The sequence below is a fragment of the Mus musculus genome, chromosome 18, assembly GCF_000001635.26.
Source record: "Mus musculus strain C57BL/6J chromosome 18, GRCm38.p6 C57BL/6J".
Taxonomy (NCBI): domain Eukaryota; kingdom Metazoa; phylum Chordata; class Mammalia; order Rodentia; family Muridae; genus Mus; species Mus musculus.
This window is the reverse complement of record NC_000084.6, coordinates 70,249,334-70,321,422: the sequence shown is the minus strand read 5'-3', so window position 1 is coordinate 70,321,422 and position 72,089 is coordinate 70,249,334. Positions and strand designations below refer to the sequence as shown.

The following is a 72,089-nucleotide window of genomic DNA, read 5'->3' as shown; positions in this document are numbered from 1 at the left end:
TCTAATGAGCCTTACATGACAACATCAGTTATTCATCATAAATGGCCATTGCTGTACCTGTTTGAACTCCTGAGGCTATAACACAATGTTTCCTACTATGGATCTGATTGAACCCACAACTGCAACACTGTCCCTGTTTAAGTCAACTGAACAACAGCTGACATGCAACACTTCTATTGAGGCAGCAATATCAACAGCAACCACTACAATGTCTTGAATTCACTAGTATAATCACTATCATCTCAAGCAAACTGTTGAACAACAACTGCTACTATCTCCACTTAGTTTGCCAGTACTATAGGCATTACTAGTTTTTAAATTTGTCAAAGAAATAACAGACACTATTTATACTACAATGTAAAACTGGCCTATGACTATAACCATTTGGATTATTGCTTTAATAGAGGCAGTTGCTGTAGCAGAGAGATCCTTGAATTGAGCCATAAACTACCCAACTGCTTGTGGCAGTTCAGGTGAACTTAAACAACAGTATATGCATCGTATTTAGCTGAGGATGTTGGCACAACTCTGTCATTTGAATGAATTAATCACTACAACAGCAGCCATTACTTTAAGTGAACTTAGTGACTCCACAAATACTGGTAGTACTTCATCTAAAGCTGCCAGCAGAATAGTGAGCGGGATATTTTAGTCCAAATCTACTACTACACATCTAAACTTTGTTTCTTCAATGAGCTTGCATTGCCACAACTGCAACTGTCTCTTCAATTATATCTTCAATTATATCCATTACTACCAAATTCACATTATCTAGTCTATGAGTATTATAATTTCATTAAACCAATTAAAGTAAGATTACAGTAAGAACTCAACTCATCAGTATCCATTTGAACTGCAACTATATAAGTATGTCATTTAATATCAACTCTGTTATGGTTTAAGTGTGAAAACCACCTCCCTCCATAGGCTCATGTGCTGAGAACTTGACCCCTAGTTGGTAGTGTTATGTTGATGGCTACTAAAATGTTTAGGAGGTGACACCTGGATGGGGGATGTAGTTTCTAGGGGCATATTCTTGGGTAGCCCTGTCTTGTTTCATGCTTCCTAGTTTCCTCCCTGTTATTAATATTAAAAAAAGCTGGACTGAGGCATAAAATTTATTTATGCTCCATAGTCCTGCCTGTGAATTATGGTGACTGGCGGCCGTGCCTGCCTTAGGATCTCAGATCCTCTAGAACCATCCAATTCCATCGTAGGAAGTTACATGCAGGTAGTTTGTGTTATAATTCACACAAACATGGCTCTGTGGTGTAATATCAACAGCCATGGCCCTTTGTCATGTATCCCTGTCTTAGATTGATATGATCTGGTATCTGGTTGCCCGTCATTGACTAACCGGCCCTCATAGCACACCTTATTCCCAAATCAGACCAAAGCCACAATATGTACTTAGAATTCTTGATTAAAATTAGTAACTACCACCTGTGTGCTGTTGGGGGCGGGGATGCACTCCCGCTGTAGTCAGGCTGAAAGGTGTTTACTGACCTGCTTGAAAAACAAAGTCGAAAGGCACAGTGCAAAAGCTTCTTTTGGGGAAGTCCAGGTACTCCATTCAATTGCAAATTAGCAACAATCAGGCTAGACTTAGAGCTCCTGGTGTGGGGGAGGTGACTTACAGCTTACAGCTTCCCTGGGAGTGGAGGCTGTGCTTTAATTTAACTTTTTGGCTAAAGAGGATTTTTAGCCATAATCAAGGTTAGAGTCATACTTACTAGAAGATTCAGGATCTGTGTCTAGTTGATGAACTAATCTCTCAGACAGCCATCGTGCTCCTTCTTCTTTTTCTGAAAAACACAGACCAAGCCCCTTTCCCAGATTAGGACCAGGTCTGGACCCTTCCTTTCGTTAGTTAATGGGTCCTGCCACTTTACCATGGCATAAGAACTAGAAGCAACTGGATGCCAGTGGCGATCTGCTGCAGACTGACCTTTAACATCAGCTTGCAAAAATTTTTAGAACAAATAAAGCAAAAGCGATGTGCCTTTGGTGGCCTTGGAGGATATAACTGCCCCTGTTTTGTTTTTTAAAAGCCAATTTTTAAAAGTGCGATGAGCATGTTTAACTATTCCTTGTCTCATGGGGTTATAAGGAATTCCAGTTTTATGTTTGATGCCAAATTCTTTACAAAATGAAGTAAATTTTTTGCTAGAACAGGATGGCCCGTTATCTGCCTTAATAAGTTTAGGCAATCCCATGGCATTAAAGGCTTGTAGGCAATGATCAATTACATTTTTGGAGGCTTCTCCAGTACGCAGAGAAACAAAAAGAAATCTTGAACAAGTATCAATACAAATGTGCATATATTTTAATTTTCCAAATTCTGCATAATGAGTTATATCCATTTGCCAAATATGATTAAGGCATGTGGCACTGGAGATAATGTAATACATTTAGGATATTGTTTTACAATCATTCTTGCCTGCTCCTTAGTGATCTTAAGTCGAAGCCTTAAGGTCTGCCTAGAGAGATGAAAATTTTCATGATCACGTTTGGCCAAAGCAACAGGATCTGAAATTAAGGCTTCTCCTATTAGAACTCTGTCGATGCAATCATTGCCTTCAGCTAAACGTCCAGGAAGACCAGAATGAGATCGTATGTGGCCAATATAGAACGGGTGTTTTGGGGCAAGAATGATGTTTTGTAATTGTGAAAAGAGGGATCCTGCTGGTGTATTAAAGTTAAAAGTACCACAGGTCTCCAATAAGGGTTCTGATTGTGCAACATATAAACTATTAGTAAAAATATTAAAAGCCTCATGCACAGACTGAAAGACATTCAGTACTGCTGTTAATTCTGCTAATTGAGCTGAGAGGCCAGGAGTCTTTATGATTACCTGTTGATTATTTATAAGATATCCAGCTCGCCCTTTAGAGGAGCCATCAGTAAACACCAGAACAGCATTGTGTAAGGGTAGTAAAGAGGTCATATTAGGAAATATCACCTCATGTACATTTAAAAATTTTATCAACCTATCTTGAGGGTAATGGCTGTCTATAGTTCTTTTAAATCCTATTTGAGCAAGCAGCCAATCTGTACTATGCTGTTTCAGCCAAGTGTCTTGACTTACGCTGTAAGGCTGAACAATAATATCTGGCTCTTTGCCAAAATAAGTTAGTGCCTGCTTCCTCCCAATGATAATCATCTGGGCTACTGCTTCATAATATGACAAGATATTGCGTTTAGGAGAAATCCTCAAATGTATCCACATTAGAGGAGACTTTTGTCATAACAATTCTGTAGGCCCATGAATCGTATTAAAAATTAACAGGTGTAACGGCAAAGAATAATCTATATAAGTGACAAATTGCTCTTTAATAGCTTTTTCTACTTGTTGTAAGGGCAGCAATCCTTCTGAGGTTAGGGATCTAGGGGAGATAGGATCAGAACTCCCTTTAAGAATATCAAATAAAGGTTTCAACTCCCCTGTAGTAAGCTTTAAATAGGGGCGAAGCCAATTAATATCACCTAACACTTTTTGAAAATCATTTAAGGTCCTTAAGTTGTCTCTGCGAATAACTATCTTCTGGGGAAAAACAGCTTGATCAGTAAGTCTAAAGCCCAAATAATTATAAGGATCCTGAGTTTGTATCTTTTCAGGAGCTATCTGTAATCCTTTTTCAGCTAAAGCTTTTTGTAAATCTCTATAACACAAAAGCAAATCCTGGGGGTCTTTTCCAGGCAACCCAGGACAATTTCTTTTTTTTTTCTTTTTTTTTTTTCCATTTTTTATTAGGTATTTCGCTCATTTATATTTGCAATGCTATACCAAAAGTCCCCCATAGCCACCCACCCCCTCTCCCCTACCCACCCACTCCCCTTTTATGGCCCTGGCGTTCCCCTGTACTGGGGCATATAAAGCTTGCGTGTCCAATGGGCCTCTCTTTCCAGTGATGGCCGACTAGGCCATCTTTTGATGCATATGCAGCTAGAGTCAAGAGCTCCGGGGTACTGGTTAGTTCATAATGTTGTTCCACCTATAGGGTTGCAGATCCCTTTAGCTTCTTTGGTACTTTCTCTAGCTCCTTCATTGGGGGCCATGTGATCCATCCAATAGCCGACTGTGAGCATCCACTTCTATGTTTGCTAGGCCCAGGCATACTCTGACAAGAGACAGCTATATCAGGGTCCTTTCTGCATAATCTTGCTAGTGTATGCAATGGTGTCAGCATTTGGAAGCTGATTATGGGATGGATCCCCGGATATGCTAGTGTCTACATGGTCCATCCTTTTATCTCAGCTCCAAACTTTGTCTCTGTAACTCCTTCCAAGGGTGTTTTGTTCCCACTTCTAAGGAGGGGCATAGTGTTCACACTTCAGTCTTCATTTTTCTTGAGTTTCATGTGTTTAGGAAATTGTATCTTATATCTTGGGTATCTTAGGTTTTGGGCTAATATCCACTTATCAGTGAGTACATATTGTGTGAGTTACTTTGTGAATGTGTTACCTCACTCAGGATGATGCCCTCCAGGTCCATCCATTTGGCTAGGAATTTCATAAATTCATTCTTTTTAATAGCTGAGTAGTACTCCATTGTGTAGATGTACCACATTTTCTGTATCCATTCCTCTGTTGAGGGGCATCTGGGTTCCTTCCAGCTTCTGGCTATTATAAATAAGGCTGCTATGAACATAGTGGAGCATGTGTCCTTCTTACCAGTTGGGGCATCTTCTGGATATATGCCCAGGAGAGGTATTGCTGGATCCTCCGGTAGTACTATATCCAGTTTTCTGAGGAACCGCCAGACTGATTTCCATAGTGGTTGTACAAGCCTGCAATCCCACCAACAATGGAGGAGTGTTCCTCTTTCTCCACATCCACGCCAGCATCTGCTGTCACCTGAATTTTTGATCTTAGCCATTCTCACTGGTGTGAGGTGGAATCTCAGGGTTGTTTTGATTTGCATTTCCCTGATGATTAAGGATGTTGAGCATTTTTTCAGGTGCTTCTCTGCCATTCGGTATTCCTCAGGTGAGAATTCTTTGTTCAGTTCTGAGCCCCATTTTTTAATGGGGTTATTTGATTTTCTGAAGTCCACCTTCTTGAGTTCTTTATATATGTTGGATATTAGTCCCCTATCTGATTTAGGATAGGTAAAGATCCTTTCCCAATCTGTTGGTGGTCTTTTTGTCTTATTGACGGTGTCTTTTGCCTTGCAGAAACTTTGGAGTTTCATTAGGTCCCATTTGTCAATTCTCGATCTTACAGAGCAAGCCATTGCTGTTCTGTTCAGGAATTTTTCCCCTGTACCCATATCTTCAAGGCTTTTCCCCACTTTCTCCTCTATAAGTTTCAGTGTCTCTGGTTTTATGTGAAGTTCCTTGATCCACTTAGATTTGACCTTAGTACAAGGAGATAAGTATGGATCGATTCACATTCTTCTACATGATAACAACCAGTTGTGCCAGCACCAATTGTTGAAAATGCTGTCTTTCTTCCACTGGATGGTTTTAGCTCCCTTGTCGAAGATCAAGTGACCATAGGTGTGTGGGTTCATTTCTGGGTCTTCAATTCTATTCCATTGGTCTACTTGTCTGTCTCTATACCAGTACCATGCAGTTTTTATCACAATTGCCCTGTAGTAAAGCTTTAGGTCAGGCATGGTGATTCCACCAGAGGTTCTTTTATCCTTGAGAAGAGTTTTTGCTATCCTAGGTTTTTTGTTATTCCAGATGAATTTGCAAATTGCTCCTTCTAATTCGTTGAAGAATTGAGTTGGAATTTTGATGGGGATTGCATTGAATCTGTAGATTGCTTTTGGCAAGATAGCCATTTTTACAATGTTGATCCTGCCAATCCATGAGCATGGGAGATCTTTCCATCTTCTGAGATCTTCTTTAATTTCTTTCTTCAGAGACTTGAAGTTTTTATCATACAGATCTTTTACTTCCTTAGTTAGAGTCACGCCGAGATATTTTATATTATTTGTGACTATTGAGAAGGGTGTTGTTTCCCTAATTTCTTTCTCAGCCTGTTAGCCTGTTTATTCTTTGTGTAGAGAAAGGCCATTGACTTGTTTGAGTTAATTTTATATCCAGCTACTTCACCAAAGCTGTTTATCAGGTTTAGGAGTTCTCTGGTGGAATTTTTAGGGTCACTTATATATACTATCATATCATCTGCAAAAAGTGATATTTTGACTTCCTCTTTTCCAATTTGTATCCCCTTGATCTCCTTTTGTTGTCGAATTGCTCTGGCTGATACTTCAAGTACTATGTTGAAAAGGTAGGGAGAAAGTGGGCAACCTTGTCTAGTCCCTGATTTTAGTGGGATTGCTTCCAGCTTCTCTCCATTTACTTTGATGTTGGCTACTGGTTTGCTGTAGATTGCTTTTATTATGTTTAGGTATGGGCCTTGAATTCCTGATCTTTCCAAAACTTTTATCATGAATGGGTGTTGGATCTTGTCAAATGCTTTTTCTGCATCTAACGAGATGATCATGTGGTTTTTGTCTTTGAGTTTGTTTATATAATGGATTACATTGATGGATTTTCGTATATTAAACCATCCCTGCATCCCTGGAATAAAACCTACTTGGTCAGGATGGATGATTTCTTTAATGTGTTCTTGGATTCGGTTAGCGAGAATTTTATTAAGGATTTTTGCATCGATATTCATTAGAGAAATTGGTCTGAAGTTCTCTATCTTTGTTGGATCTTTCTGTGGTTTAGGTATCAGAGTAATAGTGGCTTCATAAAATGAGTTGGGTAGAGTACCTTCTACTTCTATCTTGTGAAATAGTTTGTGCAGAACTGGAATTAGATCTTCTTTGAAGGTCTGATAGAACTCTGCACTAAACCCATCTGGTCCTGGGCTTTTTTTGGCTGGGAGACTATTAATAACTGCTTCTATTTCTTTAGGGGATATGGGACTGTTTAGAAGGTCAACTTGATCCTGATTCAACTTTGGTACCTGGTATCTGTCCAGAAATTTGTCCATTTCGTCCAGGTTTTCCAGTTTTGTTGAGTATAAGCTTTTGTAGAAGGATCTGATGGTGTTTTGGATTTCTTCAGGATCTGTTGTTATGTCTCCCTTTTCATTTCTGATTTTGTTGATTAGGATTTTGTCCCTTTGCCCTCTAGTGAGTCTAGCTAAGGGCTTATCTATCTTGTTGATTTTCTCAAAGAACCAACTCCTCGTTTGGTTAATTCTTTGAATAGTTCTTCTTGTTTCCACTTGGTTAATTTCACCCCTGAGCTTGATTATTTCCTGCCGTCTACTCCTCTTGGGTGAATTTGCTTCCTTTTTTTCTAGAGCTTTTAGATGTGTTGTCAAGCTGCTAGTATGTGCTCTCTCCCGTTTCTTCTTGGAGGTACTCAGAGCTATGAGTTTCCCTCTTAGAAATGCTTTCATTGTGTCCCAAAGGTTTGGGTACGTTGTGGCTTCATTTTCATTAAACTCTAAAAAGTCTTTAATTTCTTTCTTTATTCCTTCCTTGACCAAGGTATCATTGAGAAGAGTGTTGTTCAGTTTCCACGTGAATGTTGGCTTTCCATTCTTAATGTTGTTATTGAAGGTCAGTCTTAGGCCATGGTGGTCTGATAGGATACATGGGACAATTTCAATATTTTTGTATCTGTTGAGGCCTATTTTGTGACCAATTATATGGTCAATTTTGGAGAAGGTTCCGTGAGGTGCTGAGAAGAAGGTATATCCTTTTGTTTTAGGATAAAATGTTCTGTAGATATCTGTCAGGTCCATTTGTTTCATAACTTCTGTTAGTTTCACTGTGTCCCTGTTTAGTTTCTGTTTCCACGATCTGTCCATTGATGAAAGTGGTGTGTTGAGGTCTCCCACTATTATTGTGTGAGGTGCAATGTGTGCTTTGAGCTTTACTAAAGTGTCTTTAATGAATGTGGCTGCCCTTGCATTTGGAGCGTAGATATTCAGAATTGAGAGTTCCTCTTGGAGGATTTTACCTTTGATGAGTATGAAGTCTCCCTCCTTGTCTTTTTTGATAACTTTGGGTTGGAAGTCGATTTTATCCAATATTAGAATGGCTACTCCAGCCTGTTTCTTCAGACCATTTGCTTGGAAAATTGTTTTCCAGCCTTTCAGTCTAAGGTAGTGTCTGTCTTTTTCCCTGAGATGGGTTTCCTGTAAGCAGCAGAATGTTGGGTCCTGTTTGTGTAGCCAGTCTGTTAGTCTATGTCTTTTTATTGGGGAATTGAGTCCATTGATATTAAGAGATATTAAGGAAAGGTAATTGTTGCTTCCTGTTATTTTTGTTGTTAAAGTTGGCATTCTGTTCTTGTGGCTGTCTTCTTTTAGGTTTGTTGAGGGATTATCTTCTTGTTTTTTCTAGGGCGTGGTTCCCGTCCTTGTATTGGTTTTTTTCTGTTATTATCCTTTGAAGGGCTGGATTCGTGGAGAGATAATGGGTGAATTTAGTTTTGTCGTGGAATACTTTGGTTTCTCCATCTATGGTAATTGAGAGTTTGGCTGGGTATAGTAGCCTGGGCTGGCATTTGTGTTCTCTTAGTGTCTGTATAACATCTGTCCAGGCTCTTCTGGCTTTCATAGTCTCTGGTGAAAAATCTGGTGTAATTCTGATAGGCTTGCCTTTATATGTTACTTGACCTTTTTCCCTTACTGCTTTTAGTATTCTATTTTTATTTAGTGCATTTGGTGTTCTGATTATTATGTGTCGGGAGGAATTTCTTTTCTGGTCCAGTCTCTTTGGAGTTCTGTAGGCTTCTTGTATGTTCATGGGCATCTCTTTCTTTAGATTTGGGAAGTTTTCTTCAATAATTTTGTTGAAGATGTTTGCTGGTCCTTTGAGTTGAAAATCTTCATTCTCATCCACTCCTATTATCCGTAGGTTTGGTCTTCTCATTGTGTCCTGGATTTCCTGGATGTTTTGAGTTAGGATCTTTTTGCATTTTCCATTTTCTTTGATTGTTGTGCCGATGTTCTCTATGGAGTCTTCTGCACCTGAGATTCTCTCTTCCATCTCTTGTATTCTGTTGCTGATGCTGGCATCTATGGTTCCAGATTTCTTTCCTAGGGTTTCTATCTCCAGCGTCGCCTCACTTTGGGTTTTCTTTATTGTGTCTACTTCTCTTTTTAGGTCTAGTATGGTTTTGTTCATTTCCATCACCTGTTTGGATGTGTTTTCCTGTTTTTCTATAAGGACTTCTACCTGTTTGGTTGTGCTTTCCTGTTTTTCTTTAAGGACTTGTAACTCTTTAGCAGTGTTTTCCTGTTTTTCTTTAAGGACTTGTAACTCTTTAGCAGTGTTCTCCTGTATTTCTTTAAGTGAGTTATTGAATTCCTTCTTTATGTCCTCTACCATCATCATGAGATATGCTTTTAAATCCAGGTCTACCTTTTCAGGTGTGTTAGGGTGTCCTGGATTGGGCGAAGTGGGCGTTCTGGGTTCTGATGATGGTGAGTGGTCCTGGCTTCTGTTAGTAGGATTCTTACGTTTACCTTTCGCCATCTGGCAATCTCTGGAGTTAGTTGTTATAGTTGTCTTTGTTAAGAGATTGTTCCTCTGTTGATTTTGTTACCCTCTATCAGCAGGCGTGGTAGACAAGCTCTCTTCTCTGAGTTTCAGTGGTCAGAGCAGTCTCTGTAGGCAAGCTCTCCTCTTTCAGGGAAGGTGTACAGTTATCTGGTGTTTGGACCTCCTCCTGGCTGAAGGTGAAGGCCCAAAACAGGATCTTTCCCAGAAGCTGTGTTGCTTTGGCCAGGAAGGTGGCCAGTTGTCTGGAGTCGAAGATGTTGCCGCCTGAGAAGCTCTGTGGCTCTTGTCCGGAAGGAGGCCGGCCGTCTGGAGCTGAGGATGGCGCTGCCTCAGAAGCTCTGTGGCTCTTGCCGGGAAGGTGGCTGGTTGTCTGGAGCTGAAGATGGCGCTGCCCAGAAGCTCTGCGACTCTCGCCCGTCCCAGAAACGTCTGGCACTCTGTATTCCACACGGTCACCCGTGCAGCCTGCCCTCCGTGGAGTCCCGGAGCCAAGAAGGCTCCCGCCGGCGCCTGTGCCACAAACCTCTCAGGCCGGCAGACCCCCGTGCTCTCACCAGGAAGGTGGCCGGCTGTCTGGAGCTGAAGATGGCGCCGCCCAGAAGCTCTGCCCCCAGGACAATTTCTTAACTGTCCAAAAACAGTCCTTTTAAAGGAACAGTATTTTTTCTTATGAGTAGCATAAGCAATTGCAAGCTTGAGAATTAATAGCATTTGAGGGATGAACAATTTTAAGCAATTGTAAGCTCTGAGATATATATTAATAAAGATACAAATTAAGCTTGATTATTCAACATTTTAAAACACCATCTACAGCACACAATTTAAATATCTGTGCTGAAGCAGGGGGAAGCTCAAAAGAATAAGCATGTGATCCAATTCACATATACTTTTCTCCCATAAGAGGGCTGTTTTTAAACACAGTAAATGGGATGTATGCATGCATGAATTTATAGAGGATACAAAAGCATGCATAAAAACAATTTTTAACTTATCTTTGGGATAATAATTGTCAATTTTATTTAAAATGATGTTATGCAATAGATCAAATATTAATATCCTGTAATAACCAAATTAATTGCTGTTTGGAACAAGGAACAGACACTTAGTCAGGTTTTTAAGACACAATTTTTGTTATAGTTTTTCTAAAATATATGAATTTATCTTACAATTCTTTGTTAGCACCACAGCGGCCTTAATAGGATGCTGAAACTTTACTTTGAGGTGAAGAAGGATGATTTTACAACAATGTTTCTTTAGCCAAGGAATTGTTGTGGGCACATTTAATAACCAATAACTAAAATAGGCAGCTAATATTTCATTACCATTGATTATAATTGATAACAACTATAAAAGCTTTCTTTAATTTCTGCAAGGCCTTTTGTTCTTTGCCAGTTAATTTGTGTCTCACTTAATAGCACCTGACAAAAGCTTAAGTTCTTCTGTGGTGAGTTTAAGGTGAGGTCTTAGCCAAATAACATCTCCTGGAAGCTTTTGAAAATAAAAATTTGAAGCAAATCAATTTTTCCTTCTTAGATTTTCTGGACCACTATTTTCTAGTATAGCTAGAAACCTAAGTATTAAAAGATATTGCCTCTGAGTCTTAAGGAATCTTCCCTGAAGGCAACTCGGAGAGGTGATGTCCCAGGAACTTCCCCAGTCACGCTTTTCGAAACAAAAGAAATGCCACACAGACTCCCTGAGTCTGTTCCGAGCTGAACTCCACGTCTACCCAAGCACAAACATTTCTCAACCTGAGTACTCTGCCAGAGTCCTGGCCCAAAGATTATCCCTATTTGAAGTATCTTTAAAGACCTGTTTACCTGGGTTCACTCCTGCCACATGTTGTTTAGAATGACTCCAACTCTGAGTTACCAATTTTAAGCTAACTTTCTGTTACAAGCAAAAGGCTGCCTGCCCCTTTAGGAGCTGCGTTTGCAATGAGCTCCCAACAGGGCTTTTCCAGTCACACTAGCACTTCTCTAAATTTTCACATAGCTCTAAACACATACATAAAACACACAAAACAGAAACCAACAGATCCAGACACATGCAACCCTTTCTTGACGTCCACGAGCAGGCAAAAGAATTAGAAGGATAAGTTTCCATTTCATAAACAAAACTTAGTCCAGCAGTTACAAATGTGTGGGGAGATGAGTGGGATTGGGATGCATGATGTGAAATCACAAGAAACCAGCTAAAAGTCTTAAAAGAAGCGTTGAGGACTGGAGGGATGGTTTCTCTTAGAGAGGATTTGAATTTTGTTCCCACCATCCATATCTGGTAGTTTATCACCACTTGTAACTCTAGTTATAAGGTATCTGATGCTCTCTTCTGTACAGAACAGCAGATGCTGAGTCCAGCTTGGCCATATAAGGGACAGAATGACAAAGGGTGCCACTCCTGAAACAACCAGCAGTGTATGGGCCTCCAAGGGCATCAATAGTTGCTGTAGGCATAAAGCTTGTTTATATATGTCTCAGCAAAATGGTGGAATGTTGTAACCTTCAGGGTGGCCCTTAAGGCTGTGGGAAAGAACTCTGAAAACATGAGTTCAAAAATATATAATTTCTCCACTATGCAAAATATAAGGTTGCAATAAGAATTGAATAAGGAGCTTCACAGATCTAAAGGAAGAGAAGCAGCTTCACTATGAGCCAGCTTGTCAGAAAGATTCTAAAGGTCTTCAATTCTATTCCATTGATCTACCTGTCTGTTTCTGTACTAATACCATTTGTTTTTTTTTTTTGTTTTTGTTTTTGTTTTTTTTTGTTTTTTGTTTTTTTTTTTTAATCACTATTGCTCTGTAGTACAGCTTGAGGTCAGGGATGGTGGTTCCCCCAGAAGTTCTTTTATTGTTGAGAACTGATTTTGCTATCCTATTTTGTTGTTGTTTTTTTGTTATTCCAGATGAAGTTGAGAATTGCTCTTTCCATCTCTGTGAAGAATTGTGTTGGAATTTTGATGGGAATTGTATTGAATCTGTAGATTGATTTTGGTAAGATGGACACTTTTTTATGTTAATCCTATAAATCCATGAGCATGGGAGATCTTTCCATCTTCTGAGGTCTTCTTTGGTTACTTTCTTCAGAGACTTGAAGTTCTTGTCATACAGATGTTTCACTTGTTAAGTTACACCAAGATATTTTATATTATTTGTGAGTATTGGAAAGGGTGTTTTTTCTCTAATTTCTTTCTCAGCCAATTTATCCTTTGTGTAGAGGAAAGCTACTGATTTGTTTGAATTATATATTCAGCCACTTTGCTGAAGTTGTTTATCAGGTGTAGGAGTTCTCTAGTAAAGAGATTTTTGGGGGTCTCTTATATGTCCTATCATATCATTCGCATGTAGCAATACCTCAACTCCTTCCTTTCCTATTTGTATCCCTTTGACCCTCTTCTGTTGTCTAAACGCTCTAGCTAGAACTTTGAGTCAATAGGGAGAGAGTGGGCAGCCTTGTCCTGTTCCTTATTTTAGTGAGACTTTTTCAATTTTCATTATTTTATTTGATATTGGCGGTTGGTTTGCTGTATATTGCTATTATTATGTTTAGGTGTGTACATTGAATTCCTGGTCTTTCTGACACTTTTAACATAAAGGGAAGTTATATTTTTTCAAATTTTTTTCTCAGCATCTAATAAGATGACCATGTGAATTTTTTCTTCGAGTTTGTTTATATAGTGGATTATGTTGATAGATTTCCATATATTGAATCTTCCCAGCATCTCTGGGATGAAGCCTACTTGATCATGGTAAATGATCCTTTTGCTGTTTTCTTGGATTTGGTTTGCAAGAATTTTATTGGGTATTTTTGCATCTATATTCATGAGCAAGATTGGTCTGAAGTTCTCTTTCTTTGTTGGGTCTTTTTGTGGTTTAGGTATCAGCATAACTGTGGCTTCATAGAATGAATTAGGTAGTATTCCTTCTGTTTATATTTTGTGGAATACATTAATAAGTATTGGTATTGGGTCTTCTTTGAAAGTCTGATAGAATTCTGCACTAAAACCATCTGCTCCTGGTCTTTTTTGGTTGGAAGACTTTTAATGACTGATTCTATTCCCTTAGAGGTGTGGGACTGTTTAGATAGTTTATCTGGTCCTGATTTAACTTTGGTATGTGGTATATGTCTAGAATATCATCCATCTCACCTATATTTTCCACTTTTGTTGAGAATAGGCTTTTGTAGTAGTACAATGATTTTGAAAATTTCTTCAGTTTCTGTTGTTATGTTTTCCTTTTCATTTCTGATTTTGTTAATTTGGATATAGTCTCTATGCCCTTTAGTTAGTTTGACTAAGGATTCATCTATTTGTTGATTTTCTCAAAGAACAAGCTCTTAGTTTTGTTAATTCTTTGTATGGTTCTCTGTGTAATTGGTTGATTTTAGTCCTGAGTTTATTTCCTGCCATCCACTCCTCTTGAGTATTTTTCTTCTTTTTGTTTGAGACCTTTCTGATATGCTGTTAAGTTGATAATGTAGGATCTCTCTAATTTCTTTATAAAGACACTCAGTGCTATGAACTTTCCTCTTAGCTCTGCTTTCATTGTGTCCCATAAGTTTGGGTATGCTGTACCTTCATTTTCATTACGTTCCAGAAAAGTCTACAATTTCTTTCTTTATTTCTTCCCTGGCCAAGTTATCATTGAGTAGAGAGTTGTTCATTTCCATGAATATGTGGGCCTTCTGTTATTTTATTATTTATTTATTTATTTATTGCTATTGAAAAGCAGCCTTAGTCAGTGGTGGTCCAATAGCATAGATGGGATTAATGAATTGTTCTCATATCATTTGAGGCTTGTTTTGTGTTTGATTATATGGTCAGTTTTGGAGAAGGCACCATGAGGTGCTGAGAAGAAGGTATATCCTTTTGTTTTAGAGTGAAATGTTCTATATATATCTGTTAAATCCATTTGATTTATAACTTCTTTTAGTTTCACTGTGTCTCTGTTTAGTTTCTGTTTCCATGATCTGTCTGTTGGAGAGAGTGGGGTGTTGAAGTCTATTATTGTGTTGGCATCAATGTTTTGAACATCAGTAACATTTCTTTTACAAATGTGTGTGCCCTTGCATTTGGGATATAGATGCTCAGAATTGAGAGATTATCTTGATTGATTTTTACTTGGATGAGTATAAAGTATTCATTATCCTCTCTTTGATAACTTTCAGTTGAAAATCTATTTTATTGGATATGAGAATAGCTATTCCAGCTTGTTTCTTGGAACCATTTGCTCATATTTTTTTCCAGCCTTTTACTCTGAGGTAGTGTCTGTCCTTGTAACAGAGGTGTGTTTCCTGTATGGAGCAAAATGCACAGTCCTGTTTACATATCTAGTCTGTTACCCTATGTCTATTTTGGGGGGGGGGTTGGGTCCATTAATGTTGAGAGATATTAAAGACCAATGATTGTTGGTTCCTGTTATTTTTGTTGTTAGAGGTGGTATTATGTTTGTGTGGTTCTTTTGTGTTTATTGGCAGATGATTAATTTCTTGCTTTTTCTTGAGTGTAGTTTCCCTCATTTTGTTGGAGTTTTCCTTCTATTATTCTCTGTAGGGCTAGATTAGTAGAGAGATACTGTTTAAATTCAGTTTTGTCATAGAATATTGTGGTTTCTCCATCTATGGTGATTGAGAGTTTTGCTGGTTATAGTAGCCTGGGCTGGCATTTGTGTTCTCTTAGGGTCTACATGACATCTGTCCAAGATCTTCTGGCTTTTATTATCCTTTGAGAAGTCTCTTGTAACTCTGATAAGTCTGCCTTTATATCTTACTTGGCCTTTTCCCCTTACCTCTTTTTTAGTATTTTGATTATATACTATGTGATGGGAGGACTTTCTTTTCTGGTCCAATCTACATGGTGTTCTGGAGACTTCCTATATATTTATGACCATCTCTTTCTGTAGGTTAGGGAAGTTTTCTTCTGTGATTTTGTTGCGGAAGTTTCTGGACCTTTGAATTGGGAATCCTCACTCTTCTATACTCATTATTCTTAGGTTTAGTTTCTTCAATTGTGTTCTGAATTTCATGGATGTTTCAGGTTAGGAGCTTTTTGCACTTTGTGTTTTCTTTGACTGTTGTGTCAATATCTTCTATAGTTTCTTCTACACCTGAGATTCTTTCTTGTATCTTTTAGATTCTGTTGGTGATGCTTGCATCTGTAACTCCTGATCTTGTTCCTAGGTTTTTCCATCTTCAATGTTGCCTCCCTTTTTGTAATTTCTTTATTATTTCTATTTCCACTTTTAGATCCTAGATTTTTTTTCAATTCCTTTACCTGTTTGATTATGTTTTACTGTATTTCTTTAATGGATTTATGTGTTTCCTCTTTAAGGGCTTCGACCTATTTATCCATGTTCTCCTGTATTTCTTTAAGAGAGTTATTTATTTCCTATTTAAGTTCCTCTATCATCTTCATGATATGGGGTTTTTGGTCAAAATCCTGAAGAATACCTTTTTCAGATGTCTTAGGATATCTAGGGCTTGCTGTAGTACTGGGTGCCAAGTGACATTGGTCTCTGTTGCTTATGTTCTTGCGCTTACCTCTCACCATCTGATTATCTCTGGTGTTAACTGGCTTTGATATTTGTGACTGGAGACTGTCCTTCTGATGAGCCTGGTTATGATGGGCCTCCTCAAGTAGGCTGTCTCTGGGTGTGGGAGGGGTCTGGAGTGCCTGAACTGTAAGCCTGGCCATGAAGGACCTCCAAGGGGTCCAGCTGTCTCTCTGTGTGGTCAGGGGTGGGGCTGGAGCACGCAGCTGCCCCTGGGTGCAGTTGTAGACTGGAAGGAAGATGTGTCTCTAGCAGGGTGGATAGTTCCTGCATCTGTTGGCCACCGTACGGGTTCTAGTTAGGCTGTAGGGGTTCTAGTATTGGGGTTGGGATTGTGTATCTCATCTGCAAGCCTGTTTGTAACATACATCCAGGGAGTCAATCTGTCTCTGTCTGTGGGAGGGCATCTGGAGCACCTGATCTGCCCCAGGCAGAGTTGTGGGTCAGAAGGCACTAACAATGTTTTCTAGGTAGAATGTAGATTGTGTCCATGGTGTTTCTTTCTGCAATCTTTGTACATTCAGGTAACCTAGGTGCGTTCTGATTGTTGTCAAATAGTGTAATGATGTCTTTGTAAGAAATGTTCTTGGAGAAAGCAGAAAGTATATGGGTTCTAGGAGAATATATATACTCCAGTATTTTATAAATGAATTTGGCACTCATTCAATCAATTAGGCATTTGGACAATGGAACATTCCAGTTATTGTTCAAGCACAAGAAACTATTTTGTTTCATTTGTAGGCTAGTGAAATAAAGTATAATGTACATAAATGATTGTGAAATTTTATCTATAGTGTGGCTATGATGCTCCAGGGCCAAATTAAGATATTATCTCTGTGGCATAATACAGTGATGTGTCTGTAATGGCATGGTACAGCTGTTACAGAAGTCTATGGCACTGCAGTAGTTCTCTGTCTTTTGAGGTGTAGGTTTCTTCAGCTGGATGCCCTGATATCACAGGACGTGCTCTTTTCTCTACTACCCGATTGTTTAGCCACTCATCTACATTCAAACAGAAGAGAAAGACAAAGGGAAGGAAGGACTCTCTAAGTCATCTAGTACCTTCTCTGGTGGCTTGGGGTAGCATTTAGCTTGATGACCATAGTTGGCTGCATAGACATAGGCCAATGAGGTCTCTATCCTTGATGGACAATGTATCCATCTAAAAACATCTCAGAGTGTTCATGAGACCGAAGAGGATGCTTGGGGGTTACTAGTAATGAAGGGGAAACTCACTATGCTGTCATCTTTTAGGCAATGTCATATTAGATATGCTTCGACAGCATTTCATGTATTTAATGTATCCTGTCATGTTTAATATACTCAGAGTGCTAGTGCCTCACAGGCTTCAGCTGTATTTCCTGGGAGATACTGTGTTATACTGCTTTTTGAAAGAACAAATCACTTAGAAATTTTGTTTCTTCTCCTTCCACGTGACTTCCTTGCCTATAGGATCCAGAGGTTGGGTCAGTGTCATTCTCTGTGGTTGATTCTGGTTAGAACTACTTAGCTGAAAATAGTGACTATAGTATATTTTTATAATTTCCTCCCCATCCCTCAGCTCTTCCCAGATGCTCCCCCACCCATACAATGTCATGTTATTTCTGTGTTGTAAAAACAAAACAAAAGCAAGCAAACAAAAAATCCTGCCAAAAACACAAGGTTTGTGTTGATTACCGACTCCTGAGCATGGGGCCTGCCCTGATGTGAAAGACTCAAAAGACAAATAAAAGAGATTTTGAAAAAGTGGAGAATATCTTTGTAAGACTTTTTAAAAGGCAAAGCTATGCATGCACATATTTCTTTTCAACAATGCAACAGAGTTTGTTCACAGTGTCTATTATAGAGTTTCACATAAAAAAAATGCCCTGTAACTTGAAAAAAAAAAAAAACAGTTTACCTCAAAGTTTAAAATCCAAACAAACCCCAAAATAAAACAAAATAAAAATTCCACAAACCCTCCAAAAACTAGTCTTAATACTTCAGGAAATCTCAATGCTTCTCTTTAAAGTATTCTATGCTTATAATTCTTGCCTGTGCTTGCACAATCTGGGGCCTTTGGGCTAAGGCCAAGGCATCAGCATTTCCAAGACATATTCTTATCTCTCTCTTACTCTGGAGTTTGATTTTGTTTCTTTTTGTGAAATTAAATGCATTCTTTATGGAAGAATCTGTTTCTTCACTCTTAGATCAGTCCTGAAGCTGGGCAGGCTCAGCAAGAGTGTAATGATAGAATATAGAGGCTACTCTTTCTCTGTCTCTCACCTGTACTGTCAGTTACATACTGGGGCATTGTCTGCAAGCAGCCTGCTAGCAGACTTTTTCACACTATGAAATCTTATCAGGAAGTGGAACAGCAGGTACCTTCCCATCTTCTCTACCTTCTTCCTGGGAACCAGAGAGCCTGGCTACCAGTTCTTTTTAGTCAGGAAGGAAGATGGCCATGCCATGCTGAATTGGGAAGGAAACAATGACAAGAAGCATCTTTTAAAAGTATCATGGAGATGGCTCCAAAGGAAAAGGGAGGGATATTGAAGAAATGTTTTTAAACTATATAAAAAATGTAATACGTCATAATTTCAGAATTTTTTTTTCCTGGCGAGCTGAAAGGGAATTCATAACAGCTCCCTCATGAATGGTTGCTATTCATCTAGTACTGATTGTCTTCTCTAAGCAGGCATAACGATGTAATAAGATGGTAACCTCAACCAACTGACTTACTTTTAAAGAGTTTAAGTATAAAGGACAATGACCAAACTGAATGTAGATATTGGTGTTAGGTATGTTGTAGTCTATTTTCACAGAGTATAACAAAGGAAAATATACAGTGAGCATTGAACTTCTGAAATAGAACCTATGTGTTTCATTGTAATAATTGTTATAATTTTCTTTTATAGTGCTAGATGCAGATATTTACAGAAAAACTTGTTTTGTTTTTTTTAAAATCTTCAGAGAAAATAATTAAGAAAGACTGGAAGAAAAATCAGCTTTTTAAGCTTTCAACAAAAACCTTAGCTTTTTCTTTTTTAGTATATTAGTATATTATATATATTTTTTAGTATATTATGCATGGATAACTTAACATAATTTCTAATATGTATTAACCTAAATATACAAATTTTGGTAACGTAATTTTTCAGATTCAGCTTACACCTGGTCACAGGCCTCTGCTTTTTCCAGTTTTACCTTTACAAGTCCTTTCCTTTCCCCTTTGACCTTTTTCCTTCTCCTTGGAGAAGTGAAGCCTTGGTAACATAATTTATTGTTTATTGAAGTAGGAGGAGGAGAAGGAGGAGGAGGAGAAGGAGAAGAAAAAGAAGGAGAAGAAGAAGAAGAAGAAGAAGAAGAAGGAGGAGGAGGAGGAGGAGGAGGAGGAGGAGGAGGAGGAGGAGGAGGAGGAGGAGGAGAAGAAGAAGAAGAAGAAGAAGAAGAAGAAGAAGAAGAAGAAGAAGAAGAAGAAGAAGAAGAAGAAGAAACAACTGGGGGTTGCATGTGTTTTTGAAATCTCAAAGCCCACCTCCAGTGACAAAATTATTCTAATGAGACAAGACCTCCTAATCCTTTCAAAGATTTCCACTTGCTGGTGACTAAGCATTCAAATGTACAAGCATTTGTGTGTGCATGGCAGGTAGAGGATGAACTTTTTTTTAAACTACCACATGAAGCATCTATGGACTTAGCATTCTAAAACGTAAAGGGAATTTATTGGTGGACTATGATGGTGTTTGGAGGTAGAGACTACTGTTTCTCTAGAGAGCTGTGGTGGGAGACACATTTGCCTACACAACCAACAGAGATGAGGTGCTTCTTACCATCTTGTCTTCAAATTCATCGGCATTGTGTTTCTTAAAGACAGTTGGAATTGTAGTTCTTCTGGCTACTGGCAAACATGAACTTGCCCCTGTGTATGACCCTAGTCATGCATTTCTTGTTTTGAAAATTCACATGATATGCACTCAATGATAAGTGGATATTAGCCCAGAAACTTAGAATATCCAAGATACAATTTGCAAAACACATGAAACTCAAGAAGAAGGAAGACTAAAGTGTGGATACTTTGTCCGTCTTTAGAATGGGGAACAAAATACCCATGGAAGGAGCTACAGAGACAGAGTTTGGAGCTGAAATGGAAGGAAGGACCATGTAGAGATTGCCCCATCCGGGGATCCATACCATAATCAACCACCAAATGTAGACACTATTGCATATACCAGAAAGATTTTGCTGACATGACCTTGATATAGCTGTCTCTTGTGAGGCTATGCCAGTGCCTGACAAATACAGAAGTGGATGCTCACAGTCATCTATTGGATGAAACACTGGGCCCCCAATGGAGGAGCTAGAGAAAGCACCCAAGGAGCTGAAGGGGTCTGTAACCTTATAGGAGGAACAGCAATCTGAACTAACCAGTATCCCCTGAGCTCATGTCTCTAGCTTCATATATAGCAGAAGATGACCTAATTATCCATCATTGGGAGGAGGGGCCCTTGGTCTTGCAAAGATCATATGCCCCAATACAGGGGAATGCCAGAGCCAGGAAGCAGGAGTGGGTGGGTTGGGGAGCAGGGTGGGGGGGTATAGGGGACTTTTGGGCTAGCATTTGAATTGTAAATGAAGAAAATATCTAATAAAATTGTTTAAATAATAAGAAAAGAAAATTCATGTAATAATGTGAACCATGTTACAGTATCATGTGTATTTTGAAAATAGATTCTTCTTGGATAGAGTACACCCCAGCCACATTTCCCCTTCCTCTACTTCTCCTAGCTCCCCACCTCCCCTCTCCCATGGGTTTTAAAAAGGCACATTATATACCTCTCTGTAGCCTTTCAGGTATAGTGGAGGACCTTGTCTTGTTGATGCAGAAGCAGGAAAGCGATGGGTCCAAGGTTCAAATGTGAGAACCATCTTCATTAGAACTCTTCACACTCTTTCATCATGGGATTGTTAGCCCCACACATATGGTTTTCATGGCTTCAGAGGCAATCTGCATATCTTTATCAGATACCATGTCCTTGCAGGGTGGGGATAGACTCACATTTCCCCTTACCTCATCCATTCTACATATAGGGACCATGGCATTGGGAACACCTTGCTGAAAAGGAAAGTCTGGACATGGCTTTCCCTCCTAATATCCATAGTAGCAAGGGTGAAAACACCATGAACTTCTCATGTGTGTGAGAGGCACTAACATAAGCTCTCATTATTCATCTTGATGTATGTATGTTATCTACTGTGTTTTATGGGAACCATAGAAGTCTGCAGAAGCTATGAAGACATGTTGTCTCAAGAAGATACATCAAGTCTTTGGGGCTGCTTGAATAGGGACATTGCTGAGCAAAGGTCTCCTGGGATGTTGAGAAATAATTTAGTCTGTGGTTATGTTATGGAAACACAGCAGCCATTTCCCTTCTGACAGCTTTCTTGGGCTTGGAACCAACCAGTGGGTTTGCTTTAGATAAAAATATCTTTACAATATATGGCACATTCTCCCATTATTTGCTAAATTCTGTCTCCACCTTGGCTAAATAATTGGTTTTTCAGAGCCGGATCACTGATAGCATTTGTAATTAATTTTTAAATTATATGCTACCTCCCATTTTGATAAGGAACAGGAGATAAGAGTAACAAAAAGAAAAATAAAGGTATGTTGAAAATATTGCTTGATAATTGTTTTTAAACATAAAAAGTTTAAAAACTTTTGATTACCAAATGGTCCTTGGTTGAAACCTTATCATTTTGAAATCTATTTGTTCTCATGGAATGTCTTAGTTAGCATCTCTGTTGCTGTGATAGGATCCCATGACCAAAATCAACCTGGGAAGGAAAGGATTTATTTTGCTTACACATCCACATCACAATCTATCATCAAAGAATGATGGGGCATCTAATGTATTTATCATACAGCAGGGCAAAGTTATCTTTAGTTTATTTATAGTTGAACACTTGTGAATTAGCATAATGTATAGAATGTATTTTAGCACCTAGGTTTTATAGTGAAACTTTCCTAAGTTTGGTAAGCATTACCTTGATTGTAACATTCCTCTGGAAAGGTATTTTAGTGAGTATGAGATAAATGTTTTAATCTGGGATAGTCTCAAAATGGTTTCTAGATTTTGTTTATTTTATTTGTTGTGTTTGAGTGGTTTTTTTTTCCTGCATGTATGTATATCCAAACCTGTATGCCTGATGCCTGCAGAGGTCAGAAGAGATGATCGGATCCCTTGGAGTTGGAGTTGCGGATGCATGTGAGCCACCCTGTGGATACTGGGAACTGAATTCAGGTCCTTTGCAAGAGAAGCAAGTGATCTTGACCAGTAAGCCATTTCTCTAGCCCCCGAGATTATCCCAAATCACAATGAAGTATCATCTAAATTTCTGTTCAATAACTCCCAACCTCAGATCCATCTCAGATTCATTGTCAGGCTAGGTGTAGAAACCTCCACTAACATAATTTAAAGAATTCAGTGTTGCTTTAGTTTTTCACAGTGATTGCATTTGCTATCTACAGGATGTCTTTCATCTTCTTTCATGTGCTTGACAATGTGAGAAGGAACTTAGCTGGAAGACATGAGACCCACCCTGTAGGATTCCACAGTGCTTCGGTAGTGTTTCCTGCCTTCCAGCTTCCGTATTTCAAATTCACTTTCAGTGGTCCTGGCTAGCTTGACTTTCTTTTTTTTTTCTGCTTTTGAGGGATAGCGTGTACATAAAATTCATCAATCTGAAACATTCACATGCATACACATGATAGAGTGCAGTTCCAGTACTTCAAAGATCCTGTATGGTCTCCTTCATATCAACTCCTCCAACCACATTCCTCATGGCTTCTATTAGTGTCTGAATGCTTTGACTTAACCCCAACTTCATATTGCAAGGATACATATATCTGATTCATTTTACTAGACAGTGGATGAACAAAAAGAATGTATTGTCTGTAACAACTCATTTTAAAATTTGATGCTTCTGTACTTTATTTATTTAGTTATATGTTGCATACTATGTGTATAAGCATATCAAAACTTCATTATGTATGGCTGGCGTTTGAATCTTTTCTAGTTTATGGGTATCGAGGACAAGACCATATAGATAATCTTGTGTATACCTATTTTTAATATATAAACTCAATCTCTTGGGAATATGAGGGAAATTGAGAAGTAGCAGGATAGTCAGATATGTACAGCATCAGCAGAGATGTCAAATAACCTTCTGAAACAGGTGCCATTCTCACTCCCACCAGCAATACCTGAGAGTCCCACCTGCCATCACCAGCTTTGAAGTCTTTTAATTTCAGCCTGTCAGGAGGTAATTCTGACCCGACAAGTTTGATGTACGTTGAGATGATTAATAACAATGATGTAATCGTTTTATGAAAAGAACAAACCTCATTTGCATGGCATTAGTTTGGATTATTTATACAAATTTGTTTGAAAACTTTAAAACATTTTATTGGCATTCTTGTCAAAAATCTTTCAAATGTTTCCAGTTTTAGGTAGGTTACTTAAGACATACATATTTCCACCAGAGAACTCCTAAAACTGATAAACAGCTTTGGTGAAGTAGCTGGATATAAAATTAACTCAAACAAATCAATGGCCTTTCTCTACACAAAGAATAAACAGGCTGAGAAAGAAATTAGGGAAACAACACCCTTCTCAATAGTCACAAATAATATAAAATATCTTGGCGTGACTCTAACTAAGGAAGTGAAAGATCTGTATGATAAAAACTTCAAGTCCCTGAAGAAAGAAATTAAAGAAGATCTCAGAAGATGGAAAGATCTCCCATGCTCATGGATTGGCAGGATCAACATTGTAAAAATGGCTATCTTGCCAAAAGCAATCTACAGATTCAATGCAATCCCCATTAAAATTCCAACTCAATTCTTCAACGAATTAGAAAGAGCAATCTGCAAATTCATCTGGAAAAACAAAAAACCAAGGATAGCAAAAACTCTTCTCAAGGATAAAAGTACCTCTGTTGGAATCACCATGCCTGATCTAAAGCTTTACTATAGAGCAATTGTTATAAAAACTGCATGGTACTGGTATAGTGACAGACAAGTAGACCAATGGAATAGAATTGAAGACCCAGAAATGAACCCACACACTGATGGTCACTTGATCTTTGACAAGGGAGCTAAAACCATCCAGTGGAAAAAAGGCAGCATTTTCAACAAATGGTGCTGGCACAACTGGTTGTTATCATGTAGAAGAATGCGAATCGACCCATTCCTCTCTCCTTGTACTAAGGTCAAATCTAAGTGGATCAAGGAACTCCACATAAAACCAGAGACACTGAAACTTATAGAGGAGAAAGTGGGGAAAAGTCTCGAAGATATGGGCACAGGGAAAAAATTCCTGAATAGAACAGCAATGGCTTGTTCTGTAAGATCGAGGATTGACAAATGGGACCTCATGAAACTGCAAAGCTTCTGCAAGGCAAAAGACACAGTCAATAAGACAAAAAGACCACCAACAGATTGGGAAAGGATCTTTACCTATCGTAAATCAGATAGGGGACTAATATCCAATATATATAGAGAACTCAAGAGGGTGGACTCCAGAAAATTAAATAACCCCCTTAAAAGATGGGGCTCAGAGCTGAACAAAGAATTCTCACCCGAGGAATACCGAAAGGCTGAGAAACACCTGAAAAAATGTTCAACATCCTTAATCAGCAGAGAAATGCAAATCAAAACAACCCTGAGATTCCATCTCACACCAGTCAGAATGGCTAAGATCAAAAATTCAGGTGACAGCAGATGCTGGTGAGGATGTGGAGAAAGAGGAACACTCCTCCATTGTTGATGGGATTGCAAGCTTGTACAACCACTCTGGAAATCAGTCTGGCTGTTCCTCAGAAAATTGGACATAGTACTACCGGAGGATCCTGCAATACCTCTCCTGGGTATATATCCAGAAGATGTCCCAACCGGTAAGAAGGACACATGGTCCACTATGTCCATAGCAGCCTTATTTATAATAGCCAGAAGCTGGAAAGAACCCAGATGCCCCTCAACAGAGGAATGGATACAAAAAATGTGATACATTTACACAATGGAGTACTACTCAGCTATTAAAAAGAATGAATTTATGAAATTCCTAGGCAAATGGTTGGACCTGGAGGGCATCATCCTGAGTGAGGTAACCCAATCACAAAAGAACTCAAATGAAATGTACTCACTGATAAGTGGATATTAGCCCAGAAACTTAGAATAGCGAGATATAAGGTACAATATGCAAAACACATGAAACTGAAGAAGAACGAAGACCAAAGTTTGGATACTTTGCTCCTTCTTAGAATTGGAAACAATGACCCATGGAAGGAGTTACAGAGACAAAGTTTGGAGCTGAGACAAAAGGATGGACCATCTAGAGACTGCCATATCCAGGGATCCATCCCATAATCAGCCTCCAAGTGATGACACCATTGCATACACTAGCAAGCCTTTGTTGCAAGGACTGTGATATAGCTGTCTCTTGTGAGACTAGGCCGGGGCCTAGCAAACACAGAAGTGGATGCTCACAGTCAACTATTGGATGGATCACAGGGCCCCCAATGGAGAGCTAGAGAAAGTATCCAAGGAGCTAAAGAGATCTGCAACCCTATCGGTGGAAAAACATTATGAACTAACCAGTACCCCGGAGCTCTTGACTCTAGCTGCATATGTATCAAAAGATGGCCTAGTTGGCCATCATTGGAAAGAGAGGCCCATTGGTCAGGCAAACTTTATATGCCCCAGTACAGGGGAACGCCAGGGCCAAAAAATGGGAATGGGTGGGTAGGGGAGTGGGGGGGGGGTGTAGGGGACTTTTGGGATAGCATTGGAAATGTAATTGAGGAAAATATGTAATAAAAAAAAAGAAAAAAAAAGACATACATATTTGATTCAAATGGGTAGCTTTTTCCTTTTCGGCTCTTAATAATTATCTTGGTTAAAAGAAGCCATATCTACAATGAATAAAAAAAGGTATTTTCTTCTAAGTTAAGAGAGGAGGTTTGGAAGTAATTCAGGCTTTAAATTCTTTAACTGTAGTTTTAAATTATCAAAGTACACCAACCCGTTGAAACATTAGGTTAATATACTGTTCTGTAATGTAGCTATTGCTGGTTTATTTAGCATTGTTACTCTTCATTTAGAAAACAGAGTTGTATCCAAGGAAATGTTCCCAGGTGATTTTTGTTTTGATCTATGTTTCGGAGAAAGGAGGGAGAATGCTGTTCTCAGATTGTAAAGTTCAGAGCAAATAGAGGCTGTTGTGGTTAGGCGCTCCATGGATGCTGTAGAAGTGGGACCAAAGGGAACCTTATTTATTTTTGAATTCTAAGAGAGACAAGGCTTGGACTCTATAGGAATGGAATCTGAAGGATGATGGTAAAGGAGATGTGAAAGACTATTAAGTAACTTCTCTTGATTGCTTAGTGCGAAGCTGAGCAAGAAGCCTCAGTTTCCCCAGCTGGGTTTTTCCCAGCTTCTGAACATGGTTAATGAGTACTTGTGACCTAAGGTGGGTCTTCTGTTAGAAGTGATGTTTATTGCCTTATTTATCAGCTGCTTGCTGCATTCTCATTAATCTTCTACTAGTTAAGTAAAATATGACTAAGGTCCATGCTATCTAGGGCATGAATCAAAGGGAAAAATAACCCGAAATGAAATATCTTACTGACAGCTCAAGGATGGAGCAAAAATATGGGAAATACAGACACATAGGGAAACAGCTGGTGAGTTCTACTCAATTTTAACAGTGTGGCCCTGACTTCTAGTTCTAAGAGAAAACTATAGTTTTCTTATAACATTGAGAAATAATGCTTATGCAATTTCTCCCCATAAAATGTGAGTATAGATGGATAGTGTCTTCTTAAAGTTTAATTTAATTTTTACTGTTTGTATGTATATTTAATTATTTTTTTACTTATTCACTTTACACCCTGCTCACTGCCCCCTCCCAGTCACCACCTCCCACAAAGCTTGCCTTCATTCTCCCTCCATGCAAATCAAAACAACTCTAAGGTTCCATCTTATACCCATCAGAACGGCTAAAGTCAAAAACACAAGAGATGGCATGATCTGTCTAGGATGTAGAGCAAGAGGAATGCTCACCCATTGCTGATAGGAGGGCAAACCTGGACAACTACTTTAGAAATCAATTTGGTGTTGTCTCAGAAAACTCGGAATAGTTCTACCTCAAGATCCAGTTATACTTCCTGGGCATACATCCAGAAGATGATCTACCTTCCCACAAAGACACTTGCTTAAATATCTTTATAGGAGCTTTATTCATAAGAGTCAGAAACTAGAAGCAATCTAGATGTCTCTCAACAACAGAATGGATAAAGAAAATGCAGTACATCTACACAATGGAATACTATTCACCTATTAAAACCCAAGACATCAAGAATTTTGCAGGCAAATGGATGGGACTTGAGAATATCATCCTGAGTGAGGTAACCCAGTCCAAAAAGAACATGCACGGTATCTACTCATTCTTAAGTGGCTATTAGCCATAAGATACTCATGCTACACTCCACAGACCCAGATAAGCTAAACAAGAAGGAAGGCACAATCAAGGATGCTAGAAGAGGCAGATAGAGGGAGGGAACTGGAGAGGGGATGAGGAGGGGAATGGGCAAGATAAGGATCAGGTGTGGAGAGGGACAGGAGAGAAGAGCAGATGGCTATGAGGATGAATATAAATCTTAACTGACAGCGATGGGGAGGTAGGGGATATCTCCAGAATGAGACAGAGACTTGGGATATGGGAGGCACCCAAGAATCAATGGTGGTGAACTTAGCTGTGACTCATGGCATTGAGGATATGGAACCTGAAGAGGCTACCTCCTGTAGCCAGGCAGGAACTCCAGTGGAGCAATAGGGACAGCAATTTTCCCACAAATCTTCTGATTCAAAATTTATTCTGTCTAAAAGAAATGTAGGGACAGGGATGTGGAGCAGAGACTGAGGGAGTGGCAAACCAATAACTACCCAACTTGAGACATATCCCACAAGCACCAATCTTTGAGACTATTAATAATACTCTTTTATGCTTACAGACAGGAGTCTAGCATGGCTGTTCTCTGAGATGCTTCACCCAGCAGCTGACACAGACAGATGACAGACACCCACAGCCAAACAGTGGTTGGAGCTTGGAGACTCTTATAGAAGAACAGGAGGAAAGATTGTGGGACCTGAAGGGGATAGGAACTCCATAGGAAGACCAACAAAGTCACCTACCCTGGACCCTTGAGGCTCTCAGAGGCTGAACTACCAACCAAAGAACATACACGGGCTGGACCTATGCCTCTCTGAACCTATGTAGCACATGTGCGACTTGGTCTTCATGTGAGTCCCAAACAACTGGAGCGGGGTCTATCTCTAAAGCTGTTGCCTGTGTGTGTGATGTGTTCTCATTGGACTGCCTTGTCTGGTCTCAGTGGGAGAGGAAGCACTTAGCCTCACAGATTTGATGTGTCAGGGCAGAGGGCTATCAGGGATTGGGTCGGGGAGGGTACACCCTAAGACAGTGTCTTAACTTTAAAAAAAAATCTGAAATTGTTTATTTGGGAGATTGATAGTGGAAAGATCATCGAACTTTCCCAATGCACTTATGAACCAAAGTATTAATATTTTCCTGGAGTATAAGTTAATTATGAGTTAAAATACTATGCAGTTGTAATTATGCATTATTGGGTAGAGTTAGGTGCTTGAAAAGGGTCTTTTAAAAATTATTTTAGCTTTCTCTATGTAATTAATATATTTTAAATGTCTCTAGAATTTTCAATATTCAAGAATTCTATTATATTTGAAAAGCAGAAGTTAATATTAATACTGTACAGACACAGTGAATCAAGTAACTCTGGTTCATGTGGTGATATGAGGTTTCATACCTGACGGCATCCTCCTTGTTCATCCTCCTTTGTATAGCTGCTTTGATAGCATAAGCAAATGTGAAAATGTAGTTTGAGATGATCAATATTAAGGATATGAAAGAATATTTGTCTCCACCCAAGCAATAGAGCAAAGAAGAAAATCAACTTGGTTACCAGAACTTTCTGTGTGTTCAATTATCTTATGGGATTTCATTATGCTAAACATTCTGTATATCTAATAATGATATGATATATGTAATGATGATATGATATATTTTATATATTCTAAGTTATATCTATGTCATCTCTCTATGTATGTTTCATCATTTTATGTATTAATATAGCTATGTAATCCATTTTTGATCCATTTATATATATATATCTGACTGTAGTTCTGTCTTCTACTTGTATATTTCAAGAACTCAAATCTCTTCTGAAGCTAGTTTTTATGCTTGGAATGAAAAATCAGTTTGCAGTTATTTCTCATAATTCTAAGTATCATTTTTTAAGTTGGATAACTATTACTACTAGTAATATCATTAATTATCGACAAGCTAAAATGACTTTTGATTGAACTGAAAGACTGACTAATTTTGGCTATATTGACATTATTCTCAAGTCTCCATATATTCAAAGTTAAAATTTTAGTGTTAGATCAGAGACAAAGTAAAACAACAATAAAAGTCAGGACCTGAGCTGCAGCATTTATAACAAAGAGCAGAATATCCAGTCAGCGAGGTCTTACCCTGTACCAAGGCATTATCAACGTTAGCTGAAATGCTCTCATAAGATGGAATGTTCAGATAGCTGAACTGTTCGGTTTCATTGATTACAGATCACATGAAATGTTCAATTTCTTATGACACATTAGGCAATAAATAATTACTAGCACATGACATAAAAAACATTTGAAAGCAAAAACAAAACCCAGAGTAAAACACGTTAGTTACTTATATAAACAAATCCAAATTCTTTCCGTCCTTCATGATAACTGACAATATTTGCTAGATGTTTGTTTTCTCCCACTTCAATTGTTAGTATTGTTGATGTAGCTCCACTAATTTGCATCAGAAGTACAATGTATAATCTATAACTGAGATGGTCACAGCCGAGTAGACCCACAAATACTTACCTACATATCATTGCTGACCAATGAATTCACTAATTCTATAGCTGCATGCTCTAGAGACTGTGTAGAGACATCACACTGTTCATTTTGAGAAAAATAAGTTATTATAGGTTTCTTTAGATATAAAAAAATACCTGGCTAGATTGTGTGGTATTATTATTGTCATCTTTAATAAATGTGGTAGCGGCTGCATGAAATCTGTAAGTATTTATGGGTGCCATGAGGTGTTACCATGAATGCATATGTGGAGTAGCCTCCAAATCAGGTTAAGTATACCACATCCTCAAATATGTATCACTTCTGTGATGGATATTCTTGGTTGTCAACTAGACTATATCTGGAATGGACTCCAATCCAGAAACAGAGGACATAGCTGTCTGTGAGAGATGTTGTGCTTGGTTTGAAGTAGATGAATCTACTTCTAGTCTGGATCTTTGAGGAAGGGAAACTCACCTTGATCCAGATCTTGAAGCAGGAAGACATCCCTTTAATATGAGACATACCTTCTGCTGGAAGTCTATATAACAGCATAGAAGAAGGAAGCGTTTGCTCTTTGACTGCTTCTTCTCATATTGTTAGCACATCCCCCTCCATTGCATTTGAACCTACTTCTTCCAGACTCCAGCATACTCCAGCTGAGACATCCAGTCTTGGGGACTGATCAACTACTAGATTCTTGGACTTTCAGTTCACAGCTATTCATTGGATTAGCTGAAATGCAGCCTGTAATTAATTTTAATAACTCCTATCTATCTATCTATCTATCTATCTATCTATCTATCTATCTATAGGTGTATATGATCTAAATATAGCTCAGATTATATAAAATATATCATATATCTATATATATCATATACATTCTGAGATATAGCTCAGAATATATGAAATGTGTTATATATGTATATTCTATATATCATACATATATTTTTAGATCTATCTGTCTATCTCTATCTCTAACTATATCATCTATAGAGTCATACCATAAGTTCTGACTCTAGAGAACCCTGTTGTTTAGTCTACCAGCTAAGCACACAGCCAAAGCTAAGCCTTTGTCACCTCTATCAACAGCAAGAATCATACAATCCTGAGGTGTCTCATAGCAATAAAGCCAATGACTATAACAATTACCACTCTAGTAGTGAGCTTCAACCTATTTCTTTTACAACTAATCCATTACCAGGAGTGAGAACAAAGGTGACTTTACCTTTATCTACTAATTCGAAGATCACTGATACCACCATCTGCACACTGATAGGGTCTACTACAATAACACTAACCACTTCTATTTCAGCAGAACTCACTCCCACTCAGATATAATGACATCTAAAAATTGTTTTACTTCTGTGACAATGCAAAAAGAGCTTAAAAACCATTTTATTAATTTTTTGTGAATTTTACATCAGTTACTTCTATCTCATTCCTTTTCCTTGCTTTCCATATCTGCCCTCTACCCTTGAAATGCCCCTCCCCCAAGAAAACAAAAATAAAAACAAACAAACAACAAACCAACAAACCAAAGCTGTGATGTGTCACAGTAAGTCACAGTATACCCTTTTGCTTAAACAGCTTCACTTGCAAATGTTCATTGCAACAAATCATTAGGCTAGTTCAAGACCTCTGGCTTCTGCTACACTATCAATACTGGATCCCAATCGGGATTTTTGTTGGATATCCTGTTGTTGCCTTGTGTCATGGAGATCCTGCAACTTTTGTTCTGCAGGACTGTCCCCTTCACATGTTCATAGATGAAGTAGATGTTGGGGTTGGCCAACTCAAAGCCTTGCATCTGGGTCGATGTGGCAGATGAGTTGTACAGCCCACCAGCTCTCCTGTGCCCATGCCACTAGGATCAGATCTCCCTCACTGCAGCACGAGGGCCAGCTTTCTAGCACTGCCCCAGGGAGGGGCAGGACCACCTTTCCTGCTCTCAGGTCCTCAGACTGGCTCTCCTTCATCCATAACTCCAGAGCCAGCTCTACTGTGATGCCCAATAAAGGTGAGAAATCGCTCCCCCAAGTGCTGTAGCTGGCAAAGGGCAGGGCCAGCTCTCCTGTTCTCTGAGCCAGATCTCCGGTGCTTCCCAGCCGCCCTGGTCAGGGGTGAGACCTGCTCTTCCACCTGGCCTGCCTGCCAGAGGCAGCAAGGGGCTGGGGCAGGGGAAGCATCTCTCTTGTATCCATACCATTGCAGGGTTGATGCAGGGCAGGGTTAGCTCTGTGCAGCCCTATAACATCAAAACGGCCCTGGGTAGCACCCCAGACCAGGAATATCCACACAGCCTTTTGGTAGGAAAATGGGCCAAGGACATTGATGCAGACCCCTGGTGCTGCAGGGCCATGGGTACAGACATGGCTCTTGGTGACAGCATGGGCTGGTACAGCACCATGGGCTCAGTTGGCAGTGCAGGCTACTCACATCAGGCTGTTCCTCACCACTATGAAGAGAGGAGTCTTCATAGTTCACAAACCTTTTTGCTTCTTTCTTTCCCATCTTTCTACCACATACTTGCTCAAAGTAGTGGCTCCTACCTGCTCAGAGCTGTTTCCTGCCTACCACCTCATGGCAGTGGGTTTGTCTCTTGGTACAAATTAAAAGAAAAAAGCTATAACAAAAGAAAGCTCTGATCACTGAAAACACAATCAGCAGCTGCTACTGCCTCCCCAGTGTTTCAGCTCATCAGCTCAGGACAGTATCCAGACATCACCCCATCCTGCAGCCAATCTGTGCTACTACATCAGCTGAACTTTAAATCCCAATGGAAGTCATAATATTTACACTATAAGTAGCGCTGAATCAACCCTGCAACCGTTTGTATTATAGCTACTTCAACTAAAGCTGCATCTACCAGAGTAACCAGGACTGTCACCAGAAACAGCTATCTCCAATAACTAAATCTACAGGTTCATTGGATATCATGAATGTACTCAAAGTAGCTGTTAAATTCATGTCAACTACCTTCTACTTAAAAAAATAAAACAACAACAAAAAACTCAGAACAAAACAGAATAAATAATACTCCACTTTTTCTTAAACTAAAAACACAACAGTTTCTTGTGGGGTGATAACTGTATCAGCCACAAGAAATTAAAGAGATCCCACAAATATCAAGTTCCATAGAATTGACAACCCCAGTGGTGACGGCAAGTCCTTCACCTGAACCTCTATGAACTCAGGCTTGAATAAAGAGCTTCAGGTGGACTAGAAGTTGTTATCTGCGTAGTATAGGATCACCGTATCAAGCACAATAGGAACTCCTGTAAATGAGCCTATGAACACAACATCCACACGATCTTACTGAATTCTTGTCATAGTAGTTGGCAGATAGAACATCTCTAGTGTCTTCTGCTGCTCTGGATGCTCTGACTGAAGCCACTGTAAACACCCTCCCTCACCCCCATGTGCTCTTAGTCTTCTGAGCTTCTCCTGACCTCCTCCCCGCCTCTGTGCCTCACTCAGACTTTCTTCTGGTATATTAAAGTCACTCAAGGCTTGGCTAGGGTCTAGGGTTAGTGGAGTGAAGGAATCTGATAATACTAGCCCATTGCCAGTGTTCCAACGTCCCACTGGCACCCAAAACCTGTCACTTCTATGTCTATTAGGTCTTATTTACATTTCGGCTGCTTTTGGTCAAGGATTCGATAATATCTAATATTGCTATTGAGTTTTCCTATCAAAACAATTCGACTTTAACAATGATTCCCCAAGTAATTGGCTGAAAACTCACAGGCAAATTCTTAATATTATTTGTTAGTATTCCTTATCAATATCATTTTTGTTTTGAGGAAATTAAATGGTCCATCAGTGGGAAGGAAGAGTTTTGGTGCCAAGAGCATGTTGCTTTTTAGTAATAGCACTAAACTCATGCAAATCATTTTATATAAACACAGAATAATTTTAAGCACCACACTTTGGAACCCTAATGTATGCAATTTTATTTTATTTTATTTTCTTCTTACACTTTTGCTGTTTAGTACCATAGTTACTAGAATTGTTTGATGGTTATTATGTAAATTTATAGATTCAATTGTGCATTAAGCTTGTACCCAGGGCCCAATTCCCTAGACATTGAAGGATACCCAGAAGGATCACTAACACTGTGGACCAATAATAAACAATTTCCCATTCACTTAGAATTCTTGACTATAAAAAGGTGTAAATGGATTTACCCATTTCTTTCCTTCCTGAGCTCTTTCCAGTTTCACTTCATCAGAAACAAACAGAGTAAGTCAGGAATAATACATATTTATAAACACTTTTGGAGTTGATTCCAGTGCAGAGGTAGTTTTAAGTCGTAAAACCAATCAATAAACCAAGGACATCCTGAGGGAGTATATTTTACTAGTGAACTTGGTGAAACTAATAGAGTATGAAATATTTTTAAATCATTAAAAGTAAAATCTAATTTTAAGATGAGAATTAAAAACATGAAATAAAATACTATCAAGGTTAATTCAATCAATGAAAAAGGAAGTTCTTTTAGATGTGTTATATGATTTGACTTAGAAAATAGAAAAAATCTGGTGAAAACTTAATAGATATATTTAATGGTTATAATAATACTAATACTAATAGTAAGAATAATAAAAATAAGTATTTGTGGTTCTTCAATTGTGGCCAATGATAATAGGTCATACTAATTGCCACAGACCCTTTTTGGTCCCTGTCTGCGTCGAATGGGTCTCTGGTTACAGGTGGACAAGGAGTCGCGAATGACAGACAAAATCAACACAAGAGGTTTTGTAGAATCTGAATGTATTGTCACAATGTGAACACCAGTCTTATATAATACAGAAAATAAAGGGATAGGATGTCACAGCAGGCAAAGTACATTGAAGTTACCTGACACAAAACAAAGGAATGACTTCAAAAGGACTTACAGGAACCAGGTAATATTTACAGTAAAGATAAAACAGCTCTGCTTAGGGTCAGCTAATGACAGGTAAGGATTTGACACCCTAGTCACAATTTGTGCTACTCCTTTGAGCCTTATGAAAGCTAGCACCAGGGGGTTCTGCTCTAGTAGACCTTCTCATGAATAATGCAATACCATAACCCTCTATTTCCTAGGCCTTGATAAACTCTTGTATGAGTGTAACTTGGCTGTTCTTTTAAGTATCTGTGGCAATCTCCATTTGTCAGAAGAATTCACCAACTTGCTTCTAATATGCAATGTAGCCTGCTATACCTGGCTGTAGAGATTTCTGTTTCAGTAGGATTCCCTAACTATTACATGATAAACCCACCTATTAGCTAGGCCATTGTGTATTCCCTTGTTTGGGTGAGACTGACTACTGTCCTAAGTAATCACTCTGCAGACCAGCTCTGAGCTATTCCAGTTCCTTTCTTTGTAATGCCTAATTAGTTTCACCATCTCTTCTAAGCTCCTCAGCTTGAATTATTTTCTAGGACGTTGGAACACTGGTGGAGGCTTACCTATGTCAGAATTCAATCTTTAAAGGCACTTATAATAAAATAATACTAAAAGAGAGCACGTGGATCCATACACCAGACTAACGGGGGGATAGGGTATGAGTATACAGGTTATGAGAATACCTGGTTCTAGGAGGTTGTTTCCTTGAAACTCTTTTGCCACATGAGTGCTTCCAGGCCTCTTGGCCTGCCAAGCAGACATCACTGAAGTGTGCATAGCAACTAACTATGACATAATTTTACTAATATGTAAATAAATATTGAGGTTGTAATATATAACCTTGAAAATAATTACATTGAGCTATGGGCTTAAGATTATATACTTCACTGGGCATGCTTTTTCATACTTTAGTGCTAAAAGTAAGACTATATTGTACTTAAATGTTAGATAAAATCATGGGTTTTGGTTATATGAGAAATTGGCCTTTCTCCGTGTTGAGGTGCCCACAGAAGCATTTAATTGAGAATATATCCACAAATTAAGAGCAATGATTATATCTAACAGGAAGGGCAAGAAGGGTTGGTGGAAAGTGTGTTCAGAAAGAGGTGGTTCTAATTATACATAAGGAAATGTTCTCTCTGAACTGGGTGGTGAGAATTTGACTATTTCCCTGATTTTTTCATAAGTAATAGATCAGTATTTTAAGAAATAAAATGCTTAACACACATTTTAATTGTGAGGCTTGGGCATGCTATGTGATATAGAGAATGGATTAAAATAGATTCAGAGGAAGCAAGGGCTGGAAATTCTACATACTCATATGTCATGGAAATCATCTAAGATTTTTACCCTAAGGGTAATGAGGCAACATTTAGGACTTTGGTCAGGACATGGATTTAAGTAGGTTTATTTTTTTAAAAAGATCTTTTTGGCTACCTTATAAAAATGAATCTGGGGTAAATATGGGAGACAGAAGATATCACATGGTTCCCCTGAGGGAGAATTGTACAATCAATACTCCCATTTCAGCATATAACAGAATCAGAACTATAAAGAACAGTCAACTATGCAATCAATAATTTTACAACCGGAATTAAGTTGCCACCTTATTAGATATTTTACAAGTAATTTTCACTTTCTCTAAAGAATACTTTTGTTTTCATTTCTCAATTCATAGAAACCAGACCTGGTGGTAAAGGCCATATTCTTAGCTACTTGGGAGGCTGAGGCAGGAGGATTTCAAGGATGTGTGAGCAAAGACCAATCTAGGTAACTTTGAGACCTGTCTCAAACTGAGAAGTAAGTAAAAGGGCTGTGGGTATGTTGATCATGTTAGATCACTAGCCTAGAGTGTATCAGATCCTGTGTTAAATGCTTACTCCTATAATCAGTTAATCAATCAGTCAATCAATCAGTCAGTCAATCAAATAGTCTGCCATTAATCTTCTTTTTTCACATTTTTATTGTGTCTCCCCTTCCCCTAGTAACCTAATTACGTTAACCTCTCATTTTGCTATTCTCCAACTCTACTTCCACTCTTCTGTTTCCCCTCTGTAGCCCTGGCTTTATAGCAAGCCATGACAGTCTCAGTGGCCCTCATCCATAGCTTCCCTCAATCCTCTTTTCCTATCTATGTGCCCAGAGGCCCTTTAAGTTCTGGATCTAACCTTTCCATTACAAACCATGGCCAGGTTCATTCCCCCCACCCTAAACAACATTTTCTTTGTTTTTCTAATATATTGATCATGACCTTGATAGGCTTATTCACATTTTATCTTACTACACTGCCTTGCTGTCCCCTCTCCACTATTTCCTCCAAGCTGAGTTCACTGTCACCTTCTGTAGTTCTGCCCCAATTTCCCATATATAAAAACCTTTACCTAGTATAGGTTCTAGGAGTTGCCCCAGTCTTGTGAGCTGTTGCTACCCTATCTGCCTCTCCAAGTGTTGTCAGCCTTGAGCTCAGAACCTGCTGGATCTGACTGTACACTGAGCCCTGAAAAGGGCTGTAACCTCTCACTACTGAAATTTTGTGTCCTGCTCTAATCCTGGTTTAGAATTATCCGAAATCTGATGGTAATCCACTTGTGGTTTTAGATCTTTTTAAAAAAATTTTTTTTAATTAGGTATTTCACTCATTTACATTTCCAATGCTATTCCAAAAGTCCCCCATACCCTCCCCCCCAATCCCCTACCCACCCACTCCCACTTCTTGGCCCTGGTGTTCCCCTGTACTGAAGCATCTAAAGTCTGCAAGACCAATGGGCCTCTCTTTCCAATTATGGCCGACTAGGCCATCTTCTGATACATATGCAGCTAGAGACACGAGCTCTGGGCCCATGGAAGGAGTTACAGAAACAAAGTTTGGAGCTGAGACGAAAGGAAGGACCATCTAGAGACTGCCATACCCAGGGATCCATCCCATAATCAGCCTCTAAATGCTGACACCATTGCATACATTAGCAAGATTTTGCTGAAAGGACACAGATATAGCTGTCTCTTATGAGGCTACGCCAGGGCCTAGCAAACACAGAAGTGGATGCTCATAGTCAGCTATTGGATGGATCACAGGGCCCCCAATGGAGGAGCTAGAGAAATTACCCAAGGAGCCAAAGGGGTCTGCAACCCTATAGGTGGTTTTAGATCTTATAAGCAGATGTTTCTCCCTACGTACAGATTTTCTTTGATTTGCATTCTGAGTTCACATTCTAAGATCCAGTCTATTTGTTGCAATTAACTTTTCCTTTTTGTCTATTCTCCTCTCATAAATTACATCCCAACTTCAGTTTACTCTCCCTCCCTTCCCACAGTCTCTTCCCTCCATCTACCCTTTTCTCAGGATCCACCCTCTTCCCCTCCCCTTAGAAGAGAGCAGACCTTCCAGGGACATCAATCAAATACAGCATAATGAGCTACAATATGACCAAACACATATTCTCACATCAAGGCTGGGGGAGGCTATCCAGTAGGAGAAAAAGAGTCCCAAAGGCAGGCAAAAGAGTCAGAGGCAGTGCCCACTTCCACCATTAGGAATCTCACAAGAATACCAAGCTACACAACCAGAACACACATGCTGCATTTAATTTTAGTGAGTCCCAAAACTCTGTCTCCTTTTATGCCTATTACTGTCAACTCTCACTCTTTTGTTGGGTGAACCTTAGTTTCTGGATCAAGGAAACTTAGGAAGAATGGTTGTCCCCCAAAGCTCTGTGAATTGGAACAATTACCTAATATTGACCTTGCAGGGTCAGTCAATATGAATGATGAACACTTTCTCCACTTTGGGAGTTGCTGAGTTTTAGTAGTTGACTACTGGTGTTGGGAGCTATTAAGGCAACACTATTGTCCTGATCTCTGAATTGGGCCTCTCCCCCCCCCCGAGAAGAAAAGGGGGTCAAAAGCGGGCCATCAGACGCACCACTCCGAGAAAGACAGTGTGGATATCCTGACCTCAAGATGTACCCTGATACCGCCAAGTTCCTGCTTCCCCTTGTAGTCGCCAAAAGAAAAATTTCCACTGTCCCATCCCTCCTGCTGAGAAGTACTTCCTCTTTTTCCACTGCCCCATCCCTCCTGCTGAGGTGCATTTCCTCTGCTCCATTCCTCCTGCTGAAAGGCACTCCCCCTTTTGCTTGTGCATTTAAACCTCGGGCCTGGCTAATACATTTGGGGTCTTGATGTAATCCAGAACGGTTTCCGTGTCGTTATTCGCACAAGACCCTCATCTCTCTCTACTCCCCCACTTGGTTATTAGGAGAAGGTCCCCTTGAGACCCTCGAATAACTGGACCTGCTGGATGGGTCATACTGGCACTCTTTGGTCATTGGTACAGCTCTAAATTATGATGACCACACCACCCTGGCTTAGCGTTCAGTAAATATGCAGACTTCCTCCATGGACTTTAAACAATCTTTCTTTTAGTTGGAAATCCTGCTTGGAACAAAGAGCATAAACATCTCCAAAGGTTTAACAGTCATATGCATGTTCTTTATAAGTGAGGCCAAACTCCGAGCTGTCCTTAACTTTTCCCCCTGTTCTTAGTCATGTGGTACACAGTGGGAAATTAATAATTGGTTATCAAGTAGAAATGTATGAAAAAGCTGAGCATCATACAATGGACATTGCTTAGGCCTTTATAAAAGTCACGAAAAAGATTCATGTCTCACTGGAAAAGTGGGGATAATAATACTTAATTATTATGGATATTTTAAGGATTAGATATAAGTAGTGTCCTACACACCCACTGCAATAGGCCTAAAGTTTCTATAATGTGAATAATGTTTTAACCAAATAGTATGTCAGAGACACAATTACAATCATTGAAACCAAACTATTCTTGTTTTATTAAGCTTAGTGGAAGGGGCACAGAAAAAATTATGTTTTTATGCATATAAAAGTGTTTTTGATTGGGAGCATATTTCTTAAAATTGACTGAACCTGAACTCTGTTCTTTTCACATCCCCTCTTTACTTGAGGCGGGACCTTCTTATGCAGTGTAAGAAGGTTTACATACTACGTACCCCAGTTTGACTTGAAATAATGGCAATTATTCCGTCTCAGGCTTCCAAGAGCTGGGATTGCAGGCATGTACTTCAATCATGTTTTACAAGCATCCTTCATCATAAATGTACATTCAGTATTTGAAGTCTCTGATGACATAGCTCAAAGAAAGCTAAAAGCAAAAAGAATAAAAAGAGACATAATTGTATATGTGTGTGCGCACATGCACGTGCATGTGTGAAATCTCTGCATCAAAATATTTTTCAGCTTCCAACCAGGGTCCATAGCCCACACTATCATATTATTAACTGTAACAGTTTTAGCTTGTATAGCAGGAGGGAAAGGAACATTTTGGATTAATAGGAAAAGAACTTGCATACATAGTAGATTACCTTAAGGGGGCATATTAGCCCCAAGAAAAGTCACAGATTTGCTAACTTGGTCACTGTGGTTAAAACACAGATGAATTACACAAATGCCCCCCCCCTTTTAATTTGACACAGATTCATATTTACCATTGGGATTTTTTTTTTTCTGAAATTCATCAGACACATATGCAAGCCTCCTCCTTTTTCTTATTAATTTAGTAATTGAATTTACATCCTGATTGCAGCTTCCCTTCCCTCCTCTCCTCCCAGGCCTTCCTTCTCCCCTCCCCTCCCCTCTCCCCATACCCAACTCTCTTTCCACTCAGAGAAGGGAAGGCTTCCCATAGATATCAACCCACTTTGGCGTATCAAGTTGCAACAGGACTAGGTGCATCTTCTACTGAGTCTAGATAAGGGAGCCCCAGCTAGGGGAAATAAGTCCAAAGGCTGGCAACAGAGACAACCCTTGTTACAGTTGTTTGGGGTCTTGCATGAAGACCAAGCTGCACATCTGTTACATAGTGTATGGGGCTTAGGTCTGTCCTATGCATGCTCTTTGGTTGGTGATTCAGGCTCTATGAGTCCCCAGGGGTATAGATTAATTAATTTTGTAGATTTTTTTGTGGTGTCCTGACTCCTCTGGCTCTTTCAATCCTTCCTCCCCTCTTTCCACAGATTACCCAAACTCTACCCGATGTTTGGCTGTAGGTCTCTGTATCCGTTTTATTAGCTGCTGGGTGAAGCTTCTCAGAGGACAGTTATACTAGGTTCCTGTCTGCTAGCATAGAGGAATATCATTAATAGTGTCATGGGTAGGTTCTCTCTCATCGCATGGGTCTCAAGTTAGGCCAGCCATTGTTTGGCCATTCCCTCAATTTCTGCTTCATCTTTCCCCCTCTACATCTTCTAGGCAGGACAAACTGTGGATCACAGGTTTTGTGAGGCCATTGGTGTCCCCATCCCTTCATTAGAACCTTGCCTTGTTACAAGAGGTGGCCACTTCAGTCTTCACATCCCTAGCTGCTAGGCGTCTCAGCCAGGTTCATCTTCATGGGTTCCTGGGAATTTCCTTTGTCTTAGGTTTCTAGTTTGTTCCAGAGATGCTTGCCTCTCCAACAAATCCAAGTTCTCTCTACCTCCATCCTCTCCACAATAGATCCCTCTTGTTCCCCTCCCCACTTCCTCTTTCCCCCAGGTCCTTCCCTCTGTCACACCTTCCTAATAAATTAAAAAAAAAAACAGTTTTGATTAAAAAAAAACCCTTATATTTAAAAGTCTCAAGTCAAAAGACAGAAACTCAGTAAAGACTAGAATGTTTGTATGGTCATCTTCTTCAGTCAGTCACAGCTTGCCACCCAGAATCTAGGTGCTCTCTAAGCAACAGTGAATAACTGAAGAGGAAAGGATGGTCTGCTAATGTGATCATCTTTAAATTTTTAAGTAGATTTTTTTTAAATATTTGGGATTAGTAAAATCAGCGATATGCATAAAAGTGTGGCTTTTGTCCCAAGTTTCTGTTTTGAGTGTGGCTTATTCATTGTCATATTTCTTGGGTATTTTCTGACTGCTCTTGAATTATTGAGTCTCATCTGCCAGCATAGATTTGTAAAAACCTATAGTATCAGACCATGGCATTATTATAATATCACATATATCTGCAGAATAACTGTTTTAGTGCTTAGTTTAATTCCTAATAGCTATGTCTATGTGAATTCACTGAGGCGCATGCCAGTATTGCTTGCATGGTTTGAAATCCTGTCTGAAAACTTGGCTGTTAACAAAGCTACTGAAGACAGAATACCAGCATCCCTTTCTTAACAATGTTACCTGTGTCACGGGGTTGTAGCTGTCATAAACCAAAGACATAATTAGAGACTTAGATAGGAAATTTCTTTTTTTCATTAGATATTTTCTTTATTTACATTTCAAATGTTATACCCTTTCCTGGTTTCCCCTCCTCTATCCTCTATCCCCTTCTGCCTACCCCTGCTTACCAACCCACTCACTCCTGCTTCCTGGCCCTGGCATTCTCCTATACATAGAGCCCCTGGGGCATAGAGCTTTCACAGGACCAAGGCCCTCTCCTCCCATTGATGACCAACAAGGCCATCTTCTGCTACATATGCGGCTTGATTCATGGGTCCTTCCATGTGTTTTCTTTGGTTGGTGGTTTAGTCCCTGGGAGCTCTGGGGGTACGAGTTAGTTCACATTGATGTTCCTCCTATGGGACTGCAAACCCCTTCAATTCCTTGGGTCCTTTCTCTAGCTTCTCCATTGGGGACTCTGTGCTCAGACCAATGATTGTCTGAGAGCAATCACCTTTGTATTTGTCAGGTACTGGCAGAGCCTCTCGGGAGAAAGGCTCCAGACAGGAAATTTCTGAGTAACATAAATTAGAAACATAGTTTTAGCTTTCCCTTTGAGACAACAGTATACTTCACCCTTCTGCTAAGTGATTAGGAAATAGACCTCCTGCATTTTTATCCCAGCAACAAAGAATGACCAACTAGCAAATAATTCACCTTATCATGACAGGGTATTCTGATTTCCTTCAGGATGGAAATTCTTCTTGGAAAAAATGATCTTTCTAAGAAACTTCTGGTGAGGCAATGAGAGGCATCCAGGCTCTCTGCTCATGTGGCAGCCCAAATGTGCTGTTTCCTGTTGATCTTTCAATGGAAGTATGGAAAGAGTGACTAACATTCCTACTGAACAAGTAGCCTTTGTGATATTAAAAAATAAGTAGCTATAATCTGTTGTGTTATGTTTCAGTTACTCTTAAAAACAAACAAACAAACAAAACAATAAAATTGTTTAGGGGCTGGAAAGATGGCTCAGAAAGTAAAATACTTACATTGCAGGTATGAGACCTGAGATCAGAAACTCATTAAAGCTGAAAGAGATTCAACATGACACCTGATGTTGAACTCTGGCTTCCATATCTACATGTGTGCATGGAGACCCACATCTACACATATGTACATATGAGTACATGCTGGTATGCACACACACAATGTTTACATTTCCTAAACTTTCTGAGTCTTAAAATCTTAAAGTCAATTAGAGCTTGGGAGAATTCTATTCCTTATGCCGCCATTTAATTGAATATGAGGGTAATATGAAGAAGGCTGGAGCCCCTCCCCCATGCCTCCCAGTTCAATAGTGAATGTCTGTGCAGAATAAAATTATCATACTGTGATGGAGAAAATACGTTATTTGTGTGTCTTTTTTTTTTTTAATACTGAAGCATTTTTAGTCTCTAAAAAATTGTGTTTCCGATTATAGAATCCTCATCCATTTGCAATGCTTCAGGCTAAGCAAGTTGGTCTTCAGAGATGGCTCACCTCAGGCAGCTCCAACTCCAGGGAATCTGATGCCTTCTTCTGGCCTCTGTGGGCATGTGCACTTTCGAAAATTACTAAGTAATTGTTTGGCTTTTCAACTTTTGTCGTATTAAAATATCTATATAATAAAATTTACTATCTCAGTCATTTCTCAGTGAACACTTTCATGGTATTAAGTACATTGCCAATGTATAGCCATCACCACTGCCTGCACTTTTTGATCCTTTCTATCCATGAAGTTAGAATCCTTCTCTCTCTTCTTCATCTAGCCCCTGGAAACCACATCTCAAGTTACATCTCTGATGATCTTTGTCGTCATATGATGTTAGAATCTAATAGCTTTTTTTTCAGACACTGAACCATTGTATTTGTGTAATATCTGTGTTGTTCATCTGCATTCTAGCGAGTCATTGCTGCTATTAATCTCTCTTGGAACGAGTTGTTTCACCTTCTCTAATCTAATCATATTTTCTAAGGCTTTATGAGTTCTTTCTGTTCTGAGGTTCAGGGCTATGTTGCTTTAGCTGCTCCACCAACACTCCTGAAGAGGTTGAATATTCTTACAAGAAACATTACAGTGAATCAAGTGTTTTGGAAACCTATCAGGATGCCAATGTACAGAAACAGCAGAATAAGGTCGGTGTTGTTTGCAACTGACACTTTTGCACAAGGAAAACACCTGTTATGTCTTCCAAACACTATTCTGGCTTGCTGAGAGGATAAGCAAGAAAAGATTGAATGGTTTTTCAAATTGAAGACAAACTAGGTTTGTTTGTGTGTACATGTGTGTATGGTGTGTAGTAGGGTGAAGGGAGGGAGATGCGTGTGTCATGATGCATCTATGACGTCTTGCCCAGTCTTGCCTACACTGTGCACTTTGTTCTTTCTTCCTTGCCTTTATTTCCAGGATTGATCTCAGGTCCCCAGACTTTTGAAGCAAGCACCTTTATCTGCTGAGCTGTCTTGAGTGTCCTAAACTAGAATTTTTAACAGTCATAGCAGCAACACTCTCTACTTCGTTTTGACATTTCATCATTCATTTGGCATTACGGCACAGGAAATTGATACCAATAAATTTTAATAATTTAATTTTTTATAAGTTGCATGGGGAACTGACAGACTGGTTCCCAGGCATAAATGGAAGAGCTGAAAAGCTATTTGTCCTCCATATACAAAAGAGTCAGTGCTAATAGTTACACCCCTGTGATCTATGTCCTCATATGAGGGCATCAGTGCTTCAGAATAAACAAAGTAATGGCAGTGTCTACATCAGAAATCTATTTAGGCTTGGCATTTGTCCCGAAATAGGAGGCAAGTGCCTAAAGCAAGAATAATTATGGAAAACGTTCGAAGATTTTGTGTCCTGAGTGTTGTAAGCATACTCACAATAGCGCTGGGGTAGTATGGATCTTTTGTGTGTCTGTAATTAACACTTCGTTTCCTCCTCTGAGGTGGATCCCATTCTAGTGAATAATTATATAGTCTTTACTTTAATCACACCTGCACTGATGCATCGTAGGGATTTCCACAGTGTGCCTTAATTGTTTCTTCCGGTTGCAGATATAAAGGACAAGGGACTGTGGAAAAATATTCTTGGAGTTAAGCTTGAGATATTTCCAGCTCCAGAATGGACAGAAAGCATGGAAAATATGTAGTGAATGTGGAGCCCTCTGGAAAACAGCAGGTGAGTATTGTCTCTCCAGTTTTATATTTTGCAGACATTAAAATCTCACTTTTAGTGTTAGTTACATGGCATCTCTTGGCCTTATGTAGTCAAGATCTTATCTCTGTAGCTTTCTCCAAAAGGAAATCATTCTGTATCTATTTAATAATGGATGGTTAAATCAATGTGATGTAAAACAATTCCTAGTAGTATCCATAGTAATAGAACCATTAATGCCACAATAATAATGGCAGTTAACACTGAATAAACACATACTGTGCTAGACATTTATTTCTTTCATTAATTTATATTCTTCCATCCAATCAACTCAGTAAATCTATGGCAGGTGACTATTAAAGTAGGGTGAATTCAGGCAACAATGCCATTGAGTCCTAGTGAGACAAGTAAATATAATTTCCTGTGAGAGGAAGAGTCTCATGTAACTCATTTACATGAATTTCTCTATTTTGGTGTGTGTGTGTGTGTGTGTGTGTGTGTGTGTGTTATGATGCCTATAGGATAATGCAGATATACATTTCTCTGTGTATGCATGCAGAGACCAGAACAATATAATAGACACCTGTGTCTAATTCTGTTTTATTATCTTGAGACAGGTTTTTCACTGAAGGAGCAGCTTACTAGTTTGGCTAGACTGGCTAGCCAGTGAGCTCTTTGGATCAATCTGTCTCAGTGTCCTAATACTGGGGTTACGGACAAGTGACCACACCTATTTTTTCTGTAGATTCTTGGAATTTAGACATGTGTCCTTATGATTATAGGGAAAGTGTTCAAACACATTAATTTCCCTTCCCAGACCCATGTAAGATTTTTAAAACCCAAAGAGGGTCTCATTATTTTGCTCAGATTGCTTTCAGATTCATTAAAATCCTCTTGTCTCAGACTCCCAAATACTACTCCAAAGTACAGGCACTGCAGTGTTTTTGAAATGCAACAAAAACTTTCCCAATATTGTGGACCAACTGGATTCTCACGTTCATTGCCTTTTTCTCTCTTCACATTTTAAGAAAGTTTAAATTCTCATCTATCCCTTCTTTTAAACATTTTACAATTGGTGTAACTATTAATTAACTTCAAATCTTCTTTGTCTCCCTGTTAACAAATACGTTTCTTGAGAATGAATATTTTGTTGTTGTAATTTTTTTCTTCTCATATCTAAGGAGCACACAGCAAATGCACATCATAAACTAAATAAACTGTTTGTTCCTGACATGGAGTTACATTCCAGTAGATATAGTTTGGTATCAACTGTGTGAAGAAGTTATTTGGGAATGTTTTCATGAGCGAAGACTAATACACACAATATGTAGTATATTTGTATATGATAATAATATACCACTCATAGTCTGGTACAATATGTAGTGTATTTGTATATGATAGTAATATACCATCCATAGTCTGGTATACTGTGAAGGACAGTGCCCTTAACACTATATGGTCTAGTTAAAGTAGATGCTGTTGTATAGTTATAACAAATCACTCAACTCATTTGCTTCAACATTCTTGTTCTAAAAAGACCCAAGAAGGCTCATACCTGGTCAGCTATGAAAAAGCATGAATTTTCTACCCGTCTCAGTGGTTTGCAAAATGAACATATTTAACCCTTGTGTAATATAGTGCAGAAGATGGGTTATACACATTCCTCAAAATCAGTTTAAATATAGTAAGAAATCATCTATCTGGAATTTCTGTTCTCAGAGAGTAAGAAAATTTTTATTCCTTTCAAAGGTCACACTTCATTTGTTTCTGACAGGAACATTGACATTTTGAAGTGCTGTCAATGGGATTTTGTTTACTTGCATTTCATCTCTCTAGCCAAGCACGTGTACACATGGCCAAGAAGTTCAGCATCCCACGTGTTGGTGTCCATCTTCAAATGATGTCACTGGAAATGTCTCCTCCGACTTGTCTGGGGTCTGGGTGAGCCCAGGAATCCTTGCACACTCAGAATGCCAACACCCAGAGCCCTGCAGCCCACAGGTACGATCTGCTGTAGTCCCTTTCTGCTGGCTTAGATTGTGTTGTACCATGACATGCACTGAGCCTACACTTTTCCAAGCCATATGATTAGGAAACCGTCTGTATTCACATTTGCTGGGTACTCAGCACTATTACAAGTCACCATGAAGCAATTCCTTGAGCAAATACTCTTTGATAACCAGTTTTTACAGAACTAATTTCTAATCCTGAACTCAAATGGTCACTACTGAAAAATAAATGAAAATCAAAGAAAAATGCATTAATCAAGGAAAATATACTATAAATTATAAATAAGAAAATATGCTTCAAATAGACCATTGAGGAGTGAGCAAAGAAGCAAATATGTTGGAATAGTGTTTAGTTAGCTGTTTAGACTTTGATAAGAAAGTTGTCCTATGTTAACCTTCATGGATCCTACTCTATGGGTGACTACTTGACTTTCTTACGTTGTATTCTTATACAGCTCCTAAAGCGTTCCACGTAGGTCTCTGGATTCTGACACTGGAGCATATGAGTTTTACCTAAAATCTGACCTGTCCTTTGGAGCATCTACGCTACCTTTGGAAGTCGGGCTCAGCTTTGGTTCCCGAGTCCATGTTTAATCAGCTGGGTTGCTTTAACTTTACAACTTCTCTCCCAGTATTCAGCCCTGAGAACTAGGCCCTTGCCTATATTTGACTGACATCATGTGGCAATTGGGCAGCTTCCCCAGCTCCTGAAATCTCTCTTCTCCTCTACATAATCTTGATATTTGGACCAGAACATGGCTTAGAACTGAATTTGATTATGGATTAAAAATTTCAACCACTTAAATTATGTCGGGGACAGTATGAAATAATGAATACAATTCAATAGATATATTTTCTTTGTACCAGTTAAGTACTCTATGCCAATCGTAGAATCGAAAGACTTCTTGGTACCTCTTGATCTGCTGGATTTAAATCCTGACTGCACAGTAGAATCTCCCGCGGTCTACATAAGACATATAAATAGATGACAGTAAGCTTACACTAAAGAAGTCAAAACTGTAGATTGTACCTCATGCAAAAAAAAAATGTGGATCTGATGTGCAGGCAGTAATGACAGTGACTGACCTGAGGCCCACATGGAGCATCTAAGGCCAAGGAAAATGGGGAGATATTTTAAGGAACTCATCCTTTTTGCTAGAATAGCCCAAACACAGGAACTTTTTTTTTTTTTTTTTTTTACTGTTTGTTAGTTGTAGTCTATTTCTTTTTTTTTTTTGTCCATTTTTTATTAGGTATTTAGCTCATTTACATTTCGAATGCTATACCAAAAGTCCCCCATACCCACCCACCCCCACTCCCCTACCCACCCACTCCCCCTTTTTGGCCCTGGCATTCCCCTGTACTGGGGCATATAAAGTTTGCGTGTCCAATGGGCCTCTCTTTCCAGTGATGGCCAACTAGGCCATCTTTTGATACATATGCAGCTAGAGTCAAGAGCTCCGGGGTACTGGTTAGTTCATAATGTTGTTCCACCTATAGGGTTGCAGATCCCTTTAGCTCCTTGGGTAATTTCTCTAGCTCCTCCATTGGGACCCCTGTGATCCATCCATTAGCTGACTGTGAGCATCCACTTCTGTGTTTGCTAGGCCCCGGCATAGTCTCTCTCAGCTACATCTGGGTCCTTTCAATAAAATCTTGCTAGTGTATGCAATGGTGTCAGCGTTTGGATGCTGATTATGGGGTGGATCCCTGGATATGGCAGTCTCTACATGGTCCATCCTTTCATCTCAGCTCCAAACTTTGTCTCTGTAACTCCTTCCATGGGTGTTTTGTTCCCACTTCTAAGGAGGGGCATAGTGTCCACACTTCAGTCTTCATTTTTTTTGAGTTTCATGTGTTTCACAAGTTGTATCTTATATCTTGGGTATCCTAGGTTTTGGGCTAATATCCACTTATCAGTGAGTACATATTGTGTGAGTCTTTTTAAACCTCCCTTAGGCAGTGTTGTAGAGTGGTGTAAGATGCACGGCTTCACAGTCATTTGCTGCTGCTCCCAAGACTTTAAAGTTCTCGTCTTGCTGCTTTGGTCAGGCTTAATTTGGTCTAGGTTGCCCATCTCCAGCTTTCATCTCGTTCCAGCTGTTTTGGTACCACACCCTTTTTCATAAAACATCATGGTTTACATCTTGGATTTCTCCCATCTCTATGGAAACTCTAAGCCTTGCATTCTATTTCTTAAGGGGCTTGTTCTCATCCAGGTGGTAAGAGATAATGTTTGATCACCAGACTCATATTCCTAATCCTAAATTATGCCTTAACTAGTGATTTTATATATGCTATTTCTAATATTTATAATAAGATATTTTTAGTCTGATATTTCAAGGCAAGGACACTTGAAGATCAGAGGAAGCTGGAGGAGTTTAAAGATTTCATAACTCTGAAATGTAAATAAATCTAATGCAATAGATTTTATTTTATACTATGCAATATGGCTTATAAAAAGTAGTGATAACAAATATTTGCAAACTCAACTTAGAATCAATAACATAGCTTGCCTTTCTTAAGCCTAGCAGCTACAGGTTATTTTTTCCACTGGCATGAGTGAAAGAAGATGTGTTGAAAGTAGTCTAGCAATTTGGGTAAACCTATGCAGATTCCAGAACTGGATATCACACTTCATAGTTTATGTTAACAATGCAGGCATATTATACAGTTTATGATAAAGACAGAGAGTAAATGAGCAGGATTCTGTTATTATGTTATTATTAAAATGTTGCTACACTACAAAAGCTCTTTCTAATATTTTTTGAGAATTTCATATGTCAATACTGAAATTTCATCATTTCCACATCTCCTTCTCCCACTCCAACTCCTTCTCATATGCATGCACATACATACACACACTACTACCCTCTCATATACATAGATATATATTTATATATTTATCTCTCAAATGTATACATGCATCAATAAATTGATTATCTCTAGATATCTATAATCTATATCTCCATTTGATATTTCTATTTTCTCTCTCTCTCTCTCTCTCCCTCCCTCCACACACACACATAAACACACATAAACACACACACACACACACACACACACACACACACACACATTTTCTTTAGACACTGGACTTTGGGAAATCCAATTAGAACTACTCTAAAAGCCTTCTTCCTGAGAAATGGCTCTCATAGTATTGGAAAGTGCTATGCAAGCTTCCAAGAGAGCAAAGCAAGCAACAGTCTTACCTAACTGTAAAGCCTACAAACCACAACGAGTGTTGGAGATCAATCTCTCTAGTGCTGAACTATTATCTTGATTAATAACTAGTGTCTGTCTGAATGGACTTGAAGTCCAGTGAGTTGGAGGCCAAGCCTATTGCTATAAGCATGGTCAATTACTCATGGCTTGAGAGGCCATAGAACATGGGAAAGAACATATTACCATAAAAACAAACTTTTGAGGAACTTCTTTTTATTGCATAGCTCTAGATGTTAAACCTGGGAGGAAAATAATGACTATGTCCTTCTGGTCTTATTAGAGCCTATGTAGTCACCTGTATATTAAAAAATAGAAAGTTATAAAGTACACAAAACAAATTATTATTATAAGTTAATATATCATCTGTCAACATTCCTTAAAGAACTGGGATTTCTAAAATCAATTTTAAGGCCATATGTAATATCATTCCTTTGCTAATGAAATAACCATTGACCACTATTTAGTTACTAATGCAAAAGTACGTGCCAGCAGACATGACACCCTGTAGAACTGTTACTATTTGACATTATGTATACTGGGCAGAGGATAGAAAAAGGTATTCTCAATGTTAGGTGAAGGACAAGCATGACATTCTCTTCTGATAACCTGGCCACTGCCAATGTGGTACAAGTGCATTGAAGAAACAGGGCACACTCCCAAGTAATCCAAGGCCATTGCTCAAGCTCAAGGCAAAGCAAGGAGACTTAGTACTAAGGGATATTAGCAGAGGTGGAGAGAAAGTAGCCTATATGGGGATAGAGCAGAATGAGTTAAGAGGGCTTATCAATATGTTGGTATACTTCAGAGATGACCTCCTTACACTAGTTAGTGGAACTGAATAGATGAACTGGGTAATTTGATGAGAACAGAGAAGCTAGTCAGGATTCACTGGAAATATTATGTGTGAGTTGGAGGCATATGTGATACATCAAAGGAGTGATATCTGTGTTCACTTGAGGGCCTGGACTGGACATAACCTTGAGAGCCATTCAGTTATGACTGGTAAACCATGAAAATATTGAAACTGACTAGAGGATACAGAACTGGACCTTATTTCCCATGATTTGACTTGTAATTAATTTTTTTTTGGTGAAATATCACTTCCTTCATCTTCTACTGCACACAGTGACTACGTACATGGTGGCAGATTGCAATCATTGTGATAGAAATTGAAAACAACTGTGGGGAAAAAAAAGAAGAAAGTTGCTGACCCCAAAGCAAGACTGGAAGAGATAAAGCATGGGGCCATGAACAATAAAGGCTGAGCTTAAATAATTAGTCTTCAAAAGAAATTGTGAAGATTCTGTGGAATTGGGAAGAAATCAAAGAGACTAGAATACAACAGAAGCAAAAGAAATAGATGGCCCCCAAAAGAAGGGATGGTCCCCAGTGGCAGTTGTTGCCAAAGGCTTAAGTCAAAAGAGGGCTTGGACATGCCAGTAAGATCTCAGTGTGTGAGTGTAATGGATGGAATTTCCAGTGGCATGATGGGAATGGATACCATACTACTTAGAGTTGAAGAATGTGCAAATGCAGACACTATATGTAGAAAATACAAGGAAATGTTGTTTTTTCAGAGAAAGGGAAAGTAGCTAAGAGAATTTGGCATCAAAGGGCATTTATCCATGTATGTGTAAAATGGGGCATATTGGAAGTGAGGTAAGTGGTAAGTATTTTATCTGTGAGGAAGAGAGAGTAATCAAACCAAAAATGTTGCTGGAAATGCTAGAGATCATGGCATACAAAGGACAGGTTAGGAGGTGTTAATAGTCGAGGAATCTGGACTCATTTGGGTACAAAATATATAGAGAGTATCTATGTATCTTCCCATCAGTTTTGTTGTTAATCTAAAGCTCTCATAAAATACAAAGCCTGTTTCTTAAAAATTAAAAGAAAATATCATTAGAAAAGAGATATTAAAAGGTTTGGAGTTTCTAACATCTGGGAAAGGGTGAATTATTTCCAACTTTGATATAACCAGGATTTTTATGTCTTAAGTTCAGATACTTAGTGATTCAAAAAATGTTTTAAGTTATAAGAAATAGAAAAGTTCATAATGTTGCACCTACAGGGTTGCAGATCTCTTTAACTCCTTGGATACTTTCTCTAGCTCCTCCATTGGGAGCCCTGTGATCCATCCAATAGCTGACTGTGAGCATCCACTTCTGTGTTTGCTAGGCCCCGGCCTAGTCTCACAAGGGGCAGCTATAGCATGGTCCTTGCAACAAACGCTTGCTAGTGTATGCAATAGTGTCATCGTTTGGAGGCTAATTATGGGATGGATCCCTGGATATGGCAGTCTCTAGATGGTCCATCCTTTTGTCTCAGCTCCAAACTTTGTCTCTGTAACTCCTTCCATGGGTGATTGTTTCCAATTCTAAGAAGGGGCAAAGTGTCCACACTTTGGTCTTCGTTCTTCTTCAGTTTCATGTGTTTTGCAAATTGTATCTTATATTTTGGGTATACTAAGTTTCTGGGCTAATATCCACTTATCAGTGAGATCTGCAACCCTGTAGGTGCAACATTATGAACTAACCAGTACCCCGGAGCTCTTGACTCTAGCTGCATATGTATCAAAAGATGGCCTAGTCGGCCATCACTGGAAAGAGAGGCCCATTGGACAGGCAAACTTTATATGCCCCAGTACAGGGGAACGCCAGGGGCAAAAAATGGGAATGGGTGGGTAGGGGAGTGGTGGGGGGGAGGGTTTGGGGGACTTTTGGGATAGCATTAGAAATGTAATTGAGGGAAATACGTAATAAAAAAAGAAATAGAAAAGATATGATAAATGATAAGCAGTTTCCTTTATACTGATATTACAATTTATACTAATCATAGGTGGCTGGAAATAACTGTGATGGCTGGTCTTTGTGGAAAGTCTTCCTGGCTTGCCTCTTAGCCTCTGTGCTAACAACAGCAATTGGAGTACTCATACTAAGCTTGGTGAATAGAAACAATTCCCCTATTGTTATCCAGTTATCCTCAAATACTGAAGCCTCTACAGTTACACCTCAAACAACCTCTACTACTACTCAGACAACAGCAATCACTTCCACAGGGTTGGCAACCACAACATCCCCTGAGACTACAGCCACAACAGCCACCACAGCACCTACTGAAGCTAGTACCACAACAACCATGGCCGTGACTTCAACTCAACCTGTGACCACAACAGCTACCACCACAACTCCATCTGTACCCACAAGCACGGCAAGCTCAACCCAGCTCACAACCTCTGCTGCATCCACGGAAACAACAGCCACAACTGTCGATTCAACTCAACCTGTTACCACAACAGCCACCACCACAACTCCATCTGTGCCCACAAGCACGGCAAGCTCAACCCAGCCCACAACCTCTGCTGCATCCACGGAAACATCAGCCACAACTATGGATTCAACTCAACCTGAAACCACATCAGGTTCAGCATCAAGTGAAACCACACCCACCACCAGTGCTACAAAAGTTCTAGTTCCTGAATTACCACCTATCAAGTGATTATGACCATTGCTGCAATTAGGTTTCCATCTGGATCTTGTGAGTCACTATTGCAACAGCTACTTGAACCAAGATATCACCATGTTGATAAACCCTCTAACAGTGGAAGCCTTCATAGCACCATATGCCACTACACATGAAAATTAGTTGGCAGCCAAAACAATTATGACTTTCCTTATTGTTTTAATGGAACCTTTGTTCACCTATATTGATAACCACTACTACTTGCATTTAGCCTACAACTATAATTTCTGCTTTGCCTACAATAAAAGTGCTCTTTATTCTCCTTATGTAAGTTGTAATCTCCATTTGATCATGGGAACCAAGCACAAACACCACTTTAGATAGAATCACTGTCAATCATAAAAATGATTTATTGTACATCAAGTACACTTTTCGTTATCATTCCTATCAATCATCTTGTAGCTACTTCCGCACTGACTTTTCTCTAAACTTCAATAACAGCTACTTCTTCCGTACTAGCTGAGTTACATCTGTATCACTGACGTGTCTCAGGCATACCCAGAACAAGGATGCCAATTGAAGAATAGTAATTTGGACCGCTATTAATACACTAGTCATCACAATTTTCACAAATTCAACCCAGACTTTGTAAAAATGTCAAAAATTTTAATATGCCTGAGCTTTTTAAGTTATAAGAATCTGAACTTGGTTCTACAGCATCAGTAGCGTAATTCTGTAAAGGCAAGGGATCCAGCTGGTTCACTTAGGTGAGTAAAAAGTTTCATCTAAAATCTACCAAAATTAGGCATTTAGATTTTAGTAGGTTTTGCTTAAGCTCATAACACGGCATTTCCCAGTGCATAAATTACATGCATTAAATATAGAAATTTAGAAATTTTATCCAGAGGAGATTTGTACAAATTTATGTATAACAATGTAAAACATTTAAATAATTGTTTCCTTTCTGTTGAAATTTGTTTCTTTATCCTTCTCTCTATATCTTCTAATCTCCCATTGTATAGCCTGAAGACTCATGTCATAGACTGTTGTTCTTTGAAAAAGATTTTGATTGGGGAAAACAAAAGTAACCATTAGACAACTCTGGTATACCAGGCATTATTATAAAGGTTTTTCAGGTATTTGGTTCAAATTCAAATTTGGTTCAAATTGTTCTTTTACCATAGAATAAATCTGTGTCTCAATGTTTTCTTTGTTACCTTTCCTGTTTCAGTAACAGCTGAACTAGATAGGAGTTTCTCAGCTTTAATATATTTAATTAATAACATTTAGTAATTTTAATCTCCAAGGTAGTTGTTGATCCATTGTATATTTGTTTAAGAAATTCATTATCAAGCTCTACTGTATGCCTTTGTGGAGTAGAGTGGCCTTTCAATATATATATATCCACTTATGCACACATAATTTCTTTTCATTTCTTTCTGTTGTGAATAGTGCTGTGGTTAACATGAGCATGCAGATGACACCTCAGTCAGCTTTGTTTCTGTTTAAAAAGTACTCAGGGATGGGACTTTTGGACCATTGTTGTTATTAGTTTATAAAGTATACAATTTCCTTTTTTTTCTTGGTAAATTATTTTTTATTAGATATTTTCTTTATATACATTTCAAATTTCAAATGCTACCCCGAAAGTCCCCCATACCCTCCCCCCCACTGCCCCACCCACCCACTCCCACTTCTTGGCCCTGTCATTCCCCTGTACTGAGGAATATAAAGTTTGCACGACCAATGGGCCTCTCTTTCCACTGATGGACAACGAGGCCATCTTCTGCTACATATGCAGCTAGAGACATGAGCTCTGGGGTACTGGTTAGTTCATATTGTTGTTCCACCTATAGGGTTGCAGATCCCCTTCAGCTCCTTACGTACTTTCTCTAGCTCCTCCATTGGGGGCCCTGTAATCCATCCAATAGCTGACTGTGAGCACCCACTTCTGTACAATTTCTTATAATGTGTATATTAATTTACATTCCCAGTAATTTCGTAGGAAAATTCTCCTCTTTCTTCCTCTTCTCCATTGTGTGTGTGTGTGTGTGTGTGTAATAGATATTCTAACTGGGACGAGAGGAAATCATTGTGGTACAGGAATACAGTTTCAGCAAGTGAGATTTACATGATTTGGGGAGATGTGAGACATGTTAAAGAGTTGGAAATGAGCAAGTAGTGGAGGTGAAGGCGGGTGCACCATCCCTCTAACTTTCTCTACTGTAATCCTATTGATTGCCTTTTAATGCTGAGTAATTCCTGTGGGCAGCTGTCAGATGCAGTGTAGTGTGTCCAGCAGATTTTATGCCTCCTACTCATTAACAATTGGCAGTACCTGCGTCTTTCCATGATGGCCCCAAATACTTTATGTCATTGCTGGAACATTCCTAGCTGATTTAAGTGGGTTGATAATTCAGAGATACAAGTCTTGCCCTAAACATATAAATATGAATTTTAATAATAATGACAGCCACCAACCAAAGTGAAAGCAAAATAAACCAGAGACACCTGGTTCATCTCCCTTTGTGGATCTAAACAGAACATTAAAAACTATTCTCTCAGCCAGGCATGGTGACTCGCACCTTTATTCCCAGCACTCAGGAGGTAGAGGCAGGGGGATTTCTGAGTTCGAGGCCAGCCTGGTCTGCAAAGTGTGTTCCAGGACAGCCAGGGCTGTACAGAGAAACCCTGCCTCGAAAAACAAAAACAAAAACAAAAACAAAAGAAAAAACAAAAAAAAACTATTCTCTCTCTCTTTCTGTATGTATGAATATAGTGTATGTGTGTGCATGTGATGTGTATGTGATGTGTGTGTGTGTGTGTGTGTGTGTGTGGTGTAAGTGTGCCAGAGCACACATATGGAGGTCAGAGAACAGCTTTTTGGAGTGGGTTCTGGACCATGTTTACATGGGTTCAGGAAATCAATCTCAGGTTTTCAGGCTTGCACAGTAAGAACGCTTTACCTACTGAGCTATGCTGCAGACCCTAAAACAGAAGACGTCACAGGAATAGTGAATTGAACAAGCTGGCCTGGTTGAAAGCAGGGAGGTCTGTTCCAATGCTCGGTTTGCTAGATTGACTTCTTTTTCTAAAAAAAAAAGAAAAAAAAAAAAAAAAAAGGTTCTGCCAATCCGTGAGCATGGGAGGTCTCTTCATTTTCTGAGATCTTCCTTGAGAGACTTGAAGTTATTGTCATACTGGTATTTCATTTGTTTGGTTAGAGTTACCCCAAGATATTTTATACTATTTGTGGCTATTGTGAAGGGAATTGTTTCCTTAATTTCTTTCTCAGCCTGTTTATCCTTTGTATAAAGGAAGGCTACTGATTTATTTGAGTTAATTTTATATCTGGCCACTTTGCTAAAGTTGTTTATCAGTTGGAGAAGTTTTCTGGTAGAATTTTTGGGGTCACTTATATATACTATCATATCATCTGCAAATACTGCTACCTTTATTTCTTCTTTATCAACATAGTAAAAATGGCAATCCTACCAAAGGTAATCTATAGATTCAATGCAATCCCCATCTAAATTCCAACACAATTCTTCAAAGACATGGAAAGAGCAATTCTCAAGTTCATCTGGAAAGGCCAAGGGGGGGGGGGGAAAGAATAGCAAAAACAATTCTTAACAATAAAAGGACAGCTGGGGGAATCATCATCCCTGACCTTAAGCTTTACTACAGAGCAATAGTGATAAAACTGCCTGGTATTGATACAGTGATAGACATGTTGATCAATGGAATAGAATTGAAGACCCAGAAATAAAACCACACACTTACTATCACTTGATTTTTTTAAAAAGATGCCAAAAATATACAATGGAGAAAAGAAAGCATCTTCAATAAATGGTGCTGGTCTAACTGGCTGTCTGTATGTAGGAGAATGAAAATGGACCCATATTTGTCACCTGTACAAAGCTCAAGTCCAAGTGGATCAAGGACCTCAACATAAAACCTGATACACTGAATCTAATAGAAGAGAAAGTGGGAAAGACCCTTGAAGTCATTGGCACAGGGGGAAATTTCCTAAACAGAACTCCAATGGCTCATGCTCTAAGATCAAGACTGATAAATGGGACCTCATGAAACTGGAAAAGTTTCTTTCTCTAAGGCAAAGGACATAGTCAATAAGACAAATCAGCAACCTACAGATTGGGAAAAAAATCTTCACTAACCCCACATGCGATAGAGGGCTAATATCCAAAATATATAAAGAACTCAAGAAGTTAATCACCAAAAACCAAACAACTCAATCAATAAATGGGGTATAGAACTAAACCAAGAATTCACAACTGAGGAATCTCAAATGGCTGAGAATCACCTAAAGAAATGTTCAAAGTCCTTAGTGATCAGAGAAATGCAAATCAAATGACCCTGAGATTCCACCTTACACCAATAAGAATGACTAAGATCCAAATCTCAGGTGACAACACATGTTGATGAGCATGTGGAGAAAGAGGAACACTCCTCCGATGCTAGTGGGAATGCAAACTGGTACAAACACTCAGGAAATCAATCTGGAGGTTCCTTAGAAAATTGGAAATAGATCTGCCTGAAGACCCAGCTATACCACTCTTGGGAATAAACTCAAAAGATGCGCCACCATGCCACAGGGGCACGTGCTCCATTATGTTCATAGAGACCTTAATTATGATAGCCAGAAGTTGGAAATAACCTAGATGTCCCATGACTGCAGAGTAGATACAGAAAATGTGGTTCATTTACACAATAGAATACTACTCAGCTATTAAGAATGAGGACATCCTGAGTTTTTCAGGCAAATGGATGGAACTAGAAAATATCATCCTGAGTGAGGTAACTCAGACCCAAAAGGACATGCATGGTATGTACTCACAAACAAACAAACAAACAAACAAACACCATACAGAATACCCAAGATACAGTCCACAGAACTCAAAACGCTCAACAAGCTGGAGTGCCCAAGTGAGGACACCTCAGTCCCACTTGGGAGAGAGAAAAAAGCAAACACAAGTGGGGAGGGAGGAGGGACCTGGGAGGGAAAGTGTGTGGGGGGGGGGCAGTGTGGGAGAGGGGAACCTGATCTGATATTGGGTGAGGGAAAAGGAATGAAGCCCTGAGGGCCAGCTGAAAGAATGTAAACAGGCAACCTCAGGAAAAAGGAGGTTGGGGGAATCAATTAATCTAGACAGTAGGGAGTGCCCACCTCCTGCAGGAAGACAGGACATCAAGATGGGGTTGCCATGCCACAATCACACCCATAATTGTTCCTGTCTGAAAGAATTACTGAGATGGAAATGGAGAGAAACCTGAGAAAAAGGAGGTCCAGTGTCAGGCCCAAAGTGGGATCCAGCTGAAAGGGAGGTCCCAAAGCCTGACACTATTACTGAGGCTATGGAGCATTCATCAAAAGGGACCTAGCAGGACTACCCCGCCCCACCCCCAAAAGACCCAACAAGCAGCTGAAAGAGTCAGATGCAGATATTTGCACCCAACCAACAGACAGAAGCAGCTTAACCCTGTTGTTAAATTAAGGAAGGCTGAAGGAACTCGAGGAGAAGGGCGATCCTGGAGGAGGACCAGCAGTTTCAATTAATCTGTACCCCAGAGATCTCTCAAACACTGGACCACCCAACAGGCAGCATACAGCAGCTGATATAATACCCCCAACACACATACAGCAGAGGACTTCCGGATCTGTGTTTATTCAGAGATGATACACCTAACCCTCAAGAGACTGCAGGCCCCAGAGAGTTTAGAGGTCAGGTAGGGTGGGGGGTGGAGGCATCCATGTGAAGATGGGATGGGGTGGGGAGGAGGTGTGGAATGTGGAGTAGTTGGAGGGTGGATGGCGGTGGGGCAGAGAATGGAATAGGGAGTGTAAAAAATGAATTAAAAAGAAAATTAAATTAAAAATAAAGGTTTTCCATTGACTTTTAGTAATACGATTATTATTGTAAGAACAAGTTTCATTCCCATCATTCAAAGCACTGTGTTCTTCAAAATCTTTGGACTTAACTGAAGAATAAAAGGATTGGAGTGGATGAGCTCCGAAGCGTCTTGCAGTCTCACTTTAGGGATCCAGCACACTGGGTGAAGTGTGACATAAGCTAACACTAGTACTACAGGCGCTCTTCAGGCCTGGACTCCAGCTTGGTTGTGCTGGGTGCGTGGAACATGGTGAAGTCACTGCTGAGGAAGATGTCACCCTTGATATTTAGTAAATACTGACTTCATAAAAGGAGTTGTAAATTGAGTTGCCTGTCTCATTATTGCCGACACTTTCTGTCTTTAGGGGTCAGGACATTGACAAATTGGGAGGGTATTGGCCAGAAGCTGTGTAGAAAAGCTCTCATTTTCTTTTCCTAAATCTGGATAGTATGATCTTTGAGAATCAAGCCAGATGGGCAAGGAGTCATCTTACTAAGCCATACTGTAGGTACATTTGGCTCAGCTCCAAGTCACTGGTTTTTACCAAACTCCATCATTTCCACAAGGTCTTATTTGCCAGATTCCAAACTGTAAAGTGCTCATGGTTTTCTTTTATCAGTATTACTTGGAATCAGTCACTGAGGATAGCTCAGACTTAGTGTCATCATGTTTGGTAGCATCTTTGCCCTCTTCTGATTAGATATCAGTTGTGATGGCTGAAACCCCTCCAAATATGGTAAATGCTGCCAGATGGATTCAATAGTTTGATAAACACAGTAAATTAATGCCTTAATTTGAACAATAATTTAAATGAGATATTACTTTTCCTTTTATGGGGAGGAACAAAACAGTTCTGTAATCTAATGGAATTGTTTTTATTGGAAATTTATATAATACATTGTGATGGCAGCTTTCTATTCCACATCTCCTCCCAGATCCTCTCCACTTCCTCCACCATGCAAATTTACATCGTATTTCTCAACCTCTTTAGTAAATAAACAGGCAAATAAAAAAGCAAACAAGTCAGAAACTCTCTCTCTCTTGTAGACAGTAAAGTCTATGAAAACACAAAAGCAGAAAACTGTAACACAGAAACTTAAGACCAGGAAGATAAAACATGCCCAAACAAAAGCATTATGAGATGAAAAACTCTACCAAAACATCATTGTGTTTGACTTGTTTTGGACATATAATAACAGGCATGAGACCTACACTTCAGCACTGTTTATATACTCAGTGAGGCACCACTGGAGAGGGCTGATCTTTCCATTGTAAGTGCTTGTCATTTAGGAGACAGCTTCTTGATTAAGGATAGGAGCAGATGCCCTCTTCCCCCTTTCAGCACTGGGACCTCTTCTAGCTTGAATTTGTGCTTTCGTGGTGCCTTAGCCTTTGTGAGTTTTTATGTGCATAAGTCCTGCCGTGTCTCAGACACAATGCTTTTTTTTTTGGAGTCTTCCATCCTCTCTGGCTTACAATCCTTCTCCTCTTTCGCATAGTTCCCTGAGCCCTGAGGGGAGGAGATAGATGAAGACATTCCAATTGTTACTGTTTGTTTCAAAGCTTCTCACTCTCTGCCCTCTTGTCCAGTTGCGAGTCTCTGTATTAGTTCTCATCTTCTACATGAAGAAGGTCCTTTGATAATTGCTGAGTGAGATGCCAATCTATGTGTATACCAGAATGTCATTAGGAGTCATTTTTTGGTGTGTTCTACTAAAGGAATTCTTAACTCAAAAGTTTTGTTAATTAAGTGATAATAAACCATGGATTTAGCTTACCTTTCCAGGAGAACCTGAAGTTCACTTCCATTCAATGAAAGGTTGGGTTTTTTTTTTTTTCCAGAAAGTATTTCCAGAATGAATTTGGAAGAAAACTTAAAAGTATTTCTCAATCCTATTGAAATAATTAACTCAGGCTAGAGTCAGGGATCCACACAAAAATCACTAGGTCGGAAGCTACAAGGAAGAGTCCGTTTGGAACAAAAGCAACAAACGTCCACTTACAATCACAGGATTGGGCAGACTCACTCTTCTCCATAGTTTTTCTCAGGCTTATTGATATTTTCCCATCCATAATCTTTTGAAAATGCAAAGGAAGAATCCGCTTGAGTTTGTTCTTCCTGGTCCCTGGTAAGACGGCTCAGATTAAGTCTCTGCTGGGACTCACTCTTCTGGGACATTGTTCTCCCACACTTATTTGGTCTTATGTTCTACACACCTTGATGACTCTTTACAGCTCTTGATGTCTTGACAGTTCCTTTCAAATTTTGGCTTATATATCTTTGAAACTGTAGGTACATTATGGGCAATGATATTTTCCCCTCTTGGTCATATTACAGGACAGAACTTGTTTGTGGATTCACCACAGAAGAGCATTTTTTTTTTTTTTTTTTTTTGCTGGTTACCCGCCAGTACTTCTCAGCATGACTGCTTTAACACAAAGTACAGACCTTCCCAGGTAAATGGGACACAGAGACATCAAAGACCAAGAACAGTAGCCAAGTCCTCTCAACTGGACTCTGCTGTGGGGCCACACCTAGGCTTTGCTCTTTATATTTTGCTTCTGTCTCCCTGGATGTTAATGCCAGTCTCTGTTTTGGACATGGGCATGGTCTTCTAGTTTGGTCATCTGAGCTAATATGCTGGCTATAGTCCAATTATCATTAAAAACTGCTCTCTTATTTTTTTCTCTCTGATTTACCATCACACACAATACACAGTAATAACCAGCAGTGCTGGCGTTCAGATCTGAACTTCTGGAACATAACACCCAGTAACGGTTATTCTTTGTTATCAGATAGGCAAACTGATAGAAAAGTGGTAACACACACTTTCCGGTGGCTAGGGTAGTGAGCAGCTTATGAAGTCAGAAAACCCTTCAGTGAGATTAGTTGCCCTTGTTAAATGAAAATAGAAACAATAAGTACCACTTTCCATCATCTCTGCTACACAGTTCTCCATGAACCAGAAAGCAGACACTCGCCACTTACTGAATCTGCCTGCATCCTAGATCGCCAATATCCAGAACAGTGAGAAATGAATGTCTATGAATTGTTTAGGAATAACCTGACTACGAACAGTGTCATATCCAGAGGGGACTCCACCCCTCTCCTTTGCTTCTGTACAAACTCTATATTTGTTCTTGTAACATTTAGCAAATGGCGTTTCTCAAATGTGCTTTTGATGGTCTTAGTCCTTTTGTGAATAGTTCCACATTCCTGATGGCGTCTCAGCCTTCTCTATTATTTTGGTTGTCTCCACAGTCTGTTGACCTTTCTTAGGAAACCAGGATTCACTCCAGAGGTCTTGTGGCACTGATATGTGGTCCAGTAGCATAAGTCTGACCTCTGGTGTCCTTGTGAGGAACTGTTTCAAAAATTTTAAAATTGGTTATTTTATTTACATTTCAAGTGTTATTTCCTCCTTCCAGGTTTCCCCTCCTAAAACTCCCTATCTTATCTCCCCCACCCTGCTTCTATGAGGGTGTTCCCCCACCCACTAACCCACTCCTGCCTCAGCTCTCTAGCATTCCCCTACACTGCACCATGGAGTCTTCACTGAACCAAGGGCCTCTCCTCCCATTGATACCACATAAGGCAACCATCTGCTATATAAGCAAGCAACCGGAGCCATGGGTCCCTCCATGTGTACCACTTCTCCATAGTTCTCCAAACCTACTCCCAATAAGCATCATCAGGGACAAGCCTACAGCAACCAACCTATGTCATCATACATATCTGTGTGTCATGCGTACACATCATGCACAATGTGTGTATGATGAACTTCTGTTCATGTTCAAGTTAGCACTGGGGGGAGCCATAACCATGAGCCCCGTCCACTGTGGCCACAGCATGCATCACTGCCTACTCCCCGGTCACTCCTCTGCTCAGAGAGAGGGAAATTCTGAATCAGCTGTGTTTACAGGAAAGAAAATCCTGGTTGTCACTAGTAGGTTGAAATTTCATGTGAAGATGTGGCTCTTATTATCATTGTAAAACAACAAGAACAAAACTACACAGCACTGGGGGCATCTCTCACCATCCTTCTTGTGTGGCTCTTTTGACGTTTGTTTTAATGTTTCTACTTTTTATTAAAAGAGATTGTTCTTTGTTAACGTTGGATGTCATTATTCTCATAGTTGTCTCTCTTTTATCTTCTCCACCCTGCCAACCTCCTCTCCTCTCCTTCCTAAAAGTTCCTTCTTATATCCACATTCGTGTATTTTGTTTTGTGGCTCACTGAGTTTAACCAGGGCCCTCACCAGTGGATATATAACCAAAGACTGTTTGCCCCCACCTCACAGTGTATCAGTAGCCAGTATTCACCAGGAAAGGGTAGGAATAAGACCCTGCCCATCCATGACTAATTCTTGATAAGTGATGTGTATGTGTGGGCATGATGAGTATGTGTATGTAGTTTTGTGTGTGTGTGTGTGTGTGTGTGTGTGTGTGCATGATTTTGCAGCACACATATGTTGTGGTTCATGTGTAGAGGTCAGAGGCCTTTGCTTTCCACCATTTTTGAGACAGGGTCTCTATAGTTTTTCAGCTTCTTACACCAGACAAGGTAACCTGTGAAATTCTTGTAGGAGCCAGGCAGTGGTGGTGTATACCTTAAATCCCAGATCCCAGGAAGCAGAGGCAGGCATATCTCTGAGTTCTAGGCAAGTCTGATCTACAGTTAGAGTTCTAGGATAGCCAGGGTTACAGAGAGAAACACTGTCTTGACTCCACTCCCTAAAGATTCTTGTAGAAGCTCTGGGAGACACTCAAGCTCACTTTGCTGTAACATAGATTCTCTGGGATTCTCATTCAGGTTGTACAATAAGCACTGCTTCCCATGGACCTGGCTGCCCTGACCCCTTTCCCATGTATATGAAAGCAGAGTGATAACTAGGTCTTAGCACCTTTGCTACTCACTTGGTTAGGTCAGCAGTCCCCGTGTCCCTGCCTGCTCCTTGAGGTCTGTGCTCTCTCCATCCCATACTTTCTTCACTTCCTTTCCTCCTCCTTCTTCTCTTACCCCTTTTATCTCCTCCTCCTCACCCTTCTCCTCCTCCTCCTCCTCCTCCTCCTCCTCCTCCTCCTCCTCCTCCTCCTCATCTCTTTCTCTCTTCTGAAAACTTCTCTTTGGAAAGGGCAATATGTCCTTTGCTCAAAGCAAGCATATTATTATTTTAGGAAGAGGAAAAATCTATAAAAGAAACAGGGGCGGAATTCAGAGGTAGGAGGAAATGGAAGAGACCTTGGTGCATTGTAGTCAAAGAAGACAATATGAGAAGAGAAGAGAAGAGAAGAGAAGAGAAGAGAAGAGAAGAGAAGAGAAGAGAAGAGAGGGAAGGAGAGAAGGTATGTGTATGAAAGAAACAAACAAAACAAAACAGCATGATTTAGTAATGAGGGAGGCAATAAAAAAGTAACAGGATTGTTGAGAGGAACATCAGGTAGACAAGTCAGCCATAGAGTAGAGGTTGTGGGGAATTAGACACAAAGAACATTAATCCCTCTTTACAGAATTCTAGGATGATAATAAGAATTTTTTAAGAATATTTTTTAAAAGGAGTGCAGAGCTATACCAACACTTGTTTTTCTTTTTTCTTTGTTTTCAGATTCTAAGACTTGAATATGTTTAGCAGCCAATATGTGGGAGCTACTTAGGATATTTTGAAACCTGCGTGTTATGAGTATCACTAAAAATTATTCTTTCTGCATATGGTGTTAATCCTAGTCAATCACTTAGTGGCACATTTTATTCATTATCTGTTCAATAACTCATCTCTAGTTACTTATTGCTTAGTAGATACTGATGGATCTAGTAAACCTCCATGAACTGTACTATCCAATAGTGAACAGACACAATAAAAATACAAATTAAAAAAAAAAATCTGCAGAGATCCACAGTCAAACACTAGGTGGAGTCAGAAGAAGCACCCAGAAAGGAGAAAGCAAAGGATTGCAGGAGCCAGAGGGGTGGACTACAGCAGGGAAACACAGCCCACAGAATCAGCTAAGCAGGATGCATAGGGGCTCACAGAGACTGAAGGAACAATCACAGGCTCTGTATAGGTCTGAGCTAAGTCCTCTGCCTGTATATTATGGTTATATTGTTGAGAGTTCTTGTGGTGAAAGACTCCAAGAGGAGCCTCTCGCTCAGGCCTCAGGATAATAGCGGACCCCCAAGAACTCATGAGAGACCAAGCTTGATGCAAACCACATGAGGCTTTATTTGGGAAAAGCCAGAGCTCTGGGGATGACTCATATCCCACACAGGGGTAGAGGAGTCAACCCTGAGGGAAAAGGGGTCCCAGTTTTTATAGGCCCTCAGGGGGGAAAGGAGAAGGGGGGATTAGGGGATTTCCAGATCTAAACAATGTCTATTCTCAAGAAATGGGTATGGGAGGGGTACAAGGAAAGAGTCTGGTACAGGTGTAGCAACTCCGGATTGGCCCGGCTATGGTTGCTGGGGAAATTTTCCGACTCTATCCCAGCAACCAATATCACAAACACCTGGCAGTGAGGTGCAGCAGAGGGCACACACCTGGGTTCAAGGAGCGGTCAGAACATTGGCAGACACAAGGGTTCAAGGAGTGGCCAGAACATTGTGCACCTCTATTTTTCTAAATCAGTGAAGCTACTTCTACTAACAATGAAATCTATTTTGCCAATTTCAGGGCTTCTGTGACCATTTACATTCTGTCAGGATCTTTCAGTGAGACTCCCAACAGTGGGAGTAGGGGGTGTCTATGACTCTTTTGCCTGGTCTTGGGGCCCTTTCCTCTTACTGGTTTACCTTGTTCAGACTAGACATAAGGGCTTGTGCCTAGACTTCTTGTGACTCATTACGCTGTGTTTGGTTTATATTACCAGGAGGCCTGTTTTTGTTGTTGTTGTTTTTTTTAATTTTTTTGTTTTGTTTTGTTTTGTTTTGGTTTGGTTGGTTGGTTTTTTAAGGGAAATGGAGGAGAAAGGGGGAGAAAGGAAGTAAGAGAGAGGTGAAATTTAGTAAAAATATAATGTATAGGAGAAGAATAAGGGGAAAAGTCTGTATATTTTTAGTTAAAGTTAAGTGTTTGGAAGAATATTAAAAGAAACAAAAGGGATGTAATGTTTCAAGAGGTAAAATTATATAACTCAAATAAAGGAAAAGTCCATGGTAGCTTAGGAGAGGGATAGAATGTACCTTGAATGAACCACACCTCCAAGGGCCCAAAGAGACTCAGGGAAGTAACTAAAGGACAGTCAATAGAAGTCAGAAGAGAGGGTGGAGACTGGGAAAAGTGTATCCGGCCTTTCACATCACGAGGAAGACTAGCTTCCTAGTGAAATGGGAATCCATGGGAGAGTTGGAGAAGAATAATAGACATAATTATTCTGTTCTATAGTGAATAGAATTAAAAGGCCCAGGGTAGCAGCAGGCACTCTAGTTAAGAGAGAACTGAAATAGTGCAATAAAGGCTGGGTGGGGCTTGGACTAGCATAGAAGTATTAGAGGTTAGAAAAAATGCTAGGTAGGGGTGGTTAATTTGGTCATGGGGCCATAGGAATTCACTTGGATGGATTGTGAGGAAGTGAGTAATAATACCATCTCATATGTTTGGTTTTGTTCACCTGGAAGAAGTAGTGTTGCCATGTACTGAAATAGGTATTGACATTAGGACCACACCCAAGAAACTGATTCCTTTGAGGATATTGGACTGGAGACAGCTTCTCTCTTATAGTTGACATCTGCCTACCTAATAAGGACTCGCAACTGCCTCCTCCATCGGCAACAGGGTCATTAAATGATTCAAATAACAGCCTGCTCACGGAAACTCAATTTACTCTCTAATCACAACAAAGCCAGCACCTCTTACCCTGCTCTGTCTAGTCACTTTAAGAGCTTCCTTCTACACTTCTCTCCTCTCTGCCGAAAGTCTGATTAATTGAGTCATAATCTTGTCATAGCCTTATGGTGTCTGTGTGGCATTGTTAGTCACACACAGCATCTGTGTTGGATTTTGAATCAATGTTGTGGAATTTGGAAGGGTTTGAAAAATAGAATAAGGAATTAATCTGTTGACTTACAGAAGTTTGAGATGAATGGTAGATATCAGAGTGGTATCAATGAGTCCACCAACACAAGTGTCTAATGTTTGGAATACAATCTTTGCTTCAGAGAGAAATTCAAGAGCCATTAGCATATTTACAGCGTGGGTCTCCTCAGGATGGATGACCTTACTAAGGCCCGAGAGTCAACTTGGGATAGGGCAGCCTAACTGGCACCACAATAATTAAAGGGTAAGAGATGAGCTAGAACAGCTGGCTTTCTTGTAAGTTAGGAGGGCCAAGAAAAGTAATGGCCTGCATAGTCCAATGAAGGAGTTGCACAGAGACAGGAAGTATGGGATGTAGAAAAGACTACATGGAGAATTAGTCTATGAAGACTGTTGCCAGGACAACGTTTCCTCTGTTTAGATTTATGGAATAAGGAAATAAAGACTTTGAGCACTAGGAAAGGGGAAAACACCCTCACAGTAAATTAATTTAGAACATCCAGCCATGAGTTTTGCACATATTAATGGATTTCTCTAACATTCTGCAGCCTTTCAACATCCATTTATTGATGTTCCCCTAAGTACCCTGGCTCTAAATTTCTAGTCTTTGTTCTCTAAACTGCAGAGCCCTATCAGCATTACCATTATGGCTAGGTATCCTCTGCTTCAAGCTGTTCACATGCTGTACTGGTCATCCAGTTATTTCCTAGAATCAGGCTCCAGGACTGTCTGGTTTCTCTAAGTGTGGTGTCAATGGAAGATGAGGCTCATTTGCTTGAACTATGGGACTGTTGCAAGTGCCTCTCTATGACTCTGCTGGCAGCCAAGAGACCTCACAGACCCAGCCTAGACTATTTGTAATATGGTATCTGGGTTTCAGCTCCAGGATTAACAAGGTCAACACCATGCCCATTTTCCCTAGGCTCTTGAATGCAAGGCTCTTCTTGTGTTTAGAATCTTCTGCAGCTCCAGCAGTTTTGAATCTTACCTGCTAGAGGGCTGGAGAGACCATGGGACTTAGGTGAGTCAGGCCTCTATGATGTCATCCTACATGACAGAGGTAAAGGCTCCAGGGTAGAGTGCAAAATGGGGGAAAGACTGTGGGAGAGTCTTCCTCTTCTCATCCCTCCGCATTACTTTCTTCTACTCAGCAAAATTCCCAAAGGAAAGCTCCTTTTACAAACAAAGTAGCTAGGAATAGAAACTTAAAGTGATAACAGCAGTCACCAGGAAAGACAAAGACAATTACTCATGGCCAGTCCATGATGGTCACAAGTCAGGAACACAAATGTGTCAGTTCTATAAGGAAGTACCTGTTGCTTCTGGGGAGGGAGGAGGGGTTGGAAGCAATTTTCCTGGGTGTGGAAATCCGAGTTCTGGGTAAAACAATGACAATCCCGTATCTCAGGTGAGCAAAACATGCATCAAAACTGTAGAACCTCAAGTGTTTTACAGACAGAAAATACACAAGAGAAAGGTTGATGGTGTTGATCACTCCTGTGAAGGCTTGTGTGGCCAGACAGAGCTTCCCGATGAGCGGAGATGACTTTGGAGCAAAGCAGCAACCCCACTATGTTGGGTCTGTGCAGACGTCATGTTCAGAGAAATAGGAAATGGGAGGAAGGGTAGAACGAGTCTGCTTTCCTCTTAACATATCGGCACTGGCTTTAATCGCTACTAATATAGGCTCAGTGTGAGTCATGAGACAATTTAAGGTATATTATTTGATAGAGGTCACATTGTCATTGTCTTTTCTCATTTCATACTGGCTTGTTTGGTTTTCTTTCTGTATTTAGCTAAGTGGACACTTTGGGAAATGTTTACTTAATATAATTTTCACTGGTGTACCTCTTTAGTTATGGTGAGGTCCTAATTCCACATAAACATTTTCCTTTTCTTAAATTTTTTTTCTAAATATTCTAATTATATTTTGCAGAAGACAACAGACATCTTATGTGGTGGGTGATAAATCACTGCATAATAAATATGACAATAAGATAACGTGTTCTAAGTATTAGGAACAAATAAACAAAGAGATGTCTATGTAACAATTGTCCAGGTACTATATAAAAGAAGTTTTCTATCCTAAAAGGAGTCTCAGTACTTCTGATGAATCAGATTAGCCATCAAATGCTAATGGAATACTAATATTACCAGAACACTGCACTTAACATTGTCCTTAAAAGTGAATTGTATATATCATTCATTTTATTCTATTCATGTGGTTTGGATAATTGCTATATGCCTGGCTTTGTGCTAAGCACCATTGAGTGCAATGGATAATGTCATAGAATGAGAAGACTATTTCAAAGCTGAGTTATAAAGACTGTGAAAGGAGAGAAGGAGAGAATAGATTAAGAAACTGGTTTGCGTGCAAGGTAGAGGTTGTATTTAGCTATCAAAAAGAGTGAGATTATGTCACTTGCAGGAAAATGGAAGGAAATTGAGATCATACTATCAAATCTCACAAAGTATCTCACTGGTCCCCTTTATATGTGGGGGGGGGGGAGAAAAGTCATGACTGGAACATTAAGGCAGCAATGTGGATGGAGAATGGTGGCAGAAGTTGTAGAATATGAGTGTGATCAGAGTACATGTGCATGTATGGGGCTGTGACAAAGGAGTCTCTCATTTTATGCATATGGTATATTCCTATTTAGAATGTGCAAAGTAGTTCAAATGACTCCATGTCATCAAGAAAGGCAGGTAGAGAAATGGATAGCCTATGCTATGGTAGACATAAGGTTAGAGGAATGTGAGAAAGAGCCACAAGCCACAGAATGCACATAATCTCTAGCAGCCCAGGAAGACAAAGAAGAGGATTATTTAGCAAAACCTCCATCAGGAAGCACACATGTCAGCACCCTGACTGTCGTTCAGTGAGAGTGACTTCAGACTTCTGAAAGATAGTACTGTATTCTTAACAGTTATTTATTTATTTATTTACTTACTTACTTACTTACTTACTTACTTACTTACTGTGTATTCCTGTGTGTGTGTGTGTGTGTGTGTGTGTGTGTGTGTGTGTGTAAACATGTCAGAGTTCTCAAGCAGTCAGGTGTATGTGAGAAGATTATAGGACAATAACTTGCTTTAGACCATTCTCTTCTTCCACCATGTAGGGTTCAGCGATCCAATGTAGGTCTCCTGGTTTGTAGGGAAAGAGCCTTTTTTCCACTGAGCCTTCTTGCTGGCATATTTTTTTTTCAAAAAGAGTTGTAATGGTACTAGATATTGAATCTAAGGGCCTCACACATGCTAGACAAGCCCTTCACAGTTGTTCCATATCTCTAGGCAAATCCATTAGTTTTAAGTCACTAATTTTTTCTTTTTCTTTTTCTTTTTCTTTTTCTTTTTCTTTTTCTTTTTCTTTTTCTTTTTCTTTTTCTTTTTCTTTTTCTTTTTCTTTTTCTTTTTCTTTTTCTTTTTCTTTTTCTTTTTCTTTTTCTTTTTCTTTTTCTTTTTCTTTTTCTTTTTCTTCTTTTTCTTTTTCTTTTTCTTTTTCTTTTTCTTTCTTTCTTTCTTTCTTCTTCTTCTTCGTCTTCTTCTTCTTCTTCTTCTTCTTCTTCTTCTTCTTCCTCTTCTTCTTCTTCTTCTTCTTCTTCTTTTTTACAGTGGGACACCAATGCAACATGGAATGCACTTATAGCCGTGAAGACTGAGCACTTACCTTGGTAGCGGAGGCTAGTGAGAGCAGGACAAGGGGCAGAAAGTAAGGTTTTCCTGGTCTGCAGGGAATCATCCAGGTAGGAAAAGGGCAAGTATATTAACAGGAGCAGCCTTGTTTTAGAAACCTTTAGCAAAAGGACTCTTGTTATTTCTCCAAGCCACAGGGTCTCTTGCCTGGTGTTCTTCTTCAGATGAAGATGTATCCAGCAATCATCTTCTTGCATTTATCACCAATGCCATGCAAGCTCTTGAAAAAGATAACTTAAAGTCATCACCCTAGAGGCAATGTAGGATATCGATTGGGGAAGAAAAGAGAGAAGATAGTTAGAGAGAGGCATTAATGAGTTTGGGGGTGTTAAAACGGCAGGGAGAGAAGACCCAGATTCTAAGTGAAGAAATGCTGCATCCTTTGCTTGATGCTGGTTGAGTTTCAAAACTATGCATGAAAGGGACTGGTCAGTAGAATAAAAGAGAAAATGGCAAAAGAACAATGTCTGTAA

At 39.5% G+C, this 72,089-nt stretch overlaps 1 pseudogene; it reads left to right on the top strand.

The window, feature by feature from the left end:
* Window positions 44,229–54,013, top strand: Gm36255 (predicted gene, 36255; annotated as a pseudogene).